This window comes from Caloenas nicobarica, chromosome 27 (assembly GCF_036013445.1).
Source record: "Caloenas nicobarica isolate bCalNic1 chromosome 27, bCalNic1.hap1, whole genome shotgun sequence".
In the NCBI taxonomy this organism is placed as follows: domain Eukaryota; kingdom Metazoa; phylum Chordata; class Aves; order Columbiformes; family Columbidae; genus Caloenas; species Caloenas nicobarica.
The window spans coordinates 5,671,507-5,740,805 of NC_088271.1; the positions used below are offsets into that span (position 1 = coordinate 5,671,507).

The 69,299-nt window shown below is 57.0% G+C and overlaps 1 protein-coding gene across 1 annotated transcript; it reads left to right on the plus strand.

Moving 5' to 3' along the window:
- The first annotated feature begins 395 nt into the window (after window positions 1-395).
- UNC13A (unc-13 homolog A) lies at window positions 396-34,943 on the plus strand. Its single transcript, XM_065652306.1, has 46 exons — window positions 396-417; window positions 4,818-4,847; window positions 5,234-5,333; window positions 5,546-5,663; window positions 5,870-5,993; window positions 6,166-6,239; window positions 6,330-6,384; window positions 7,249-7,284; window positions 7,844-8,054; window positions 8,585-8,710; window positions 10,201-10,791; window positions 12,402-12,495; window positions 13,531-13,580; window positions 14,734-14,821; window positions 15,786-15,791; window positions 16,097-16,168; window positions 16,478-16,697; window positions 16,941-17,168; window positions 17,422-17,563; window positions 17,948-18,117; window positions 18,574-18,689; window positions 18,793-18,956; window positions 19,200-19,362; window positions 21,365-21,433; window positions 21,569-21,658; window positions 21,824-21,958; window positions 22,296-22,429; window positions 22,613-22,698; window positions 22,950-23,076; window positions 23,164-23,260; window positions 23,405-23,548; window positions 24,066-24,149; window positions 24,429-24,506; window positions 24,780-24,868; window positions 25,024-25,176; window positions 25,327-25,450; window positions 26,933-26,938; window positions 28,821-28,859; window positions 29,936-29,965; window positions 31,169-31,225; window positions 31,417-31,497; window positions 31,624-31,771; window positions 32,420-32,476; window positions 34,010-34,102; window positions 34,179-34,338; window positions 34,655-34,943. Exons 1-46 carry the CDS (start codon window positions 396-398, stop codon window positions 34,941-34,943), a joined length of 5,370 nt encoding a protein of 1,789 aa, XP_065508378.1.
- Window positions 34,944-69,299: the final 34,356 nt, after the last annotated feature.

A 69,299-nucleotide genomic window follows, 5' to 3' on the forward strand; every position in this document is an offset into this window, starting at 1 on the left:
GCGGGCAGGACAAATCCCTACCCCGGAGCAGTGTAGGTAGAACAGCACAACGCCCCCCCCCGGCATCGGGGCAGGACCTTCGTCCCCTTATCCCGGGCAATGTGACAGACCATCCCGGGGCCGCACGGGCAGAACCCCCTCGGGGTCCGTACGTTCCGGACAGGCCCCCTCGGGGCTGCACAGAACCGGCCTTTCCCCCCTAAACCCGACCGGCCTCCTGGGCTCGGGCTGCGGGGGCGCTGGGGGCGGTGCCCGGCGGCGCCTTCAAGGCGGGGCCGTGACGTCAGGAGCTGTCCCCGGTGCTGAAGCAAGATGGCCGCCCGCTAGTCACCGGGGCGGTGGCGGGAGCGGCGGCGGCGAGCGCCCCCCGCGCCCCCGGCGCCGCCAGCGGGACCATGTCGCTGCTCTGCGTCAGAGGTACCGGGGGAGGAAGGGACACAAGGCGGGAGGGGCGCTGGGACAGCCCCGGGCGCCCCGCTGCCCGCCGCGGGGTGGGGGGGCTCCCTGCTCCGGTACGGGCGCACCGACCCCCCCGTCCCGCGGCGCGGCCCCGGTGAGCGCGGGGGGGGCGCGAGGACGGCTTCATTCACAAAAACCGGCGCGTGAATTTATGAATGAACTGGCGGAGGCGCGCTCCGCCGAACCCGGGAGTGGGGGTGGGGAAGCGAGGGGGGGGCTGGGCGCACCCCACCCACCGAGGGTCCCGTCCCCCCGGCCTCCCCCGCCAGACTCTCCCGTCCACCGTCTCCGCCTCCCGCCCCCTCGGAGCCCCCTACTCACCCCCTTCCCACCTCGCATCTCTCCCCACCCCCACTCAAACGTCCCCACCCCCCCAAACGCCCCCCTGCCCACCCTCAACCTCCCATCTCTCCCCCAATACCTCCCCACCCCAAGCACCCCTACCCCGCAGACACAGCCCCCCCGCATTCCCAAACACCCCCAGCCTAAAAACGCCGCCAAATCCCCTCCCACGCCCCACATCTACCCCACGCTCCCCTCCCACTCCTCCAGGAATGCCCCACCCCAAACACCCCCCCCACTCCCAAACATCATCTGTCCCCAAGCACCTCCACATTCTCACCCTCTGAAAGAAACCCCAGACACCCCCAAATCCCCTTATCTTTCCCCATCCCTCCAAACCCATAGATACCGCCCCCCCCAAATTACACCCCCAGCCCCAAACACGACCCTGCCCCCAGCACCCTGTGCCTCTGCAAGTGTTGGTGATACTGGGGGGGTTGTGGGCAGCTCAGAGGGGAGGGGTAGGAGCGAGGTGCTCTGGTGCTGGCAGGGTCCCAGTTAGCGGTGCTGGTCACCCCATACTGGGAGGAACGGGGGCCAGCGCACAGGTGGGGGTTCCCTGCACCCCAGCACGCTGAGACCTGCCCAACTCGGTGCACAGGTGAATCCTGCAGCCTCGGGCTCTGCCTTGCTGGCAGTTACTCTGGATCGAGTGCTCAGTCGGGGGGGGGGACGAGAAGCCTAGTGGGGGTCTTCTTCCCCCTCCTCAGGCCCTGCAGCACCCTGATGTGGAGGGGGTGGCACTCAGGGGTCCTGGGGGTGGTGGAACAGAGGGTGGCAGCTGGGGACAAGGTGGGGCACAGGGTATCTGGGATTCCCCCACCAGTGTCCCCTCCCTGGCAGAAATAAGGAAGAAAATGGGGGCTCTCCCACTGCTGCCTGAGCTCAGTGGGATGGGGGGGCTGTGCCCCCTACCACTCCCCTGCTGTGTCCTTGTCCCTTAGGAGCTGTCACAGCCCCCTCTCCTGTGGATGTGGCACAAGGACACAGGGAACTACTCCCTGGCAGGGCGGAGGCCATGCCCAAATGTGGCCCCTCCGCTGGACACCAGCCAGTCCCAGATTTGGGGTCCCCTCTCTGGTAGGGGGAGAGCTGCATCTTTCCTCCCATTTAAGGGACTTGTCACACGCAGTGACTCTCTCAGTGAAGCCGGGGGCGGATGGTGAGGAAGAGCTCCCAGTGGGTTCGGGCTTCCCCCACCCCCCTGTCGCTGCTCGCTGGAGGCAGCTATTTTCGTCACCCTATTTTGGGGATCCCAGGAGTGGATGTGCCACCCCAGAGCCTCCCCCAGCCTTCTCCTGCTCCTCCTGGGGGGCTGGGGCCGTGTGTAGCCCTCAAGGGCTTCCTGTCGGGGGGACACACCTGGGTGATGGGGCCTGGAGTGGCCCTGGGAGGTGTGGGGTGAGTGGGAACAGGGGTGTGTGGCCAGGAGGGAGGGGTCTGAAGTGGTGCGAGGCAGACAGACAGATGGACGGGCATCCAGAAAGACAGATGGAGAGACGGATGGACAGATGGATGGAGGGGCAGGGAGACGTGAGCAGGTAGACAGAGGGGTAGGTGGATGGATGGACAGAGGGAGGGGTGGATGGAGAGACAGATGAGTGGATAGGTGGTCAAAGGATGGATGGATGGACAAAGACATGGGTGGATGGACAGAGGCATGGACTGACAGAGAGGCCTGCTGTGGGATGCCTACGGTCCGGCCTGGTTTTTACACCATTGCCAGTCTAAACTCTGCCAGCTGCCTCCTGCCTCAGTTTCCCTAACTGGCCAACGCTCCACTGAGAGGAGGCTGATTGCTAATTGGGAAGCACTTTGGGTCTTCCAGCCTGTTGTGGGGGCAGCCAGCTCCCATGGGGTCCCACTGTCCCCAGCTCCTTGTCTGGGGGTTCAGGCTGAATTTAGCTCTGGGACCCACCACCCCTGCACCATCTCTGGGGGCCAGTTGGTGGGTGAGACGGTGGCACGTCCTGCTGGGGGCTGTCAGATGCAGATGGTGGCATCTGACAGGACTTCTCCCTGGCAGTAGATGACAGCCAGGAGAGCCACGTGTTCCCTGGATAATTGTTTGTTCCTGTCAGCTTGGGTATTTTTGGAGCTTTTGCTTCCTCTGCTCTCCCATTTCGGAGGCAGTGGCTGGTGGAGAGCAGTCAGCCCAGGCGAGTGTGTCTGGGCCTGGGGCAGGGACGAGCTCCCATGATGGGGGTCCGTGTGCTCCAAGCTCGTGCCGTGGGCACGTCCTGGTACCAAACACTGTATAGTAATAATAATAATAATAATAATAATAATAATAATAATAAAAAATTTTATAGACAATATAAAAGAATACATTATATATATAATATATGTATAATATAATATTGTAATGTGCAGTGATGCTGGCCATCCCCTCACAGTCCCCCAGGCTCCCAGCCCAGTGACACTAGGGGATCTTTGGGATGCCAGAGCCTTATGCCTGGCCTCAAACCAAGGCCCCATGCAGGAACCCCCCATCCCGGACTGAAGCCGCAGCTCCCGGAGTCCTGCGATTCCCTGGAAACATGGCTGCCAGTGACACGGCTGGCAACCTTCCTTTGGGCAAAGTCACCGCGAAGAGCTGCCCAATGCGTGACCCTCGTGGTGGCACAGGGCAGTCAGCCGAGCTGAAGGACCCCCAATAACAGGGTGTTTCAAAAAGATGGACCCAATGCGACCCTGCAACACAAAGCATTTTGGGTCCATCTTTGCGAAACACCCTGTATTTCCTGCGGCTGAGCCAATGCAGTTTCCTCAGAGGTACGCGGGGCAGGCGGGGGCTGTTTGTGCCACATTGCCCCCACTCGGCACGTGGAGCCGGCAGCAGCCCTGCGTCCCCTCCAGCGCTGGCGGAGGGTGATAAGCGGCTGGCGAGTGGCACGTCTCGGAAATCAAATTACCTTTGATATCGCCAAGGCTATTTTCATCCCTGCTCGGTCACATTGGCCCTCCACCCGCTGACACCCGCGTCATTTAACCGTTCTCCGGGTGCTGTGTCATTCCCTCCCTGCCTGGTCCCCTCCTTTGAGCCCTGAGGACACCCCTCGCCCCTGCCACTCCCTGGCATCGGCAGTGTTGGTACCTGGCTCTGTCCAGCTGCCTGTTTGCCCCCACATTGCAAGCAAAACCTGGGTACCAACACTCCCTGCCCCTCTCGCCTGCAGCACTAATGAAAAGCTGGGAGGGGGGATCAGTCAGAATTGAGGGCTTTTGTTCCTGTGGTGCTGAGCAGGACCTGGCCCAGATGCAAACACCCTCCCCTCGCCCTGCATGCTATTAACTGGCTGGGAGGGGTTCCCAGTGGGTGGGATTGAATCAGCCCCTCAGTGCCCCCCTGGGATAGGGACAAGCCCGGGGTGCAGTGGGGGATGTTTTGGGGCTCCCTGCTGCAGCAGAGTGGGGGCTGCATCTGCACCACCCCTGAGGCTGTCGGGGGGCGCAGGAGGGCTACAGCCTGCGCTCCCCTGCGTTCCTATATGAAATCTGGGCCAGCGGTTTGGGAGACGGCAGGAGCCTTAACCCTGGTGCTGCTGGGCCAGTGCCCCATGGCAGGGATTGCAGCCGGGGGAACGTTCCCCCAAACGCCCCTTTTGCTCCCGAGATGTGTACGGTAACATCATCTGTTTCCCCAAATGGATCCAAGTTCAGAAGTGGGAGGGCGAGAGGGGCTAAACACCCTTTCAACAGATGAAGGCTGGTCATTTGAGGTTGCAATGAGATGTTTCAAGTTGTCCCAAAATGGCCGTTTTTTGGGGGGAGGCCTTTGTACCCCTCTGGTGCCCACCTCTAGCTCATGCCCGATCCCCCTCCCTTGTTCCTGGCATTGAGGATTCCTCATTTACAGCAGCAAGCGGGATCCCGCCGCCTTCTCCCACCTTGCAGCTGGGATGATGGGGGGCAGCCAGGCCTGGGGTCCTCCCACCCCACCTTGGGGGGGGTCCCCAGCCCCCTCACATGGGTCTCTCAGGCTGAATCTCTTCCCTCCCTCTCTGTCCCCACAGTTAAAAAGGCCAAGTTCGACGGACCCCAAGGTAAGTGGCCCCCACTTGCCTGCCCACCCCGGGGAGGCCAGGTCTTGGAGCTCAGCTCTCGGGCTGGTTGGATGTGGCAGGATCAGAGGAAGGGCTGGGGGGTGGTGAGGGGACCCCAGGCTCAGCCTCAGCTCTGGTGACATCATTTGGCAAGTAGCGGGGAGCACACAGAGAGACAGGGTTGCCCTGGACAGGATTGGGGGCTCACAGCCAAGCCACTCCTGGCAGCAGGGGGGTCTATTCTGCCTGGCGCACAGTCGCTGGGGTGCTGAGGGCAGTGTGGGGGGACCCCATGGGTGGGTGGCAGTAGGGGGTGTCTGGGGGTTGGGGGCATTGCGAGGCAGGGGGGGCACTGGGGTCACTTCACCCCCTGCTTGCTCCCACAGAGAAGTTTAACACCTACGTGACACTGAAGGTGCAAAATGTCAAGAGCACAACCATCGCAGTGCGGGGCAACCTGCCCTCCTGGGAGCAGGACTTCATGTTGTGAGTGCCCAGGGGCCATCCCGGGGTCCCCCATCCCTGCTGCTCTCCCCTGTCCCCCCACCAGGGGCAGGTTCCCCACTGCCAATGCTCCCCCTGACCCCAGCCCCGGGGGACTCACCTGAGTCTGGGGGCCGAGGGCACAGGCAGAGGCTGCGGTGGCCCCAAGGGGCTGCTGGGGAGGGGGTTGACCTGGCGCCTCTCCCCATCCCCAGTGAGATCAACCGGCTCGACCTGGGCCTGACGGTGGAGGTGTGGAATAAGGGCCTCATCTGGGACACCATGGTGGGGATGGTGTGGATCCCCCTCCGGACCATCCGTCAGTCCAATGAGGTAGGGAGCCAGGCACACCCATCCCCCCACTGGACCCTAAGGGACATGTAGCCACCCCGCAAGCTGTCCTTCAGAGGGGACAGAGCCTTCCCCATCGCTGCTTGGAGAGGACTCTGCTCGGGGCTGGACCCTGCGTGCGTGGAGTCGTGGGGCTGCGGGAGGGGGGATCCCTGGCAGCTCTTCTCACCCCCATTTCTGCCCCACAGGAGGGCCCTGGGGAATGGCTTACACTCGACTCCCAGGTCATTATGACCGACAATGAGATTTCGGGCACCAAGGACCCCACTTTCCACCGTATCCTTCTCGACACCCGCTTCGAGCTGCCGCTGGGTGGGTACTGTCCCCAGGCACCCCAGAAATGAGGTGCATCCTTCCTTGCCCTCAGCCCCAGGGCTGCTCATGGGGCTGGGGGTTGGGACTGGGGGTCTGATCCTCTAGTCCCAAAAGCTGGGGGGCTGTTTTGGGGAGGGGGGTGCACCAATCAGGGTCTTTGCCCTTGCAGATATCCCTGAGGAGGAGGCCAGATACTGGGCCAAGAAGCTAGAGCAGCTCAATGCCATGCGGGACCAGGATGATGTAAGTCAGTGCGGAGTCAGGCCCAGGTGAGCGCTGGGCCAGAGCAGCGATGCCGGGGCACGCAGCCCTCACTGCCCTTTCTCTCCACAGTATGCCTTCCAGGAGGAGCAGGAAAAGCCTCTGCCTGTTCACAGCTCCCAGTGCTGTAAGTGCTGCCCTGTTGCTGCCCTGCTGCAGGACCCCCCTGCTGCCCTGTTTCCCCAGCTCTTTGCACTGGGGATGCACAAGAGTGGTGTCTGTGCCTGCCTTGGGCAGCTGGACCCCAACACAAGAGGGGCTCAACCTCACTCCACACCCTGTCCCTGTCCTCATTCCCCCATTCTCCCTCCCATGTCTGCTGTTGTTCCTTTGCTGTCTCCCTGCCCCATAGTGCATGAGCCCTCCTGTGGGGCTGAGCCATAAGGGAAAAGGGTGTGGGGGACACGGCAATGGGGTAAGGACAGTCCCCTGGGGAGCCTGATTGAGGGGGCTGCTCAGTGGGGGCACTGGCAGAGGGGTCTGGGGGATTTGGGGTGGCAGCTCGGTTTGTCCCAACCTGTGCCTCACTTTCCCGTTCCGTAATCGTGCCATGGCCCTGCACAAGCCGGTACTGTTCTAAGCACAGCTCAGTACCCCTGTGCCCAGCCCCAGGCCCTGTCCCCTATGCAGTTCAGTGCCACTGTGCCTAGCCATAATGCTGTCCCCAGCCTGGGTAGGTGTCACTGTGCCCAGCCCTAGGCACTGTCCTTGGCCCAGCTTAATGTCACCATGCCCAGGCCTGTGCACTGTCACTGGTGCACTTCAGTGCCACCATGCCTATCCTTAGGCCCCATCCCCATCCCAGTACTGCATTGCCCCACTCCAGTCCCTCTCCTCAGCACGGCTCAGTGCCAATGTGCCCCATCCTGGGCATTGTCCCCAGCTCAGCTTGGTGCCGCCATGCCTGCGACATGCTGGTTCCTCCCAGTGAGCTCCTGCTGCTGCCTCGGAGTTGCTTCTGTCCTTATTGTGTCTGTCCCTTTTTTTGTAGGCAACTGGAATTATTTTGGCTGGGGAGAACAGCAGAGTAAGTATCCTGTGCCCTCCCCTCCTGCCAGCCTGGCAGTCCCCAGCGCATCCCTCTTTGCCGTGCTGTAGCCTGGCCTGGGCCTCAGGGCACCTGGAGCTTGGGTTCAGATGGCTCTCTGTTGGGTGAGGACAGAGGCACCGAGTGCCCTGTCCTGGGCAGGGTTGTCCCCACAGGCTGGTGGGGACAGAGCACCATGAGGCTTTGTGCCCTTGGGGAGCCCTGATGGCAATGAACAGCTTGGGCTTTGCCTCTGTGGTGGGACATCGGTGGTGCAGAGGGAGGGTTCCTGCACCCTGAACTCTTCTTCTCCCCGTCTGTATATCCCATTTCTCCCATTTGCTCTCCCCTCATCCCCCAAAACCCCTTTCTGCAGAGGACATGTGCAGCTTTCCCCTCAGCCCTTCCTGGGTCTGTCTCCCCAGCATGGTCCCACAGCAGTGGGGACGTGGTGGTGACAAGCAGTGGACCTGTGCCGGGTGCGGAGCACATTTGCGGCATCCCTGGCCACAAGAGCCACGGGGCTGTCCCCTGTCCCACTCACTGTGATCTGTTGCAGATGATGACCCTGACAGCACGGTGGATGACCGGGACAGCGATTACCGCAGCGAGACTAGCAACAGCATCCCACCGCCATACTACACCACCTCCCAGCCCAACGCCTCTGTCCATCAGTACCCCATGAGGCACCAGCAGCAGAGCTCCCGTGACTCCTACACCGACTCCATGCAGAGCTATGAGATGGACTACTCAGACCAGCGTCCCATCAGGTAGCGCCGGCACAGCCAGCTCCCCCCTGGGACCCGCTCTCCCAATCACCCCCACACCACATGTGACACAGGCCAGAGGGTCCCTGGGGTGATGCCAGGGATGGTGCTCCCAGGGCAGTGGGTGACAGTGGGAAGGATGCTGAGGATGAAGGGGATGGTGCCAGCCCCAAGTCTTCTCACTGGAAAGTTTTCAAGCTCTTTTGGGTCACTGCCCTCCTCTGTCCTCACTGGGCTCCGGGACCCCATAGCCCTAGCTGTCCTTGCTGGGAGCCGAGCTAGTGGCTTGGCTGGGGATACAGACGTGCCTGTAGGCAAAGCTGTGGGCAGGGACGTCTGCCCAGTGCTTTGTCCCCGTGGTCGCAGCATGGCCCAATTCCTTGCCAAAATACAGCCCAAGGTGCCAGCCCTGTCTATCAGGACAGAGCCTCCCTGCCGGCATCCCCACAGCAGCAGAGGATGCCGGGGCATGGTGGGTGGTGGCGGTGCGGCACCCGGAACCTCGCTGACCATCTTCCTCTCCTCCCCGGCAGACGCTATGGTAGCGTAGACTCTGCCACAAACGGACGCAGTGACGCTGAGTCCGCTTCCGAGTCGAGCAGGCGGACCAGCCGCCAGCCTTCCCTTGAGAGCAGGCGGTCCCTAGACCTATCGGATAGGTGGGTCGCTACCTTGTCGTGTGCCTGTGCCGTCGCAGAGTGTTATGGTCGGTCCTTGCAGCCGTGGTGAGGCCAACACCAGTCCTGGCAAGGGCGGCCTCGTGCTACCATGGGGTCCCCCTCTCCCTGCCCTGGACTGCCTTGCTGAGGAGCAGTGTTGGGATGCTCCAGTCATCTTTTGGCCCCGTGGCATCCCTTCTTGCTGCTGCACCCCAGTTCATGGGGGCAATGCCCCAGCATTCTGGCCCTGCTCGCTGGCACAGTGGCAGGCTGGCAGCACTGATGCCTGTTCTACATCATGCCAGCAGGTATGGGAGCTGAGGCCTTAGGGACTCAAATGCCACCCTCTGTTTCTGGTCACCTCCCAGGAAGCTCCTGGCTGGGCAACAGCCTCGTGCAGTGATTTGGGACCCTCATGATGTGCCAAGGGCCCCTCTCCCAGCTCAGGCCAGGGAGGTGAGGGGTTTCCAGGTGTGAGTTGCGTCTCCTGCACCCCTGTGCCCCAAGTCCCCCTTCCCAAGGTACCTGGATGATGCCAGTACTCCTCCCTGCTGGGACCAGCCTGGGCATTCCCCAGCACCCTCCTCCCTACGGTGTCCCCTGGCTCCCACTGCCTGGCCCAGCCACTCTGGGCCCAGGGCTCTGCCCATCCCATCCCCTTGTCCCCTTCTCCTTGCCCACCCCTGAGCCCTGGCTGCTGGTGCTGGAGACGTGGTGTCGGCCTCTTCCTAGGCATGTTCCTGTCCTGTCTGCATGTTTGCTTATGTGAGCCTCTCCCCATGGAGCCCTGCAGCGGCCCTGTCCCTGGCAGCATTCTGGGATGCAGGGGGCCCTTCTGTGCTGCTGCTCCCCCAGGTGTAGGCAGCTGTGAGAGGGGGATGCTGGAAGGGCTGGAGGCCAGTTGGGCAGATTGGGCAGTGGGAAGGGGTCTAGCCTGGCAGGAAGACTGGAGAGGGGACCCCCAGGTAGGGATGATGTGGTTAAAGGGAGTGATGGGGTTGAAGTGGTGTCCTTGGAGAGTGGGTGCCCAGGACATCTACAGGGAGTGCTGGGATGTCAGGGTAGAGGTTGGGTGACAGATCTGCAGGTTATGGGCAGGATGGGGTGTCTGGAAGAACCAGAAGGCACGATCTGGCTGGGGGTGCTCCCTGGCTGCGCTCTGTCCCCACCGTTGGCAGGGGTGAGCTGAGGGAACAGACACCATCCCTCATGTGCCCCAGCTCAGCCCAGGCACAGTCAGGAAGGTCAGCCCCCTGAGATTGCCCCAGCCTGGGGGGCCAGTCCCACCTCACGGACTCTCCTGGGTCTGTGCCTTTGACTCCCAGGACGAGGAGCACGGTGCTCACCCAGGGCCGTGCCCCGCGGGGAGCAGCACGTTCTCCCGCCTGCAGTGCAGGGACCCTGGGGCTCTAGCTTGGGTGCCATGGGGCAGGCAAGGCTGCGGCATGGACCCACGGGAGCCCTGTCCTTGTTTCCCCTTGGCCCTGCAGCCCCACAGGGAGCAGCCGCTACGCCTCGTCGGCTGAGCTGAGCCAGGGCAGCTCCCAGCTGAGTGAGGACTTCGAGAATGAGAGCCTGCGGGACTCGGAGCTGGATGAGCGGGACGGCGACTCCTACCACTCCTGCCACAGCTCCGTCAGCTACCGCAAGGACTCGCCTCGCTGGGAGGAGGAGGATGATGATCTCTATCTGGAGGAGGAGGAAGAATTCAATGAGGACTACAGCGAGAACGAGGAAGGCTACCCCAAGGAGGAGGAGGAGGACCTGCGGGAGCAGGGCACCTACGAAACCCCTGAGCATGATGCCTACCCCCCACCGCAGAAACCCCCTGGGCAGCAGCAGCAACAGGTCCTGCAGCAGCAACAGCTCCCACAGCAGCAACTGCAGCAACCTCAGCTGGTCCCACAGGTGAAGCCACAGCAGCAGGAGAGGAAGGAGGAGAGAAAGGAGGAAAGGAAGGAGGAAAAGGACACCTCTGCCCCCCAGGAAACTCCAGAGACCCTCCAGGCCCAGCGGGGAGCAGACGAAGCTCCCGGGCCAGAGGCAGCCCCCACACCTGAGCCCCCGACACCGGCTGAGAGGTAGGAAGGAGATGTTGAACTGTAGCGTCCTTGGGATGGCACTGTGCCTTGTGACACTGCGGGTGCTCTGGAGGTGGCCCAGGGCTGGTGCTGGTGCTGCTGGTGCCAAGGGGCAGTGCCAGGGACCTTCTGTGGTGTCTGGGGCTTTTCCAAGCACCTGAAGCATCTGTGTGGGGGAAGCCCACTTTGTGCCACCCAGGCAAGGGTCAGCCCCCTCCAGCACGCTGCCATGGCCCAGCCACCAGGGCCAGGCTAAGAAGGGGCAGAGCTCAAGGCGTTCAAGATCCTGCCAGGGCTACAGGGAGTACAGGTTTATAACCTGGGACAAACCTAGGAATGGGGGACATGGGGGCTTAGGACTGCAGTTCCTCTCCTCTGACCCCATCTATTGGCTCCCTGGATGGAGGGGGTAGCCCAGAGCTTGGCGTGGTCAGAGGAGGAAATTTCCTTCGCAAGAGTCCATCCTCTCCCTAGGCCACTAGTAAAAGCTCATCCGTGGCCTCCTGTGCTGTACAGATGAATTATTTGGTGGCCAGGTCCCTGGTACAGCACGTGAATAATTCATATATCAGTCTCTGCCTTTAATTATTGAACACGTCAATTTATTCCATGGTTCGGTGAGCACCACCACTCTGTGCAGAGGGAAGTGTGATGGGCTTTTTTGGTCTTTTGTTTGGTTTAAATTATAGACCAGAGCTGGGGAATCTCTAATTTAAAAGAATATGTAATGAGCTTTTTTTAAAAAAATACATATTTAGGCCCAAGGACTGGCTAGAGTTCATGTCTGCCTGCAGTGCCTGTTCTTTGGGCAGGGGGCTTGGGGGGTCCTGTGCTGGGCACTGGGGACCAAGGATTAGCACTGAGGACTGCAGGTTAAGGCTGAGGACCCCCAGATTAGCACTGAGAATCCCAGATTCGCACTGGGGACCACATATTAGCACAGGCAAGGCCCCACAGGGCTGGTTTGGGGAGGTCCGTTGCCTGAGTTCCCCACAGCCTCATTCCAGCCTGGTTCTGGGCACCTCTCTCCAGTCACATCACACCGGGCTCTCCAGGAAGCTGTGATGTTTGGAGGATGTTTTTTCTTTTCCTTTGTGTCTCAATTTTTCAAGAGAGGAGAAGAAAACCCACAACAACCATCATGTCCAGGCTGGCAAGTCCCCCTGGGCTTGGAGCCACTGGGGTGTTGGGAGCTCTTAACCCCAGGAGGTCCCAGTGTGGTGGAAAGCGGCTGGAGGACATCCTGCTGGGGAGATGAGCGGTGAAGGACGTTTCATCCATGTGCTTGTGTCACCAGCAGTCCCCTGACCCTTTGCTCCTGAAGGGATCCCTCTGTGTTGCTTGGGTGCCCAGGGCAGAGCCTCACAAGGTGGGGTGAACTTCTGGCTTGTCCCCATTGCTCTGCCTTGACTGTGCTGCCCTTTGCAGCAGGACTTGTTATCTTTTGAGAGTCCTTCCTGGTAGGAAGAGGGAGTTTTTGCCGTGGCCACACTGGTTCAAGGCCCATCAGGATCCCTAAATTGCAGACTTAGCCCTGCTGGGGGTGTGGGGGCTGACTCCCCCCTCCCCAGTGCCATGCTGGGAGGTGAGCAAGGCGTGTGTGCTTGCAGGGAGCAGGCAGAGGTGGAGGTGCAGGACCCCAAAGCACGAGCCAAAGCCAACTGGCTGAGAGTCTTCAACAAGGTCTGCATGCAGCTGCAGGAGGTGAGCAACCCCGTGCCCGTCCCAGTGCCGGCTGGGCGGTGGGCACAGCCCCTTCCCACACCCTGGCAGCTTCCAGACACGTCCACTCCCCAGTCCCGCAGACATCCCACTCCCTGAGGGCAGTGGGGACCTGGGAGGCCCCAACAGTGGTGGCCCTGCGACCCCATTTATGCCAGGTGGGACCCGCACAAGGGGCAGGGAGTGCTGAGGACCTTCCCCCTGTGTGTGCTGCATGTGGTGTGCTGGTGCATGCCTCTCCCCCCTCTCCCCTGTACTGAGCTGACAATTTTTTGTTCTGTTTTTAGACTCCATCCTCCATCTTTTCTTTTTGTTTTGGCTCTGGATTCACCCCCTGGGGCTTCGATCCCCCGCCCCACTGCTTCTTTTCAGTTGTCCACCACCATGGCCCTTGTGCCTGCGTCTCCCCTTCCTCCAGGGAAGGGGTGTAGCCTGCCCGCAGGTAAGCATGTCCAACGGAACAACCCCGCAACGTGTGTGCCTTCCCTGTGGGGGTGTGTGCAGAGACTGACCCACGAGGTCTTTCCTCCCTCTCCCCCAAAATGATCTCCTCCCTGCAAGGGAGGTGGCACTGCGGGGTGGTCCCTGCACAGACCCCATCCCCAGTGTGCTCTGGCTTCTCCCTGCACTTCTCTCCGACTGGATGTAGGTCCATGTGGACCTGATCAGCCTTTCAAATGATGCTTCTCCAGTCCCCCAAACCCTGAATTTTTGCATAGTGCAGCCATCCCCACCGCTACACCAGCCCGGGCCCCTCTGCTGAAGCCTTCTCACTGCTTGCCCATCGCCGCCTCTTGAAAACACTTCATTCCCAGTGCAAGCCCTTTGCTGCAAAGAACCCCAATGTTTTAGGAACATGCTTTTCTCCACCCATCCTGTAAACTCTTTACATCCTTCCTCAGTGCTGTGGGTGCTGGCTGGGTGCTCAGCTGCCAGCAGCACCAAGCCCTGGGAACGGCTGCCACCTTTGCCAGGGACTCAGCGCTGCCTCTGTAACCGCTGCCCTGTGTCTTGTAGGCCCGTGGGGAAGGTGATGGAGAAGCTAAATCCCTGTGGTTCAAAGGCGGGTGAGTATGTGGGGAAGCTGGTACTTTCTGCCTCCCTGGGATCTCGCGGGTTGCTCCTCCCTCCTCGTTAGGATGTGAATAATGACATTATGGGGGGGTCTGATGTGGGGAAGTGTTGCTGAGATGTGGACACGTGGGGGCCAGATTTTGGGGTTGAATGCTGGTTGCTCAGTGCTTTTGGAGGAGCCAGCAGAGATGCCACCACTCCATGTCCCTGAGAGCCGAATGGGGAGATTGAGGAGGTGAGTGGGCTGGGATGGGACTGAGCTGGGGTGGCGGCTCCCACTTCTCTCCTGCCGTCTGTGGCTGGAATGGTAACATCGGGAACCTCGAACCTCTCACCCGGACGGGCTGGGGATCTCGCCCTTCCTCTGACCCAGGCAGAACCTGGCAGGTTTCCTTGAGAGCCCACCAGATCACACCAGGGTTTCCTTGTGCACAGGGCTAGAGGCTGCAAAGCAGCATTTCTGCTTGAGCTGTGCTGCCTCAGTTTCTTTTGCAGCAGAACGGCTCGGTGCTCACCTTTGGTGTCCCAGAGGGAAACCTCAGCTCTGCTGCTCCGTGCTGCAAAGCCAAAGCTAGCTAAGCCAAACGGGCTATTTTTTTCCTGTGTTTCACTGTCACAGCACTGAAGCCAAACATCTTCATGTGGGGAAAACCATGGTTTTCAGCCAGAATCCTCTTCCCCCCAGTTTTTAATCCAGTGATCCCTGCCCTGGCCAGAGTGGTGGTGGGGATGTGGGTCCCATGGGTGGGTCCCAGGCCATGTGGGGGTTGCTCTGCAGTCCTGTCTGCCAGGTCCTGAGTGAACATGGGGCAATAGGAGGGGACCCCTTCCTGCCTCAGTTTCCCCTTCCCCGCTGACTCTCGTCTCTCTTGCAGGCCTGGTGGTGGGCTGATTATTATAGACAGCATGCCGGACATACGCAAGCGAAAACCCATCCCCCTAGTTAGTGATTTGGTGAGGTTTCTCCTAACGCCTTGTACCACGCAGCTGCCGGCTTCGCTCCCACTGCGCCCACTGGACTGTGCCACCCGCCCGCCCTGGCTGGCGCTTGCCGGTTGCCCGTGCCCTGCTCCCCAGCTGCCTCTAACATGGCTTGTGTTTTGTGTTCTCTTTTCTCTGGCCTGGCTTGGCCATCCCTGGCTCCAGGGGGGCGGCAGTAAGGTTTCTGCGCTGCATTAACAGCATGCCCGACATTAAGCCTGGACGCAAATCTCTCCCTCTAGTCAGCGATCTGGTGAGCGCGGTCCGAGGGGTTAAAGAGAGAGCACCCTTGGGTGCTGCTGCCCAGCCTCCTCGAGCTCTGCTGGCATGGGGTGGGGGTGTCCCAGGCCGTTTTGGGGTTCCCCTGGCCCTTGATCTTGCGGTGTGGAGCTGTGAGGATGGCACAGCTGGGTTCTCTGCACCCAAGGGTGCTTCTGTTTAACGGAGTTCCAGGGCCCTGTCCCTACACCAAGCATCAGCCCAAGGCTTCCCGGAGCTGCGTCTGGTTTCCCATTTTCTTACCAGTGCTGCTTCCCTGGTCCCTCCCTGTCCCACCTGCCATAGGCTCCCTGCAGCCCTGTTGCTGGGCAGATGGGGAGGGGTAGCGCGGGCTTTTCTGAGCTGCACAGAGCCTGTGCCCCTGTCCCCACCATCGTCATGCTGTGTCACTACAGCCCAGTCCCCATGCTGGGGTCCCATCCAGGCCCTGGGTTGTAATATATGGGGCCACTCTGTTGTCACGTCCCTAGTGACAAAGAGACAGCAATTTTGGAAACCGGACCCTTTGCACCCAGAATTAGGTGCCCTTCTCCTCCTTCCCTCTCCCTTTACCCCTTGCCACCTCCGATTTTGCCCTTCCCAGGGTTCCTGAATCCCCCTGCCCCCCCATCGCTGCCCTCACCCCAATGTCCTCTACCCCCCAGTCCTCTCGGGCAGCCGCTGATGCTTCTGCACTGTGCTGAGTTGGTGTTGGGGTTTTGGGGTGGTGGGTGGTGACAGGGTGGGCGGGGTGCGGGGGTCCTTCACTGCTGGGGTTTGGCAGGCTGCAGCCAGTGCTGTGGCTTGGGGTGGGAAACTCCCTGGTGCTGAGTGTGGGGTTCGTGTTGCTCTGATTCCCACTCATTCCGTCAGGGAAGGGTCCAGGACTTGCTCTGCTGTGAGGTGGCTTGCACTAACAGCCTTTTATTTCCCCCCTTGCCGGTCCTGGCTGCCCACAGGCAATGGTAAGTGACCCCCACCCTGGTCTGCCCATGGTGTCAGACACACGTCGGGAGGCTCTGCCCTGTTGGGACTGAGCTGGGAATGCCACGGGCTACTGAACTGGTTCCAGTCCCACTGCACAGTGGAGTGGCACTTTGTGGTGCTGCTGGCACTTTGCTGTCCCTGCTGCCAGCCCATGCAGCCAGCACCCACCTCTGCCTGGGGCGGGGGTCCATCTCAGGTGTTTTATGGCCACTGGGACCCCAAAGGAGCGTGGGAGGGACACCCGTGCTCTGCCAGATCTGCGAATTGTGTTTCTTACCCACAGTCCCTGGTCCAGTCCAGGAAAGCGGGAATCACGTCTGCGCTGGCCTCAAGCACCTTGAACAATGAGGAGCTGGTAGGTGCTGGGGTTGTCTGGGGTGCGGGGCTGTCATGGTTGGAGGCTCAGCCCCAGCTGGCCGGGCCAGCAACAGAGTTGTGGGGTCTGTGCCACCCCAGCATCCTCCTCTGGCAAGGCCAAAGCAGCCAGGATATTCACAGCTGCACCTGGGGATGGCATTTGTCCTCTGCCCTGCTTGTCTGCACCCAGTGGTGACATTGCATGTGGCCCAGCACCTGTGGCTGGGGTCCCTGCACCCTGCTGCACAGTTCAGCTGCCGTATGTTGCCTGGGCTTTTCTCTCCCTCTCTCTTCTGTCCTTGCACAGAAAAACCATGTTTACAAGAAGACCTTGCAAGCCTTAGTGTATCCTATCTCCTGCACAACGCCCCACAACTTTGAGGTGTGGACGGCCACCACTCCCACCTACTGCTATGAGTGCGAGGGGCTGCTCTGGGGCATCGCCCGGCAGGGCATGCGCTGTGCCGAGTGTGGCGTCAAGTGTCACGAGAAGTGCCAGGACCTGCTCAACGCCGACTGCCTGCAGAGTAAGGAGCTGTTGCCTGCATCCTCATCCCTTCTCCCTTTGGAGAGGTAGGAGGGAGCAGCCCAGGGAGAGCTGGACTCTTGCCTTGTGCATGGGGACATGGTGAGCAGGAAGATCTGTCCTGGGCAGGGTGTAGATTCCACCAGGTTAGAATTCATTCGCACGTGGTGGACATGAGGCGCTCTCAGCTCTCTCCTGGATGCCACCTGCCCCCCTTATCTCACCCATGGTTGTCCTTTTCCAGGGGCGGCAGAGAAGAGCTCCAAGCACGGAGCAGAGGACCGTACCCAGAATATCATCATGGTGCTCAAGGACCGCATGAAGATCCGGGAGCGCAACAAGCCGGAGATATTTGAGCTGATCCAGGAGGTGTTTGGGGTCACCAAGACCACGCACACACAGCAGATGAAGGCAGTGAAGCAGAGCGTCCTGGATGGCACCTCCAAATGGTCAGCCAAGATCAGCATCACTGGTAGGCACCGGTTGCACCTGGCACCATGTGCCATGGGGGACCATGGGGCTGTCCCCTTGCACAAGGATGCTGTGTGCTCCAACCCCCCACCTGCCCCTCATCCTGCAAAGTGGCTTCAGCCCCTGGGGACACAAGGTGCCTGTTGCGGGGATCTCGGTGTGGCTGTGGCACTGACTCCTCTCTCTGTTCTCTCCACTGTGTGCCACACGTCTCGTGTGGATGGGCGTTCATGCTGTGCTGTGCTGTGCTGCAGTCGTTTGTGCCCAGGGCCTGCAAGCAAAGGATAAGACGGGTTCCAGTGACCCATATGTCACTGTCCAGGTTGGAAAGACAAAGAAAAGGACTAAAACTATCTATGGCAACCTCAACCCGGTCTGGGAGGAGAATTTCCATTTGTAAGTTCACCCCTGTCCCTCTACCTGGCCACTCACAGTCATGCTGGGCTGTGCTGGCTGTTAGAACATCCCTGAGGGGTGGTGGACAGTCAGCTGGGGCTTCATCCTGCCCCAGCTGAGGGTGGAGGGGTGCTGCTGGGAGTGCTGGTTTTGTGCCATGGAGGGTTTGACTCCCGGCAATGGAAGCTGATCCAGGCTGTGCTGCGGATGCCTGGGGCCAGTGCAGAGCCCTGCAGAGCCCACTGGGGAGGGCTGGTGCCCCACATCCGATCTCTTCCCCAGTTTCTGCCCAGTGCTGGGGTGGTCCCTCTTGTTTAGGGAAACAATAGAGGCCAGAAAGTTTTTCCTGCTCATCCTGGGGCTTGTCCCTTCTCGCCTCCCCAGCGAGTGCCATAACTCCTCCGACCGCATCAAGGTCCGTGTCTGGGACGAAGATGATGACATCAAGTCCCGTGTCAAGCAGCGCTTCAAGAGGGAGTCCGACGATTTCCTGGGCCAGACAATCATCGAGGTCCGGACCCTGAGTGGGGAGATGGACGTCTGGTACAACCTCGGTAACTGGCTGCCCCAGCACGAGCTGCTTGGGCTGGGAATCCTGGCCCTGCTCTCCTGGGGGGATGTGTTGCCAGATGTGGCATGAAGGCTATTTCAGCATATTAGTATAGGGTGCGCTGTTAAAAACATTTAATCCTGAAAGCCATTGGGATCAAGTGTTTTCCCAGGGTCATTCTCAAAACCCTTTGCCCAGGAGGTCCAGAGCACCAGCCCTCTGCAGAGGTGAAACTGAGGCACAGAGAAGCCACATCTCTCTATTTTCTGGAGATAGGGCCAAATCACCCTCTGCAGTACATTGTACCCTGGCCTGGCTGCACTCAACTCTGGGCGTCCCCCTGGCCCTGAACCCAAGAGCCCTGCCCTGCTGGAGCCCTCTGCCCCTCTTTGGAGCCAGGAGTGAGCAGAGTTCCTCCGGGGAAGCCTCACATCTTGTCCCCCTCCTTGTGCTGCTACAGACAAGCGGACAGACAAGTCAGCTGTGTCAGGAGCCATCCGGCTGCACATCAGTGTGGAGATCAAAGGCGAGGAGAAGGTGGCTCCCTACCACGTACAGTACACCTGCCTGCATGAGGTGAGCAGCCCAGGCGGGTGCAAGGGGCATGGCCCCAACCCCAGCCATGCCACTGTGCCACTGCTGGCCCCGGGCACCTGATGTGACTTATTTGTACCTCCAGAACCTGTTCCACTTTGTGACGGATTTGCAAAACAATGGGGTGGTGAAGATCCCCGATGCCAAGGGGGACGATGCCTGGAAGGTGTACTTTGACGAGACAGCACAGGAGATTGTGGATGAGTTTGCCATGCGCTACGGAGTAGAGTCCATCTACCAGGCCATGACGTGAGTCCCTCGTGCTCCACCGTGCTCAAAGGGGCTGTGCCAGCCCTGGGTTGCGGGGATCACTGTTGGCATCTTCCTCCCCTGCCACTGTTTGCACCCATCTCCCTGCCATGGGTGCAGACATCTCCCCTAGCTCGCCTGCACCCATGCATCCCTCTCTCCCCACCTCCCAAACCCCATGCCCTTTCCTACAGTCAACCCCTTCTGTGGCCCCATGCCCTCACCTTCCACCTCCTTCTGCAGGCATTTTGCCTGCCTTTCCTCCAAATACATGTGCCCAGGGGTGCCGGCGGTGATGAGTACTCTGCTAGCCAACATCAACGCCTACTATGCCCACACCACAGCTTCTGCCAATGTCTCGGCCTCCGACCGCTTTGCTGCGTCCAATTTCGGGGTAAGTCCGATGGTGCGTAAACACTCCTTCCTTCTTCTCTCTCTTCTCTTGGGAGGGGGTGGGGGGCTTGGGGCACAAAAAGGGCCGTGCAAAACACCCCGCTCCAAAACAGACCAGGCAGCAGGTGGATCAGCCCCTGCTTGCCCTGAAATTCGTCCTGCTCCCATTTTGCAGAAGGAAAAGAGCCACCACCTTCCTGGGAGAAGGTCTAAATTTGCTACCCAGATTATGAGGGTAGAACCGCGACTGGAGCCCAAGCGGGCTGGGATGCTTGGCGGCAGCATGGTAGGAGGGGGAATCCTTGGTGGCAAAATCACAAGCAGGTGGCGAGGAGCCATCCCTGGAGCTCACCAGGAGTTTTGCACAGCCCTGACTGCTTTGGACGCACTCTGGGACCGCTGCAAACTCGCCTGGCTGTGCCAGCACCCATGGGTGCCTGCTGGGTGCCTTGCATGCAGCGAGTGGGGCGAGTTTGTGCCGGGGCTGGGTGTGCCCTTGGAGACGTGGGCAAAGTGGGGCTGAGCTCTCATCCTGTCTCTCCCCGTGTTATCCCAGAGGCAGCAGGTTATTGCTCTGGATGCACATGGGTCGAGCCAGGATCAGTGCCCAGCCCGGGGTCAGGCCAAGTGCTGGGTAGCCAGGGATGCAGCCAAGGAGTGTAGCTTCGAGCAGTGGCTGCTTTGGCTCAACTCCCAGGTCCTGTTGCAGGGGGCAGCTAGAGCCAAGTGAGCTGTGCATTCCGTCATGCAGGAGGAGGAAACTGTACAAAAAAAAAAAAAAAAAATCACCTTTCTCTAACATGGAGGGTTTTAAAAACTTCTTTCTTTCTCTTTTTTTAGAGAGCCTAAGGTTGGGTCCTAAAGTGCCCGGCCGTGTCGCTTTAACCCCGTCGTGTCCAGTTTTAAAGCGCTGCAGCCGTTCGGTGGCGGGGACGCACGGTCTCGGCCCAGAGCCTGGCTTTGCCGTCTCTGGCGGGCGAGCGCGCCGAAGGTTTGCGGTTGCCAGTGCAGGCTGCGGCCTTGGCCGAGCAGTGGCCAGGCGGGTGCGGGACTCGCTGCCCCATCCCATCCCCTTGTCATCCCCACCCAGGACTTGGGAAGCTGTTCTGGGCTCTCCGGAGCCCTGTGGGGCAGCCCTGATGCTGTGGAGAGAACCCAGGTTTCTTGTGGGAGGCCCACGAGGTTGTCCAAAGCTTCCCCTGGCAGAGATGCAAAGTGAAATGCTTCCTGACAGAGTTTTGGGGCAGCCTGGTTGCTTTGCCCTCGGCTCGGACACCTGATCCACAGCCCGATGTGGGATTTGCATTCTCCTGCCCCGTGCTCCCTGCCCAGGAGCTGTGCTCAACTGAATTAAAGCCACTTGGCCCCAGTGGAGACTGTCCACCTAGGGTCGTTCTCTGCCCATATCCCTCGATGCAGCTCAGTTGGGCAAGCGAGGAGCCCATGGAGGGATCCAACTCCTGGGGCCATCCTGGCCTTGTCTTGAAGCAGCTTGGCCATGAAGATGGGCAACCACTGCAAGAGCCCAGCTGCCCTTTCCCTGCCCTTTTTCCTGAGCTCATCGAAAGGTTCAATCTAAGGGCCATGCAGCCCGGGGCACAATCCTTCACACCGTCTCCTTGCTCCTGCCCAGAGTCCTGGCTCGGAGGTGTTCAGGTGGACAGGGCAGATGGAGCAGCCCATCCCCACTGAAGCACTGACTGCCAGTGAATACACGGTGTTCCCTCTCGATCTTGTACCATGCCTGGCATGACTTGTGTGCCCCGGTAGCTGTTGATGGCTCCCAGTGAGTCCCAGCCAGCAGCGAGGACACGCTCTTCTCCGTAGGCATCCCATGCCCGCCCACAGGGCTCTGATGAAGGAAGGAGGGAAAGAAGGACAGCAGGAAGGAGAGGGATGAGCTGGGTGCAGTGTGTGAGCCAGGCTGTGGGCAGAGAGAGCCGGGGACAGCGGGGAGGGGGGTGGTCCCTGCCGCCTTTCCCCCATTTACCTGGCTCTGGGGCATTTCTCTGCAGAAGGAGCGGTTCGTCAAACTCCTTGACCAGCTGCACAACTCGCTGCGGATCGACCTCTCCATGTACCGGGTAAGGTTACTGCTGTGCCTCAGTTTCTCTACCTGTCTAGTATGGTCTGAAACAACAGGTGGCTGTTTTCTCCCCCTCCACTTGTCCCTGTGAGATTTTTGTGTGCAACTCTGCTCGTTTCTTCCTCTTTGGCAGAACAACTTCCCCGCCAGCAGTCCCGAGAGGCTGCAGGATCTCAAGTCCACGGTGGATTTGCTGACCAGCATCACCTTCTTTCGGATGAAGGTATTGCTGGGGCCCCATTCACCCTGTCCCTCCAGTGGGGAGCCTGACCCTTGCTGGCCTCAATTCTTTGCAAGGTTGGGGTCGCGCTGGTGCTGCGGTAGCTGCCAGGTCACTGGCTGGGGCTGCGGGGCTGCCTCCAGCGCTGCTCCCTCCCTGCACATCCAGGTCCAGGAGCTGCAGAGCCCCCCACGAGCCAGCCAGGTGGTGAAGGACTGTGTGAAAGCCTGCCTCAACTCCACCTATGAGTACATCTTCAACAACTGTCACGAGCTGTACAGTCGCGAATACCAGACAGACCCGGTGCGTGGGGCAGGGGAGCTGGGATGCACTGGGATGCCAGGCGCTGCGGAGGGAACTCGCTGCCCCTGGCTGACCTTCCCCATCCCTTGCCCTTCTCCTTTGCGCAGTGCTCCTGGTCCCTCTCCAGAGCACTCAGCCCCATGCAGAATGAACTCCAAGACTTGAGCAGGGTTTAAGCCCTGCTGCTGGGGGGTTGAGACCGGGGCCAGACAAGGGAGGCTGTGTAGGGGCCTCCAGGGTGTTCCCAGAGCCCTCCTGCCTCCTTGTTAGCCCCACCACAAAATCAAGCCCTATGGGTGGGATGACCGGAGCCTCCACTGTGTCCCCATCACTCCAGACTAAGAAAGGCGAGGTGCCTCCCGAGGAGCAGGGCCCCAGCATCAAAAACCTGGACTTCTGGTCCAAGCTCATCACCCTGATAGTCTCCATTATCGAGGAGGACAAGAATTCCTACACACCCTGCCTGAACCAGTGAGTAGGTGCTGGGAAAGGGGACCCTGCTTTGCACCCAGGGGGATGCTTTAGTCCTTTGGAAGTGGGTTGTAACATCCATTCTACAGATGGGGAAACTGATGCAGGCGGGAGGTGTTGGGGGGACATATCTCCAAGTGGAGGGCTGGTCCACCCTGTTTCTGTGCTTTCCCCCGTTCCCAGGTTCCCCCAGGAACTGAATGTAGGGAAGATCAGTGCTGAGGTGATGTGGAACCTCTTTGCTCAGGACATGAAGTACGCGATGGAGGGTGAGTCTGCCCCCACCGCCCAAGCCGAGTGGGGAACCAGGCAGGAGTCGCACTCTGCTCCCACCTCGCCTCTTCCCTGGGCAAACCCATTTCACCCTCTCATCAACACAATGCCTGGCTTAAATCCCACCCAAGAAGCACTTCCATCTTCACCCCATTACCCTGGCATCCCCAGAGCTGCCCTTGGGGCAGCTGCCCCCCAGGTTTGGGGCTTGAAGCAACCCCCTGGTGCACTCGCCTTCCCTGTGCAGAGCACGACAAGCACCGCCTGTGCAAGAGCGCAGACTACATGAACCTGCACTTCAAGGTGAAGTGGCTGTACAACGAGTATGTCACGGAGCTGCCCTCCTTCAAGAGCCGTGTGCCCGAGTACCCTGCGTGAGTGCAGCTCTTGAGGGGGCCAGGGAGGGGGTGCTTGTGCCCCGGGGGCTGGCTGGCCTCACCGGGGACGGGCCTCTCTTCCAGCTGGTTTGAGCCCTTTGTTATCCAGTGGCTGGATGAGAACGAAGAGGTGTCGCGGGATTTCCTGCATGGAGCGCTGGAGCGGGACAAAAAGGATGGGGTATGAACAGGGCTGTCAGCGTGCGTAGGAGCCGCAGCCAGGAGTTGGCTTGGGGTTTGTTCCTTCATGCCCAGTGTGTCCCCATTGGGACCAAAATCTCCCTTCCCTGCCTCCTGCTGACACTGTATCTCCCCTGCCCCCCAGTTCCAGCAGACGTCAGAGCACGCACTCTTCTCTTGCTCCGTGGTGGATGTCTTCTCCCAGCTCAACCAGAGCTTCGAGATCATCAAGAAGCTTGAGTGCCCTGACCCCCAGATTGTTGGGCACTACATGCGAAGGTTTGCTAAGGTGGGCAGCTGCCAGGGTGGGGGCCACTGGGCCAGCAGCACCCCTGGGAACCCAGTCCTAGCCCTGGGACTCCTGGGCTCTTTGCCATCTCCCATCCAGCTACAGGCAGTGGCATAGGGCACAGATTGCACCACCTCTAACAGCAATGCTCAAGTGAACATGCTGCCGAAAGACCCTATAGCTCTCCCAGCTTTGCTAGCACAGAAGATTAGCTAATTAATGAGTTAATTGGTTAATTAATATTGATTAATTAAGTGCCACTGGCTTGCTGCAGTGTGGAGGGAGTTGTATGCAGGTTTGATGGCTGATGCTTTTTCAGTGGTGCTGCCTGTGGAGATCAGGTGTGCTGGATCTGGCTGCTGTGCCCATGCAGCTCCTGTTGCATCTGTGGGGCCAGAGGGTTTAGAGGTCCCAAGGTGTACTCATGCATTGGGTTGTTTTACTGCTATGGGACTCATGGTCTCCTTCCTCCTCTTTACTGCTTTCTGGGTGGGTCCCATCTCTCATCTGGCTGCAGACCATCAGCAATGTGCTACTCCAGTATGCTGAGATTATCTCCAAGGATTTCGCCTCGTACTGCTCAAAGGAGAAGGAGAAAGTGGTGATGTATCTCCCTTCTGCTTGTCACCTGCCTGGGGCTGCCAGGAAGCACTGTTCCCATGTGGTGACCTCAGCCATCACCTCAGCTCCAGAGCTGGTCCCCATGATGCAGATCCTGTCCTTGGTCTATGATGACAGCCCCTGAAATGCTGCTAAGGAGGCCCCTGTGCCATGTTGTTATTGTGTCCCCCAGTGCAGGGTGGGAGGGACCTGGGGCGGTGGGTAGCCGTTCCAGCTACATCTGTTGGTGCTGACCTCCCTGTCCATCCCACCCCTCCAGCCCTGCATCCTTATGAACAACATCCAGCAGCTCCGTGTCCAGCTCGAGAAGATGTTTGAAGCCATGGGTGGGAAGGAGGTGCGTATTGGGGTTCTCCAGGAGGGAGTCCTGTGGAGTGGCTGGACCAGTCCCTTCTTCCCAGAGGCAGCACCTTCCCTGGCTCTGCAGTGCTGGGAGTAGACCCTGGTTTCTCACTCCTGTATGGGCTTGTCCTGTCCCACACTGTGGCACCCTGCTCTCCTACCACGTCAGATGACAGGAGTGCTCCACCCTGCCCAGGGCTGCATTTGGGGTGCAGAGACCTCCCCCAGGGCTGGACCAGGCACCTGATGGCTTCTCCTGTCTCTCCAGCTGGATACAGAAGCCAGTGATATCCTCAAGGAACTGCAGGTGAAACTCAACAATGTCCTGGATGAGCTGAGCCGAGTCTTTGCCACCAGGTACACCTGGGCAAGAGAGTACAGGTGGTGGGCCAAGGAAAGGTTTGGGGGTCCAGGAGCTGCAGCTGGGGCCAGGCTGGGGGCTCCGCTTAGCCAAGCGGGTCCTGGTCACAGCCATGGGGGATGCTGAGCTGCCTGGCTGTTGTGGTCCGCAGTTTCCAACCGCACATTGAGGAGTGCGTGAAGCAGATGGGTGACATCCTGGGCCAGGTGAAGGGCACCGGCAATGTCCCTGCCAGCACCTGCAGTAGTGTTGCGCAGGATGCTGACAACGTCCTGCAGCCCATCATGGACCTCCTGGACAGCAAGTGAGTGTGGGAGGCAACGGGGACACCCACTCTCCCCAATGCCCTTGACCTGCCCTGGGAGTGCGGGGGACCTGCAGGGTCAGGGTGACAGGGTAAGGGATGGCATCGGGGTGCCGTGCCAGGACCTTCAGCCCTGTCCCCTCTCTGCAGCCTGACGCTCTTTGCCAAGATCTGTGAGAAGACAGTGCTGAAGCGGGTGCTGAAGGAGCTCTGGAAGCTCGTGATGAACACAATGGAGAAGACCATCGTCCTGCCCCCGCTCACTGATCAGACGGTGAGTGACAGGGAGGGGGACTGTGGACAGGAGGCCCTGGAGCCGACATTCAGGTGACTGATTTGGGCCAGTGTGGGACATTGTTGGCCAGGCGCCTTCACTGGCTGCTGAGGGGGTATGGACTTCAGCAGGCCACTCCAGACCTACCCCCAGCTCATGGCCAGGGCTGGGATGGAGAAGAGAAAGGTCATCCTTGACCCAGGTGCCCGAAGCAGCCTGGTCCCTGTGCCGAGAGGTGAATCAGGAGGCTCTTGGAGCGCAGGAAGCCACCGCACGTCAGCCTTGCTGTGGGGCTGGGGTTCCTTGAGGAGCAGGGACGGGGTTCCTGGGGACTGGGGTGATGTGGGGATGGGGGGGGCGTGTCCCTGTAGCAGGGCTGAACTCTTCCTTGCTAATGGGCTGAACAGGCTCTAAGGGAGCAGAACAAAGCCCAGGGAATGGTCCCTCCTCAGGAGGAGTTTGTCTACAGGCTTTGAGGCTCCGTATCGCAGTGCTGTGTGTCTGTCCTCCCTGCACAGAGCCATGCACCCCAAAACTTTCCAGGGTAGCTGATCCCTTGGGGTTGGGCAGGGAAGAGTGACACCAAGGGCTTTGAGTCAGCCACACACCTGTCCCTGTCACTCTCAGTGGCTTTAGTCACTGTCACAAAGCTGGTCTCAGGCTCTTGCTTGGAGTCCCTGGAGCCATCGGCTGCTGTGTCGCTTTTCTGGGGCTGTGGGGCTTCTTGTGCTGTGGCAGTAAGGGACAGAGCATTGGTGACTTGTCAGACCTCAGTGGTGCCACCTCACTGGCACCTTGTCACAGCCCAGAGCCTGGCTCAGGTCAGCCCTGTGTTGCTCCCAGCCAGGCTCATACACCCTTGGCCAAAGGTGGCCAAATCCAGCAGGAGCCCTGATGCCACTGGGTCCCAGTTGCCACCCCAGTCCCTATCTCTGTCCCTTTGTGGCCATGTGTAGCTATGCCATGTTCTGGAGGCAGCGGGCCCTGTGCTGAGGGCAGAGAAGGTGGTGTGGACATGTTGGATCTGTCAGGTGATTTTCCTGAGGGGAGGCAGCCCCTGGAGGAGGCTGTGCTGGGGCTGGTCCCTAGGACAGTCCCCTGGTGGCTCTGGGCTGCAGCCTGGGGGTGGCTGGGCACGCTGGTGGCGTGGGAGCTGTGTGTCAGAGCTGAACGCCGAGTGGGGTCTGCCAGCTGCCTGGAGCTGAGCTCCCCTGGGGCAGAGCCCCCTGCCACAGTATGGAAAGACTAGGTAGCTTGGGATGGGGCCACTTCGGGTCTGGTGGCGCTGTGGCGCTGGTGGCAGGGCGTTGACACTGAGTACTGTGGCACATCAGATGGGGGACAACTCTGCTGTCTCTCCTGGCTGGTGGAGGGGTGATACCCAGCCATCGGGCAGCTGGGGCTGGGGAGGATGGAGGATGGGACCGACACTCATGTCATGGTTGTTCTCTCCAATTGCTCTGCTCACCCTCTCAATGGCAGATGATTGTAAGTACGGCAGCTCCCTGTCTGTCTGTCTGTCTGCTGTGTGTCGGTCCTGGCCTCGCCGGTTTTTGTCTTGTGTGGCTGCCCGCGCCCTGCCCACACCCTCCTCCAGCTCCCAACTTGGTCCATCTCTGTGGTCCCCATCCTCGTGCTGCCTGCTTGGCACTGGCTCCTGGTGGGCACTTGCTCACGGCCCCAGCTGGGTTTCGGGCGGGGTGGAAAGGTCCTGGACAGGTTCACAGCGCCTGGATGTGGAGAGATGCAAGGGTCAGTGATGGGATGGGAGGGGACGGTGATGAGGCAGTGCCATGTAATCAGGGACAGCCAAACCCAGGCTGATCCTATCTTCTTGCTCTGTGCTGAGGGTGAGAGAGGCCACTGGAGACAGGAGCAGAGGGAGTGGCATGTGCTGGGCAGTCAGGGCTGCTCTTCCTGACCCCTTGTGCCTCAGTTTCCCCTTGAGGCCCTGGCTGAGGTGTGGCTATGGTACAGGCTGAAGGCAGAGGCTTTTCCTGCCTGTAGAGAGGAGCATCTCGCTGGGACATGAGGGTCTCTGGCTCAGCAATGGGGCAGGTTGCTGGCACGAGTTGTGGGACTTTTTTCCCTGGTCAGGATATAGCCCTGGGAGCCCCAGCTCCTGAGTTCCCTTCTCAACATCACTGCTGGGTCCTTGCATGGCTTTGACTGAGCAGTTTCCTTTTGTCATCTTCTGCTCAGTCGGTGGCCATGGGCTTATGTCCCATGGAGCAAGAGAAGGGTCACATCCACCCCCAATCCTGCCCCCACCCCTGCTTTGACTGCGGGCACCTTGGTGAGGAGGAGCAGTGGTGTGGGCACTCGTGGTTGGGCGCTGGATGCCAATCCCTGCGGGGACAAACGCCCATCCCATGTCCCCCAACACCTTTTGTTTCCAACAGCAGCGTTTGGAAAGACCCTGGGGGCAACCTTGGGCTGAGCCTCCCCTCAGACCTCATAGGGACCCCATGTCCCAGCCTTGCTGAGGCTGCTGGGGGGCTGGGGTGGTAGTCTGCCCTATGGGATACAAAGTCCTTTTGTTCACCCATCACCTTGTGCCTCAGTTCCCTCCAGGGCAAGAAACCCTCCTGGCAGCCTGCTTGGCCCTAACTGTGCTGCTTGTCCCTTCCGCAGGCTTCTCTGCCAGCTGAACCCCCGGCTAACCTCTCCTGATTCAGATGTGCCCCAGCCCCGCTGGTTAAGAACTCCCCTTGTGGCACTGCTGCCCCATTTTACACCATTTCTTTTGCAGCTGCTGAGGCCTGTGTCAGTGCAGGGTTGTCACTGAGCCCAGCGCTGCATGGACCAGAACTCTGCGTGCAAACTCCAACCACAGCTGCCCCTTCCACGCTCCCTCCCCAGGGCTGTGAGCATCTTCCAGAGCTGGAGGAGAATGTGGAGATACCAAAGGCTGCCCACAGAGTGCCCACTGGCTCCTGCCTCCCTGTATCCCAGTGGGAAATAGTCCCCCATGGGGTCAGCATCCCTGGAGCCCAGCAGGGGCCAACTACCCATAAGCCCAGAATCCCAGTGGGGGGACCAGTTCCCCATCAGTGCAATATCTTGCATTCCAGTGGAGACCAGTTGGCCCAGCACTCCAAAGACACCAGTCCCTCACTGACCCAGCAACCTTCTGGGGTCCAGTTCCGCACTAACCCAGGATCCCAGTGGGGACCAGTCCCCTATAGGCCCAGCAGCCCAACAGGGGCCAGTTCCTCATTGGCTCTGGCTGTACTTTAGGAGTTCAGTGATGTCCTTGCCGCCAGCCTGCAGCCACCCCATGGGCCCAGACTTGCCCTTGCACCCCCCCATGTCCCACCCCATGCTGTCCCCCCACCCCCTCACTCAACCTCTGACATTGCTTCTACAGGGCACGCTCTTGAGAAAACATGGCAAGGGGACAGAGAAGGTAAATAGCTGTGGGTTCTGTGTGTGTCATCACCCCGTGGCCACACTTGTGGCCCCACACCTGCGTACTGTGAAGGTCCAGGCTTGTCCGTGCTTCTTCTGTCGTGCTGTCTGGATGTGCCGTTGCCTGTGTGGCGTGTTGTTGTGTTAGGTGTGCCGTGTTGTCCAGGACGTGCTGCCTGTGTGCAGGATGGGGGCAGGGACCTGTTCCTGTGTGTCGCCGGGGGTAGGGAGCAGGTGTCGTGTCGTGTTTAGTTCCCGTGGGTGTGTATGTGGGGTGTTACCCATCTCCGGACAGGCATGTGGGATGCTGCCCCACGGTGCTCAGCACCCCTCCAGGTGCCTGGGTGGGACAGCATGGGGACAGAGTACCCAGGCATGGGAGATCCCGGGCACAGACCTGTCCCACCGTTGGGGGCTCAGGAAGAGGTGACCCCCAGGATGCTGAGCCATGCTGGGGCTGTGTGGGGCACACTGGGGGCCATGGGGCTGCTGAGATCCTCTGGAACTCTGAGCCTGCTTCCCCGTGATTCTTGAGGGGGCCTCAGCAAGGCTCGCTGAGCCCCAAAACTTGCCAAAAGGGCTTTCTCCAGGCATATGGGCTCTGAGTGCTCCCCACTGCCAGGTCCAGCAGAGCCTTCCAAGCTGCCCACTCTCAAACCCCAGCTTTTAGGAAAGGACATGCCAGCATTGACTGGGCAATGCCTGCGCCTCCCCCTGGCTCTCGCCTCCTCTCGCAGGGGACACAGGGTCCTGCTCCATTTACCTGACAGTGCTGGGCAAGCTGCTTTCCCCCATCTGCTGCTATTTTCCCAGCCCCAAACAAGGAGGGGAGCAAGCCTGCCCTTGTTTGGGAAGAGGCATGGAAGGATCATCACAGGTTCACCAGCAAGTGTACAGGGCTGAGCCTTTGCAGGTGTGAACTGGTGCCAAACCAGTGGCACCAGCAGAGAACTGGGCATAGCCAGAGGAGAGTACAGGGCCAGAGCCCCCACGGCTAGGGGATGTGGGGGGCCTGGGCCCACGGCTGGCTGCTGCTGGGGCCACCAGTAACTGTCCCTTGCTGTTCTCTTCCAGAGCAGGGTGAAGCTGCCCAGTCACACTGAAGTAAGAACATGGCTCTTCTGCTCCCTGTTTGGCTCTGGTTCCTTCTCTTGCATCCTCCCTGTCCCGTGTGCTGTGGGGTGGTCTCAGCTTAGTACAGTGCCCCATCACGCTCTATCTGGGTGACACTAGTGTCCCCATCTCCCAGCCTATTCACTGGTGGGGATAGACAGGGACAGCAAGGGAAGGATTAATGGGACAGAACTCGGAGGGAGCACAAAGGGTTAATGGGGGGTACAAAAATGAGGACATGGTGGGGGGAAGGTCCCTGAGGAAGGTAACAGTCAGTGGGATAGATGCTGGGGTTTCTCATTGTCAGGAAGAACTGAAGCTACTGGTACTGGGAGAGGGAAGGAGGTGGGAATCGCTGGCTCTTCCCCACTGGGCCCCAGTTTACCCAGTTGCATGTTGCACTCCGGAGGGCTTGAGAAGCGAAACTTGCACTCGGCCTGGTAAGCGGATGCCAGACCAGGGAGGTGAGCAGGATCTGCTTGTGCCATGGGGCTGCATCCCCAGGAGCTATAGGATGGCTTCATGGCCCCTGCCCATGTGGGTGGCAGGGCACAGAGCAGGTGAGGGCGGTCAGGGTCTCCCTGCTGTGTTCCCTGGGGCTGGAAGGGACCGGGAACCTCCCTGGATCTGGGCAGGAGTCCATGTGGCAGAGGGGTGTTTGACTTGGCTGCCAGCGCTATGGGGTACGGGGGGACCACGCCACATCCTTCCCATGCCCACTGTCCCCCTATACTTGCTCTCTGCTCCCCCTGCCCAATGTCATATGGTTGTCCATGTGGCAAGTGATGTGCCATTCTGGGCTCTGTTGGATGCAGAAGCAGATGCTTGGGCACCACAGGGAACAGGATGGGACCTTTGGGCCAAGCTGTTTGTGCTGAGCAGGGTGTGAGGTCTCTGATGCCAGGGTGATGTCCTATGCTGCAGTTCCCCAAGCCCCCAGCCACACACCTGTGCTGAGAACTTGGAGGCTGGATAGGGGCTGCAGCAGCCCCCTGCACCTGCATCACCGTGCCTGGCATGGCTGTTGGCCGCTGTGGCTCTCTGAGGAGGACCCCTCTGCTCCCTGGAGCATGGGGGGAGCTGGGGGAGCCCATGGAGCCACAGAAAACTCCTGGCACCCTGTGCCCAGCCTGACCATGGCAAACCCAGCCTGGCCACTCACCAGGGCTGTTCCTGTCTCTTTGGTCTCTGCAGGGCACACAGATGATTTTCAATGCAGCCAAGGAGCTGGGGCAGCTCTCCAAGCTGAAGGTGAGGGCTGGGGACGGGGGAGTTGGGGGAGGCAGGTGGTCTGAGCTCCTCTCTGTGCAAGGGTGGGGGACACTTTGCACACTGGCATTGGCACTGTGGCAAGGACCCCACCAGTGCTGGTTTGCTGGCACAGCTGGGGTGAGGGAAGTGGGGCCCAGTCCCATGCTGAGACCAGAATTTGTGCTGTGCAGGACCACATGGTGCGGGAGGAAGCCAAGAGCCTGACCCCAAAGCAATGTGCAGTGGTGGAGCTGGCGCTGGACACTATCAAGGTAAGGGCACCCTGGGGTACAAAGTGGTGCCCCTGAGGGCGCTAGCCCCGAGGTACACACATGGGAGGGCACTGAGGGGCCTCCAATAGAGCTGCTGAGGATGCAGTGGCTGTCTCCCCCCTCCAGCAATACTTCCATGCCGGCGGTGTGGGGCTAAAGAAGACGTTCCTGGAGAAGAGCCCTGACCTGCAGTCGCTGCGCTATGCTCTGTCCCTCTACACCCAGGCCACTGACCTTCTCATCAAAACATTTGTGCAGACCCAGGCTTCGCAGGGTAGGATGCACTGCCCTGGACCCCCACCTGGGCCCCCTGTCCCCACACATGGGCTCATCTGCCCCATGGCCAGGGCCCTACCCTGGGGATCCCAGCCAGGGTCACAGAGGGGTGGGAGGGGTGGGTGGGAAGGGAAGGGCTTTTTGCTCCCATGGTTTGCAGGTGAAGAGGGGCCATGGGTACTCAGCGGCAACCTGGCACCCCCAAGTCCCCCACCAGCAAGAAGAGTGTGACGGTCATGGGCCATCACATAGTGCCCTAGCCAGGCTTGTCTGTGTCCTTGGGGAGTGGGATGTGCTTTTGCTGTCTGTGCATCTCCTGCAAGGGACATATGTCCTGTCTGTGCCTCCTGTGCCAGCCATGTTGGGGGTGTGGGGTTGGGTGTGGTGGGTGCCAGCACCCCTGGGTCCCTCGGGCCTGGCCCCAGGACCCCTGGGCTCAGAGCTGGGTGGTGCCTGGTACTCCCGTGTTGCTGCAGTGTTGTCCGGATGCTCGGTCATCCATCTGTCTGCGAGATCTGATCTTTCTTTCTCTCTCTTTGTTTTTTCCCCCCTTTCACTGTTCCCGTTCCCCACACGTTGTCTCCTTCCTCCTCTCTTCGTCTACTCTGTGCCGTGTCTCTGTCTCTTTCTCTCTCCTTCCCACTAGTTCATGGTGGGAAAGGTATTAGGTTTACCCTTAGTGAAGAAATTTATCCTGAGAAGGGTACGTGTGCTGCTCGTCCACCCTGCACCTGCCTGCTGCCGCCAGCCTGGGCCAGTAACAGTCCTGGCACTGCGGGCCAGGGTGGCCAGGAGCCCTGTCCCAGCACTGCTGGCCTTGGGGACCCCTGGTGTGGGCAGAGCTGGAGCTTTCTGTCCACAGACTCACACTCCCAGGGCTGCTTTGAGCTGAATTGGGAGGAACGGTGCTCAGCCATATTGACTACCCCTGAGACTGGGGCAGGGGTCCATGCCCCATGGAAATAGGGGTGTCTGCCTTCCCTTGCAAGCTCTGGGCACCCCACATTGTCCCCAGTGCTGCTTCCTGGGTGTGGGCACCTGCCACAACCTCCTTACAAGCTGGGGAGCTTTCTTCTTGGCACACGTGGCCCCAGGGGAGGCCATGGCTATGTCCCCCACCATCCACCCTGCTGCTAAAAGGACCATTACTAGCCTTGCTCCGGTGAGCTCCGTCCACCTGCCGAGGGGCGTGAGGAATGAGCCCAGCTCCAAGGTCCCTGCTTGGCCTCCATTGCACCCCGCCAGAGGGGCCAGGACTGCACTCTGTGCTTGGCCTCCTGTACCCAGACCCAACCCCTCACCCACCATTGCCTCCATTTCGGCTCAGCATGCGGCGCTGCCCGGGTGGTGGGTGCCTGGGGGAATGGGGTTCTGGGAGTGGGGTGGAGGATGAAGGTGGATGAAGAGGAGAGGGGAGTTGTGCCATCACCAGCCTCCCCCCAGCCTGGCACCCTTGTGTTGGGCCCATGCAGTGACACAGGGGCATGTGTCCTCCTTTGCACTATTTCTACACTGGGAGCTTTCTGCTGAGCTTGGTTTGATCTCCTTGGCCCTCTCTGACCCACAGAGCCTGTCTCTCTGCCTTGCACCCCTTCCTTCACCTATGGGTGCATGCACAGCTTTTCTGGGGGGTGGGGGGAGGTGGTAAGCTGGGCTGTTGGTTGTTGGTCACCTGAGCTCCCCAGACTCAAGGACCCCAGGGCTTGATGTGGTCCCTGACATGGAAGGAATTCAAGAGGGGGCAGGTCAGCCCTGAGCCCCTGGCAGGGCCATGGCTGCCCTGTGGCACAAGGGCCAGAGCAGGTCCCTCCTGCCCCGCGCTCTGCTGATGCCCTTTGCCACACACCAAGTACTGACATGCCCCTCCCTGTGCCCACAGTAGAGGCAACTGGGCCCCTGTGCCCCTGCCTAGTCCCACCCAGGCACTTCAGCCCCTGCCTGGGCGAGGGAGGCTCGCTGGGGTGGGATGACAAAGAGCCAGCCTCGTGCTGGGAATGTCCTGCCATACCCCAGCCCAGCCTGGTGCCAGCCTCAGCCATCCTTGACAGTTGCTGCACCCATGCTGCTGTCCCCAGAACTCTTTGGCAGAGGCCATGTTGGGCCAAATCCTACTGCCCACCACCTCCTGCCCTATGGTGGGTGACCTGCCTCCTCCAGTGGGGTTGGTGGTGCGCAGAGGACATCTGGGACACAAGGGTGGAACAGGCTCTCATGTCTCTTCCATTTGCCCACACAGGCTCGGGTGTGGATGACCCAGTTGGGGAGGTGTCTATCCACGTGGAGCTCTTCACCCACCCTGGCACTGGAGAACACAAAGTCACCGTCAAAGGTGGGTTCTGCAGCTGGGATGCCACAGTTGGGCAGGTGGCAATGCCCCATGAACCTCACTTGCCCCGTCCTTGCAGTGGTGGCTGCAAGTGATCTCAAGTGGCAGACATCGGGCATCTTCCGGCCCTTCATCGAGGTCAACATCATTGGGCCCCACCTCAGTGACAAGAAGAGGAAATTCGCCACCAAATCCAAAAACAACAGCTGGGCCCCCAAGTACAATGAGAGTTTCCAGTTGTGAGTAGCACCATGGGAATGGGGATGTGGGGCTGGGCTGGGAGATGTGTCCCCCCAATGTGGAGACCCTCTCCTCCTTGTGTCAGCCAGTGAGTTTTCTTGTCCCCCAGGGGATATTCTAGATGTTTTTTCATTGGTAAAAGCAGGGATTGAGGAAACAAACCACACACCAACCCCCCCAACCCAAAGATGCTTTTTAAAAGTTTTTTAGGGGCAGTGGGGAGGTGGCAGTCATACAGGGTGCTGACACAGAGCCAGGGGGCCTGGGAGTGTGACCCTCCTTTTCCAACACTGCCCATCCCTTGGGCCCCCACAGCACACTGGGGACGGAGACGGGTCCTGAGTGCTACGAGCTGCAGGTGTGTGTGAAGGATTACTGCTTCGCCCGGGAGGACCGGACAGTGGGCATCGCTGTCCTGCAGCTCCGTGACATCCTGCAGCGACCTGGCTGCGCCTGCTGGCTGCCCCTGGGCCGCCGAATCCACATGGATGACACTGGCCTCACTGTCCTCCGCATCCTTTCGCAACGCAACAATGATGAGGTGGCCAAGGAGTTCGTCAAGCTCAAGTCGGACACACGCTCAGCTGAGGAGGGCAGTAGTTAAACCCCTCCCAGCCCCCAGCCCTCTCCCCCTGCTCTTGGCCCCTTTTCTACAGGAGGCTCCAGCCATGTATAAGCCATAAGAGCAGCCACAAGAGGAGTCTCCTTCCTGGCCCTGGTGTGGGTGAGGGGGCAACATGGCTGCAGTGACGGACTCACTGCTGTCCCTCCCTTGGCCAGACTGGCTGGGTGACAGCAGTGCAGAGCACAGCCATTCCCCCATCCCACCCCAACGAGAAGGTGCTGGGGCTGGTGGGGCTGCAGGGAAGGGCTGGACCCCAGACTGGGTGATGGGACAGATCTTCCCAGCCTGAGATGGAGGAACTCCAGTGGCCCATCTCTGACCCTACCCTGTCCTACCCAGCCTCAAGCTTCATTGACTGACACAAGGAAAGGGCTGGGGGGTGGGGAGAGTAGTGTTTCATTCCACCCGGGGGTGTTGGTGAGTGGCTGGCACAGCATGATGGCCCTTTGTCCCCATCCCTTGAGTGTCACCTGGCACCCTGAGGGACAGGGAGGCTCCCACCTGCTGAACACCCTGTACATATGTAAATAGCTGTACATACATGGGGCAGCTGGACCATGCGGCTGTGTCCTGCACCTGGAAGGGCTATTGGGGCTGTTGGGTTGGGGGGCACAGCCTCTGCATGCCCCGCACAGGGTCCCCTCCCTGGCTGGCAGCAGCATCACTGGGGCCGGGAGTGGCAGGGAGCAGCCCCCGGCCCGTATCCTGTCTTCCCTGCCTTGCTGCCACCATCGGCTGCCCCACTGCTGTCCCCAGGGTGCGAGGACTTGGGGCGAGGGCTGATGGCACTAGAGCAGAGGGACCTGTTTCCCTTTGTTCTGTCCAGTGGGGACCAGCTATCCCTGTGCAGTGCAGCAGCGCTCATGGGACCTCCTTGGCGCAAGCAAGACCCTTCCCAGCCCCCAACCCAGAGCCCCCCCACCCCAATTTCCCATTAACTACCATTTCTGCGTGATCAGTGGTGTGTGTGTCTTGTGCGAGTGTCCAGGAGGCCAGCGTGTGCGGTGTCGGGGATGACCGCCCCAGCTGGCCTGCATGCCCTAAGAACTGGGGAAGACAGAGGCCTGATGACCCCACAAATCAATATACCTCTCTCAGCCCCCTCCCCATCCCAAAGCAGGGTACCCTGACAGGCCCCCATGGTCCTTTTTCTATAGGGTTTGCCTGGGACTAAGGGGTTTAGCTTTCCTCTCGTTTCTGTTCAATGTTTACATCCCTTTTCTAACCACTGTTCCCGCACAGCCAGGCTGGGGCTCAGCCGACCATGGTGCCCCTGCCCTGTGCCCCCTCCCCAAACTGTCCTGTTTGGCATGTGATTGAACTGACCAATTCTGCTCCTGTAGCACATGTGTCACCGATGCCTGTGTGTCTGTACAACCCCCGTGCGGCACTGCCGGTGGTGGCTACCATGGATGCATGACAGTGAGATGTTTTGCACTATTTTGAATTTTTTGGGCTCTGTAAAAATATTTTACTATAACTGACATTAAAAAGCACACCCTTCGTTGTGGCTACTGTGGCAGCGTGAGAGGGCAGACACCTAGGGGCTCTTCATCCCCACTCCCACCCCAGTGCAGCACTTGCACTTTTAAGGTTAACACCAAGGCTAAATAGCCCTGGGACACTTCAGCAACTTTGCCCGCACTCATCCTCCCTGAGGGCTGCACCCACCCTTTGCTAAGCCAAGGGCTTCAGGGCAGGGGTTAAATGGAACTGGGACAGACCTGCCCTGAGAAGATCTCAGATCTTCTGCAGATCTGGACAGGCTGGAGAGTTGGGCGGGGAAAAATTTAATGAAATATAACAAGGGAAAATGCAAAGTCTTGCATCTGGGCAGGAACAACCCCAGGTTCCAGTACAGGTTGTGGAATGACCTATTAGAGAGCAGTGTAGGGGAAAGGGACCTGGGGGTCCTGGTGGACAGCAGGATGACCATGAGCCAGCACTGGGCCCTTGTGGCCAAGAAGGCCAATGGGACCTGGGGGGGATTAGAAGGGGGGTGGTTAGTAGGTTGAGAGAGGTTCTCCTTCCCCTCTACTCTGCCCTGGTGAGACCTCATCTGGAATATTGTGTCCAGTTCTGGGCCCCTCAGTTCAAGAAGGACAGGGAACTGCTGGAGAGAGTCCAGCGCAGGGCCACAAAGATGATTAAGGGAGTGGAGCATCTCCCTTATGAGGAAAGGCTGAGGGAGCTGGGGCTCTTTAGCTTGGAGAAGAGGAGACTGAGGGGTGACCTTATCAATGTTTATAAATATATAAAGGGTGGGTGTCACGAGGATGGAGCCAGGCTCTTCTCGGTGACAACCAACAGTAAGACAAGGGGTAATGGGTTCAAGCTGGAACACAGGAGGTTCCACTTAAATTTGAGAAGAAACTTCTTCTCAGTGAGGGTGACGGAACACTGGAACAGGCTGCCCAGGGAGGTTGTGGAGTCTCCTTCTCTAGAGACACTCAAAACCCGCCTGGACGCCTTCCTGTGTAACCTCACCTAGGTGTTCCTGCTCCAGCAGGGGGATTGGACTAGATGATCTTTCGAGGTCCCTTCCAATCCCTAACATTCTGTGATTCTGTGATTCTGTGAGAAGTGACATTCTGTTCCCAACCACTGTGCTGCAAATTCCCAGGCATAGGAAAGATTAGAAACTGCCATCATGGCCTCTCCAGGGGCAAACCCACACCTCACTCACCCAGTGGCCTTCCACAATGGAGCAACTGTGTCCACAGACAAGGAAAAGCTACAGATATAATCTACCTGGACTCCTGTAAGGCTTTCAATGGAGTTCTCCACAACATTCTTGCTGCTAAATTGTAATGGTACTGAGTTGATGAATGTGGGGCCCTTGTGCCCCAACAGAGACACCCGGGCCTTTTGCCAGGGCTTGGGCCAGGTCTTGCTCCTCTCCAGAGAGCCCCAGGGCCGTTGCTGGGCTTTGCTGGAATCATAGAATGGTTTGGGTTGGAAGTAACCTTTAAAGATCACAGAGTCCAACCCCATCCTGGCTACTGGGAGCTCTTGTCCTTTCCCAGTGATCCCTGCTGGATCACTTTCTCGAGGTTTTTCTGGATTAATGCAGCGCTATCCCTAGCTTTAATAATCAATATTGGAACTCCTGTGACCATGGGAAAAGAGAGAGTATATCATCATTTACCACTAATGGTATGCAAAGGCTATTACTAATATTTAATTCCAAAAACTTTGGCTGCTTGGGGCAGGTCATGGGAACTCCTTGGGGCTTTGAGCTCCTCCATCGGTTTCCTGATAGTGGGGCTGGAGGAGCAGGTGGGACAATTTTTATCCAACGCCTTCTTAGCATCCAGGCCATTAGTGCAATCCCTTTTATGACTATCCCATCGTTTCTGTAAGGTGGGTGTGGGGAGCCTGTCAAGCTGGCCTGTCACGAATAAACAAGAAAACAAGAGAAACAACTCTGCAGATGCCAAGGTGGTGAAGAAGGAGGGGGAGGAGGTGGTCGAGGTGCCAGAGCAGAGATTCCCTGGCAGCCTGTGGTGCAGACCATGGTGAGGCTGGCTGTCTCTTGCAGCCATGGGGGGCCAGGGTGGAACAGAGATCCACCTGCAGCCCAGGAAGGTCCACAGTGGAGCAGGGCTGACCCCAGGGAGAGCCCACACTGGAGCAGGCTCCTGGCAGGAGCCCATGGGGAAGCCACGCTGGAGCAGTCTATTCCTGAAGGACTGCACCCATGGAAGAGCCCCACGTTGATGCGGTTTGTGAAGAACTGCAGCTCTGGGAAGGATCCACACTGGAGAAGTTTGTGAAGGACTATCTTCTGTGAGAGGAACACCATACTGGAGCAGGGGAAGAGCATGAGAAGGAAGGAGCAGCAGAGACAACATGTGATGAACTCACTGCAACCCCCATTCCCCATCCTCCTGCAGCATTTGGGGGAGGGGGGTAGAGAAGTCAGTAGTGAAGTTGAGGCTGGGAAGAAGATAAGGGTGGAGGAAGGTGTTTTAAGATTTATTTTTATTTCTCATTACCATCCTCTGACTTGATTTGCAATAAATTAAATTCCCCAAGTTAAGTCTGTTTTGCCCATGACAGTAACTGCTGAGTGATCTCCCCATCTGTATCTCAAGCCACAAGCCTTTCGTATTTTTTCCCCCTATCCAGTTGAGGAGTGGGCATGATTGAGCAGCTTGGTGGGGACCTGGCAGCCAGCCTAGGTCAACTCAACAGTGCTAGGCTTTGTTGGGGTCTGGACTGAGCTCTGAAGCTCAACAGAAACCTGTGGCTTTTGTTGGGCTTTGCCAGGGCTGATGCAGGGCCCTGCTTCTCTTCAAAGTGTCCTGGGGCTTTCACTGGGCTTTGCTAGGCTGCAGTTGGACCCTGGAAGCCCTGCAGAGAGCAGCGCTCTGCTGCCATCCAAATTGCCCAAGGCCTTCAATGGGCCTTGCTTGAAGCCTCAATGGGACCTGGTGTCCTCGGCAGGGCCCCAGGGGCTTTGCCAGGTGCCATAAGGGGCCCGGCTTATCTGCAGAGTTCCCCAAGTCCTTTTCCAGACTTGCAGTTGCTCAGGCAAGGCCCTGCTGCCCTCTGGAGAGATGCCTGGGGCTGATGCTGGGCTTTACTAGGGCCTGGTCAGGGCCCTGCTGCTCTCCAGAGAGCCCCGGGGCATTGGCCAGATGAGGAGCAGGCTTTGCGCTGCGTGCTGCGCCGGACAGCATCCCCTCACACTCTGCCTAAACAGAGCCCAGGTCCAAAACAGACACCCACCACCACACGGAAGTGGCCAGAACTGAAAGGTGCTGGTGGTCCTCACCTTCCCTTGGCAGCATTTTCACAGTCCCACCAAGACTGGGGCTCTGTGCTTGCTCTACCAACCAACGCCTCATCCTCACTGAAGCCTCAGCCTAGCCAGAGTCCAAGTCCAAAAGGGACACCCATCACATAGGGCTTGGACACATAGGTGGCCAGGACTGAAAGCTTAGTGGCCCTCAGGAAGAGGAAGAGAAGGAGACAAGAGATAGCAGCAGGAAGAAAAAGAATGATGAAAAACTGGTACCAGGAAGAAACAGGAGGAGGAGGCAACAGGACAGAGGATGCAACAGAAGGAGGAGGCAGATGAGGAATAAAGAGGCCACAGGGTGAGGAGGAAGAGGAGGAGGAAGAACAGGAGGAGGAAGAAGGTAAGGGGGTGACAGGGGGCTGCAAGAGAAAGATGAGGAGCAGGCAAGAGCAATCAATAGGAGGTTGAAGGAGGAGGAGAAAGAGGTAGAAGAGGGGGAGAAGAAGGAGGAGGAAGAGGAGGCAAAAGCAGAACAGGGGGAAACAGGAGCAGACAGGAGGAGGAGTAGTGGGCTGGGCTAGAGTTAATCTTCTTCCTAGTTGCTGGTATAGTGCTGTGTTTTGGATTTAGAATGAGAATAATGTTGATAATACACATTTTAGTTGTTGCTAAGTAGTCATAGATTCATAGAATCATTTTGGTTGGAAGTGACTGTCAGGATCATTGAGTCCAACCATAACCTAACCTAATCTAGCACTAAACCATGTCCCTAAGAACCTTGTCTAAACGCCTTTTAAACCTCTCCAGGGATAGTGACTCCACCACTTCCCTGGGCAGCCTGTTCCAATGCCCAACAGGCCTTTCCGGAAAGAATTTTTTCCTAATATCCAATCTAAACCTCCCTGGCGCAACTTGAGGCTGTTTCCTCTTGTCCTATCACTTGCTGCTTGGGAAAAGAGACCAACACGCCCCCCTGGCTCCAAGCTCCTTTCAGGCAGTTCAGAGATCAGAAGGTCTCCCCTCAGCTCCTGTTCTCCAGCTGAACCCCCAGCTCCCTCAGCCGCTCCCATCACACTTGTGCTCCAGCCCCTCACCAGCTCCGTTCCCTCCTCTTCACTCTCTCTAGTCCCTCAATGTCCTTCTTATGATGAGGGACCCAAAACTGAACAAAGGATTCAAGGTGCAACCTCACCAGTGCCAAGTACAGTGGCACAATCACTTCTCTAGTCCTGCTGGCCACGCTATTCCTGATACAAGCCAGGATGCTGGTGGTCTTTTTGGCCACCTGGGCACAGGCTGGCTCATGTTCAGCCGCTGTCAATCAACACCCGCAGATCTCTCTCTGCCAGGCAGCTTTCCAGCCGCTCTTCCCTGAGCCTGCAACGCTACCTGGGGTTGTTACGACCCAAGTGCAGGACCCAGCACTTGGCCTTGTTGAACCTCAGACAATTGGCCTCAGCCCATCGATCCAGCTGGTCCAGATCCCTTTGTATGGCCATCCTACCCTCTAGCAGATCAACACTCCCACACAACTTGGTGTCATCTGCAAACTTACTAAGGGTGCACTCAATCCCCTCATCCAGATCATTGATAAAGAGATTAAACAGAACTGGCTCCAATACTGAGCCCTGGGGACACCACTCGTGACTGTCCACCAACTGGATTTGGCTCCGTTCACCACAACTCTTTGGGCCCGGCCTTCCAGCCGGTTCTTTACCCATCACAGATACAACGTCCAGGCCATGAGCTGCAGCTTCTCTGGGAGAATGCTGTGGGACATGGTGTCAAAGGCCTTACTGAAGTCTAAGTACACAACATCCACAGTCTTTCCCTGATCTATCAGTTGGGTCACCTTGTCGTAGAAGGAGATCAGGTTGGTCAAACAGGACCTGCCTTTCATAAACCCATGTTGACTGGGCCTGATCACATGGTTCTCTTGTAAGTGCTGTGTGATGTTACTCAAGATCATCTGCTCCATGACCTTGCCCAGCATCGAGGTCAGACTGACAGGTCTGTAGTTCCCTGGATCATCCTTCCGGCCCTTCTTGTAGATGGGTGTCATGTTAGCCAACTTCCAGTCAACTGGGACCTCCCCAGTTAGCCAAGATTGCTGATAGATAATGGAAAGTGGCTCAGTGATCACCTCAAAAGTCGACGACTTTTCAGCTTGTCAAGCCATGCCAGGTGCACAAGAAGGTGTGAGGGGGCACAGCCAGGACAGCTGACCCAAACTGGCTAAAGGGGTATTCCATATCATACGATGTCATGCTCAGTACATATTTTAGGAAAAGTTGGCGAGAGGAACTGCTGCTCAGGGGTGAGCTGAGCATCAATTACCAAATGGTGAATAATTGCATTGTGCATATTTCATTTTGTATATTATTTTATTATTGTTATTCTTATTATGATTATTTTATCTTCCTTTGCTGTCCTATTAAACTGTCTTTATCTCAACCCCAGAGTTTTACTTTTTTGTTCCATTTTCCATCTCATTCCACCAAGGGGGAGGGGAGCGAGAGGCTGCCTGGTGCTTACCTGCCAGCTGGGGTTAAACCACGACACAGGGGAAGCAGCCCTTTGGTGGGGGAGCCAGGACAGATAGGTCCTTGCAGGACTCAGGGACATGGCCCAACACAGAAAGCAGCACGGAGCCTTGGGACAAGGACAGACCTTGGGGGCTGGGGGTGAGGGACAGATACACATAGACAATGGCTGCCAGTTCTTCACCCAGCGCACTGTGAACCTGCTCATCCCACAGCTGGACAACTAGTGCAGAAGGATGCTGTGAGGGACAGTACCAAAAGCCTTAATAAAATCCAGAAAAATTATATCCACCGCCTTCCCTTCACCCGCTAGGTGGGTCACCTTATGCTAGAAGGATATCAAGTTGGTTAAACAGGCCTTTCCTTTGGGAACCCATGTTGACAGTGCCTGATGATTGCATTGTTCTTTAAATGCTTCCCCGTAGCACCCAGTATAATCTTCTCCATAATTTTCCCAGGAGTTGAGGTTACGCTCACAGGGTTGTAGGTTCCTGGCTCTTCCACAGCCTTCTTGTCCATTGGAATAATGCTGGCAGCTTCCAATCAGCAGAGACCTCCCCAGACTCCCGAGATCTTTGGTAGATGATCAAGAGGGGTCCTGCCAGAACATCCACCAGCTTCTTGAGTGCTCTGGGGTGAATCCCACAGTGAATGTTCAGCTGATACAGCTGGTCCCTGACATTGTCAGTGTCCACACTGGAAAGACACTGTTTCTGCACTCATGGCTCTCCGCCTTGGGGCACTGGGCAGCCCAAGGTCCATCAGTGGTGTTAAAGACTGAGGCAAAGCAAGCATTGAACATGTCCACTTTTTCTCCATCCATGTCAGCCAGGTGACCATCTTCACAAAGTACCACTCCAATGTTTTCTTTAGATCTCCTCTTGCTGTAAGTGTACTTTAAAGAGTCCTTCTTGGTGTCTGACAGAGCACTGGCCAGTTTCAACTCTAACTGAGCTTTACCCTTTCATGTCTTCTCCCTGCATCTATGAGCCATGACTCTGTCATCTTCCTGACAAGCCTGACCTTGCTGTCAGAGATAGTACAATTCCTTTCTCCTCTGGAGCTCAGCAAGGAGTTCCCCGCTCAGTCAAGCTGCTCTTCTGCCTTGCTCGCTTGGACGTCTGATTGGGGAATTGCCAGCTCCTGGTGCTCCAAGGTGCTTCTTCAAGACTGACCAGCACTCGCTGATCCCTGAGCCCTCAGCAGCAGATTCCCAGGGGACTCTGCTCAGGACTGCCCTGAATAGCACAACCTTTGCTCTCTGGAAGTCCTGGGAGCAACTCTGCTGTCTGTTCTCTCCTTACACTGACAATTTTACACTCAACTATTTCCTGAGCACTGTGGCCAAGACCATCCCATCTCCCACCAGTCCGTTGCCATTCACAACCAGCAGGTCTAGGACAGAGTCTTTCCTCATGGGCCCTTGAGTATTTGTAACAAGAATTTCTCTCCCACAAATGTCAGGAATTCCCCAGGCCTGCTCCTCATAGCAGTGTGCTGTTCACAGCTGGTGTCTGGGCAGCTGACGTCCCCTAGCAGGAGAAAGGCCCCCGATCCAGAGATTTCTCCTCATTGCTGACAGAGTAACTCCTCAGTGCTGGTGTCCTGGCTGCAACCTCTGTTTTGTTTTGCGTCCCCCGATCCTCCCCCAGAGGCTCTGAGCCCCATCATGTCTGACTGGAAGGGCTGCAGAATCCAAGCTCTCCCTTCCACCCTGTGCGACAACTCCACCTCGCCTGCCCTGCCCACCCCTCCTGCCCAGCCCGGACCCTCCTGCCAGCACTGCAGGCGTGGGACTCGTCCCACCAAGTCCCCCTCGTGCCAAGGATGTCCCAGCTCTGGGAACGGCCCAAGGCTTCCAGCCAAAGGCACTTGCAGCCCCAGCCCCTGGGAGCTGCCCGTGGGGGCCAGGGGCAGCCCAGCCCCCCTGAACCCTTTCCCTGCCCAGGAGCAGCTGGGGAGGCTCTTGGGCTGGGGTGGAACACAGGGAGCCCCAACATTCCCTCCTGGGACACCCCAAAGAGTCCTTAGATACCAACAGCCAGAGGGACCATGGCGCAGCCACCACTGTGGCTCCCAGCACACGACCCCTGGGCCCCCCAGGTTCTGCAGCTCCTGCAGCCGTCTGTGCTCCCCCAAACCTTCTACCCCCCAGGTAGGGACCCACCCCGAGCCCTGCAGCCCGGGACACTCCTGGGGGCAAGAGCGGAGGTGACCACCGGCCATGGCTCCTGTCTCTCTTGCAGGCTCAGCTCCCCTGTGCCCACTGCCCAGGCAGGAGCAGCCCTTCCCCGCAGCCCTTCCCAAGCTGCCGACCTCCATCCCCGGCTACTGGCACGTCCAGGGGCAATGGGCACAGCCCTACAGCTCTGGCACGGCCACTGCTGCAGGGGCACCTTGGGGCAGGAACATCCCCCAGAGCAGCAATGTCCCTGCAAACCCCTCTGCTGCTCCCCCAAAGCAACACCATGAGGACCTGGATGTCTCTGAGGAGACGCTGCTTGAAGAGGCCCATTGGCTCTTTGGCATCACCCTGGATGCCACAGGGCTCACCGAACATGGTCCCAGCAGCTGCCTCACAGCTTGTGACCCTGCTGGAGCCAGTGAGATGGGACTGCAGTGGTCAAAGCTCCCTTGGTCTTTCCTACAGCCACGCACGGCCACCAGCACAGTGAGGGGCTGTCACCGAAGATCGACATCTCCAGCATGGCCACCCGCATGGGGACACTCCTGAGAAGCAACATCCCCCCTGGCACCAATGCCCCATCCAGCCCCCCTGTTACCTCTTCCAGCCTAAAGCCTGGGGACCTGGCAGCTGACCTGGCCATCCCTGATGAGGTGCTGTTCGAAGAGGCCCTGCAGCTCCTTGGTTGGCCCCTGGACACAGTGGGGCTCTGCCAGACTGCTGACAGCAGCAGCCCCACGCCTGGGGACACTGGTGACTCCTGTGGAGAGGGGGGTGCAGTGGCCCCAGCCCCCCCACTGCTGCTGACATCTGTCCCCATCTCTGAGCACGTCGAAGGGCCACTGGAACAACTCAACACTTCCAGCACGTCCACCACCACGGGGATACCCCCAGGCAGCACCCGTCCCCTGGGCAGCACCAGCCCCCCCAGCCCCTCTGCTGCCCCCCACTACCCAGCTCCTGTGGCACACCTGGCACCGACCGAGGAGGTGCCGCTGAAGAGGCTCTAAAGATCTTTGGCTGCTCAGTGGCTGTGGGCGACACCCTGGACGGACCCAGCAGCGTCCCCACGACTGGAGACCCTGATGTCACCATCGCAGCTGTCCCCAGCTGAGAGTTCTCCTCGCTTGTGCTGCCCAAGGATCTTCTGAGCCCCGACTAGTGTCCTCGAGCTCAAAGAGGTCATGGTAAGAAGGCATTCTTTTCAAAAAAGGAATGATAAAGTGGGACCGGTCAGGTGACTATCCATAAGTCCTGTGTAGGATAGCATATACCAGGTTGCTAGCATCTTAAAGGTATACAGTAGTGGTGATGGGGTCACCACGAGTTGCTGCAGGATCGTCAAAGAAGCCTGGAGCAGCTCTCTGAGGACAACTGTCACCTCTGGTGTGTGGAGGTTATTGCAGCAGTGTGCCACAGAGACACTCGTAGACCTCTCTGGACGTGAGTGGAGATTGCGCACCTCCCACCCACCACATCCCGTTCCCAGGAATTTAGGAACTTTGCCCCTTTGGGAATGAGGATACCTGAGGGCTACAACCCTGCCCTGCACTGTGTAGTCCCAGGGCCAGCCTTCCTCCAGCGTGTGCATCGGGGCCAGGAGTGGTGAGCTCTGCAGGAGCCAGGAACAGCCCACAGCCTGCATCCCATCCTTCATCCTCGGGGACATCCTGGGACGGAGTGCTCAGGAGATGTCCACTCAGGAAAACGGGAGCATTTCTGCTCTGTCCCTGCAGTGCTCTCCTTGGATGAACTGCAGGTCCCCAGCACACAAACCCGGTGTGCAGCCCAGAGGAACAGGCAGGGTAGCGCTGGTGCAGCCGCTCGCTGGCACGCAGGCTCTTCTCCACGAGAAGTTTCAGCGATCCTTCTTGTCCTCTGGTGCTAAGACACCAGAGCCAGTGGCACCAGCCACTGAAAAAAACCCCTCTCTTGGGCACGTGAAGCGCAGTGTGAGATTATCCACAGCGCAGAGCACAGTAACGTGTGCCATTGTCTCCTCTCCTGCAGGGGCGGACGCTGGGAAAAAGGCTGATGCTGCCGGTCATGCGAGGCTGCACGAGCACTATATCCCCGTGACTGCAGCAGGCCTGGCTGTGCTGCTGTCTGGGGCAGTGGCGTCTTGCACAGTCGTTTCATGGCTGAGGAGGAGAGACGTGAGTTGCTTTTCCCCAGAGTTCTGTACTGCTGCAGCTGGCAATGAACTGTTTGCAGTCAGAGTGTGCTGGAGCACCAGGGCAGCTGCTGGCAGTACTCTGCTGAGATTTCTGCTCTAACATGTTTAATTCCTACCAATGAGTAGTCTTTTCCTGAAACTCATTCGTACAGAAGCCAGCTGGCCCATGGCTGCCGTCTAGCGGCACGGCCCGGGATACCGAGTGTGCGAGCAGGTGGCTGCCGTGGAGACGGAGGCTCCAGAACATGGGGGTGGCCGGGGCTGCTCGGCCTTTCCTCTGAGTGGCTGCCTGGCGTTGAACCCTTGCTCCTCCCATTGGTCAGAAAGCCTGTCAATCAGCCATCTGCCACTCTCCTTCCAGGCATGATTGGTGGAGCCAGCATGGCCCGCCCTGCACAGTGCCCAGCTTTTCAACCCTTGCCACCTTCCCTGCAGCCTCAAAGCTTTATTGGTTGGTTACACATCAATCACGGACCTTCTCCCCACCTCCTCAAATGCCATTGGCTGTCCTGACTCCCACACCGACTTCCGGGCGGTTGTTGCCGGGCAACGAGCTCCCCCTAAAAATGAAACTGGGGGCTCTAAGCAAGGGCCGTGGGTAATGAAAGACATGCCAGGACCCTAAACATGAGGAACTGGGCTCTAAGAAGGAGGCTCCGGGCGCTCAAAAGGACGGGCAGATGCTACAGATGGCGCTTTGGGCCCTGAACACGAGGGGAAACTCTTGGTTCCGACCCGAGCTGGGTTTGGTGCCCGTGACCCCACGGAACAGACACCTGTGCTGTCCGGAGTGGCCACGGGACAGACAGAGCCCAAAGCCACGGACTCCATGAGCTCAACGGGGTGTTGTGACATTTCATGGACGTTTCACAGGGGCGGCCCGTGGGCTCAGGAAGTGCAGGGGGAGAATCAGAATAAAAGTGAGAAAACTCGTGGGTTGAGATCAAAAGAGTTTAATAATTGAAGTGAAATAATGATAATAATTACAAATTGTAATGAAAAGGCAAATAGAGAGAGAAATAAAACCCAAGACAGACAAGTGATGCAGATGAAAACAATTGCTCCCCACCAACCGACCGATGCCCAGATAGGCCCTGAGCAGCGGCCCCCCCACCAGCCTCCCTCCTCGGTGGAAAAAGGTACAGAAAGGCTACCGGGGCGGCCTCCGTGAGAAGCTGCGAGGAGCTTCCGCTGTGTCCGAGGGAGTCAAGCCCAGCCGGCTCCAAGACAGACCTGGCCAAGGCTGAGCCAATCAGTGCGGGTGGTGGCGCCTCTGTGATGTCATGTTTAAGAAAAGGGGGAAAACAACAAAAAGAACAACAAACTGCAGCAGTCAGGAGAGGGCCAGAAGGTGCTTGAACCTGTAGGATGCTCCAATATCATCCTCAAGACTCATCACTGTTGTCTTTTTTTCCCCAACACTACTGTCCATGTTAGCCAGGAAAACACAAGCACCTGAGCCTCTAATCGAGCAGCTCTGGAGATGCTCTGTGCTTCGGCATATTTTCACTGAGAACTCTACATGCTAATTTAATATGCTCAGCAGCTGTAGAAAGCTTCCGCCCTTCTAGCTCACAAGTGTGCTTGCATCGATGAAGTCTGAAATTTAAAAAATTTAAAGAAATAAACAATCCAACAAAACCCAAATCAAGCTCCTCCATTCTTTCCTGAGTGGTCAAACTCTCTACGGAAATCAGATGCACCACTTAGGACTGGGTTTGGTTATGATGGCAATTCTATTGTTTCAAACATAGATGTCCAGTGGTCAGCATCCTCTTGAGAATGTTTGTCTGTGGCTTTTGATGGTCAATTGCCAGTTCGATGGTAATTTCAGTCACAAGTACTGAACACTTCTGTCCATAAGCCGTGCGCCTGGAACACCTGGCAGAGAGGCTGGCAACATTTCCAGGTGAGGCTGCAAAGGCAGCCTCCTTTGTAGTCCTCCTCTCCAGTGTTCTCTTTGGATTTCTTATCTTCTTCCCTTTCTAGCATTTCCCTTTCAAGTTTGGATCACCAGAAGGCTCACTTCTATCCTTCGCCGCTTTCTTTGGGGCGCACTTTCACCCTCCTCTGCACAGGAGTGTTTTCTCTTTCTGCATGATGGTGTTTCTTTTGCAGTCTCTGGGGGAACAGGCACTGGGAGGAGCGCACGTTGTTGTTCGAGCGAGTATTTCCCCGGCTGCTGCTCCCCTAGCGACCCAGGGTGCGAGTCTGCTCGGTGGCTGCTCAAGCCGTACAGCCCTTCCCCAGTGGAGCTTCTGCCGTCACCAGAGCTGTCTCTGTCCCTGTGGGAAGAGCGGCGCAGGATCCCACTGCCGCGCGCCAGCTGACGGTGAGCGCGCTTCTGCGTTTCCACACGGCCAGTGCACCTGCGCTTGGGAGGCGGACAGTCTGGGTGGCTTCCGTCCAGCTTCTCCCCCTCCTCAGTGGCAGAGTGCGTTCTCTTCCTGCCGCGGCGCTGAGGGCGAGGCCCCGCAGAGTCCTGTGGGCTTCTGTTCCTGTGGATCCTCTGCATATTTGCTTCACCTTCTGGCTTTCTCGGTGCCACGATGCCTTCAGAAAATGGACTCTTCAGCTCCTGAACCAACTTTGCCAACCATGCACTCTGTGTCTCTTGGCGTTCAGCACCCGCTCCAGGGGTCAAATCACGGTGCCTGGAGAAACAACAGGGATTGTTGTCTAGGGTTGTTCCTGCAGCCTCCGCGTGGCTTCAGTCTGATCCTGGCGTCTTCTGGCAGCACTTGGTATGACACGCAGAAGACTGAACCGGGACTGGCAGCTGGAAATTAGATCGTGGTCTGCCAGCCATGTCTGTCCCTTTCAGAGCAGGAATTCATCTTGATATCCTCTCGGACCCCCGTTTCACCTCTTCTCACAGCTAGCCAGGCCCAGAGAGCAGACAGATAGCGATTTACACAAGCACAACAGTTTAGTGCCAAACAAGGAAGAAGAAGAAGAAAGGACCTGGCCATCTGCAGAACAGGCAGAACTCAGCTGGATGGTCGTTCTCTCTTAGGACAGAAAGCAAAACCCACCAGAGAAGAACAGCAAGGACAAGATCAGTAACAGGAGAGGGAGTGTATTCTGAACACCCTTTCACACTTGTTCCTACCTGACATAGAAGAGTAAATATGCGCGCTGGCCAAGAACCGTCTGGATGTCACACAGATCCACAGAGTCATCATTCATCTTGTACCACTGTCCATCGCTGGCCTGCAAAGAAAGGCAATTCTATCTTCAGATGAACGGCAGGCTTTTTAAAACAAAACCACAGGCAGTACGTCACTGAAGGACACAGTAGACCAACGCAAATCACACAGTTGACTTTTACCTTTACAAAGCAGTAATAGTGTCCTGCCTGACAGCTGTGACCTTCATGGACCAGGACGGCATACAAGGAATAGAGGAGCGGTCCTTCAGCCGCCTGAGATGTGTATGCGCCAAGGTCCAAATATTCCGGGTACCGCACAACCTAAGGAGAGACCAAGAGGATTCCAAAATTATCCTGAGAGTCTTTAGGAAGCAGCCTGAGAAAATCTTGTCACCAAACACAGGCCATTGTGTGCAGACACGAACGACTTCCAAAACAAGCATTCTCCTTCGGGAAAGGACTCCTTCCAAGCAGACAATGTGGCCGTGCACTTGTTTACATACCTTGCTAATCTTTCTGCCAGAGAAAGGATCAAATCTCTTCAAGCACACGGTCAGGACACTGGAGGACTGATGGATTGTAAGCCTCTTGGACGCAGTGACCAGCTGTTTACACCTTGAAAACACAGACCCAACAGTTGCAACCTGTCTTGTCCACACTCCACCCCCCATCCATGTAGGATTGAGTTAAGGCTTGTTTCGCCCAATTCAGGCAGAAGGGAAAAAAAAATGTACCCATCTTAGAAACAAGTGCATTATATTCCAAGTTGTGGGTGATTCAGGTGGTTTAGTTGTACGGGGAAGAAAACCAAACAAACAGAAAAAACCCCAAGCTGTGTCACGACTGGGTTTCTCAGTGAAGTCCAAACCTAATTAGTGCTCCCAGATATGCAAAACCATAACCCAGTATCTACTATGAAGATGTCATTAGTAAAGATCTTACTTGCTACATTTATAGCTGTTTTCGCCATCCAGGTGCTCAGGTCTGACAAAGTCTTCCAGAGCTCCGGTGACAGATGAGGCTGCCTAGGTGAGCAAGAAAGGAAAGCACTGAGCTCCTGGAAACTCAAAATCCCAAGAAATAGCTCCTCATGTGGTGCCAGCGTTATCCCAATAAGCAGCTACCCCTGGGCAGCACCAGAGTGTCCCGTGCTCTGCCTGGTCAAAACCAGCAAAAGCCACAAAAGCCACACGTCCAGCAATCACGTGTGTACTGAGGAGCCCAAAGCAGGGTGGTAGGACAGTGTCATCATGGCTGTCGACACCATCCTTGCTCTTTGCCCAGCTGGCACCCAGCGCAGGGAGGCCATTTACAGGACCTTCTATGGAAGGAGCACACAAGTCCAGTTCCCTTCCCATCCACCACCATCTTGCATGGTAACGACCCACACTTTGAAGTCAACAGAGTTTACTGGAGAGAAACAAGGCCCCTGCAGGGACCTTGAAACATTTTGCACCACCGTTTCCAAACCTCTTACCTTGATATCCAAAGGAATATCAAAGAATGCCTCGTAGGTGTCCGAAACAGCTTTGCAGCTCCAGCATGTGACTGGAAGGCAAAGAGAAAAGCTTCTCAGGTTGGGACGGACACTAACTCTGCCCATTTAATTGACCAATGCACCCTGGACATGCTGCCGCATGCAAAAAGCAGTTTTCCACAAAGAGAGAAAGAGCCACAGACCGTTCTAGGGACAGGGATATTTTTAAAATTACCTCTGGATCTTAGAAATCCCCCAAAGACCTGATCAATGACTGTGGTGGCTTGAGAAGATGTGTCCCAGCTGGAAAGAAATGGTAATCGCAGCTCAGAAGGTGGAAGGCGGAGAGCTCGCTCTTCCAAGAGTTTTCCTTGTTAGGAGAGCCCCGGAGAGAGGGTTTCACTGGCGATTTAAAGGAAGGAGTCAAAAGGGCTAGAGAACTTTTCCATGGTCCTGTGCTCATGCTTACTCGCTGCTGCTGCTGCTCAAACAAGCTCTCTGCATGGCACCCACGGCACAGCCGAAGAATTCATGCGCGTCTTCCTGGGCGCCAAGCTGGAAATCTTCTCCTATTCCTGAGAAAGAAGAAGGTTTTCACATTGATCTCACTGAAAAAGGAAAGAAAACTGACCCTTCTAAAAGCTCTCCTCCTTAATCTGAACCCGGAAAAAACAGTTACACACGGGGTTCTTCAGAAATGAAAAATACCTCCGAATGAAACCATCTGAAATGACTCACGTGGCAGCTCGTTGACAACAGCTGTAGGTGCGATGGCACTGCCTGAGCAAGACAGGACCTCCTCAATGTGCACTTCCATCGTACACATCATGCAGAAGCCTTCCTCCGCACCTAAGAGGGGAAGGAAAGAAGGAAGCAATCCAAGTAAAATATAAACAGCTGTGGAAAGCCTTCAAGGAAGAAAAACACCAAACCACCCCACAGGTTACAGGTACGATGTCCACTCTCCCTTCTACATCCTCTACATCTCATCCTCAGAGCTCCTTCTCCCAGAGTCACTGCGTTTTTTTGATCATTTAGAGCGGCCCAAGAGGTGTAAAAGAACGCGTAGCAAGGACTCACAGGACTGGCTGTGCTGGTGAGACAGCAAGTAGTTGGCCAGCGGTGGGGTGTACGTCAGGCACTGCAGGACGGAATTGAGGAAGCAGGTATTGCCCAGGTTGTAGAGGCCTCCTCCAACACTGCGTGTTTGCTGCCAGGCCGTGCAAATCTTGCGCAGAGGAAACAGGTCCCTTTCTGGCAGAGCCATTCTGACACTGGTGCCTGTAAGGAAATCAGATTTTAAAGGAGATCTTCTTGTTTGGATAAGGAAAGCCCTCGAGTGGTGTGCCTAGACTTGTCCCTTTTCGGATGTGCTACAGAAAAGATAATTAGGAAACAGGAATTATGCTGACAGCCTGCGTCTACCCAAACCATAACGGTACAGCCCAGTGGACACCAAGGAAGGTACAGGCCAACCCACACTTCTACCCTCTCTCTATCTACACAATCCCCTGTCTCAAAGGAAACTAAGAATTACCTTTTTCACACACTGGAATTGGCAGGAAGGGGAGGGAGAAAAAAAAAAGGACGGAATTTCGAGAAGAAAAGAAGACTATGGAATGAAACGCAGACAGCGAGGAGCTGAGTGGCTCCGCCGTCGAGCTCAGCCCGCGCTCACGCTCGCCAGCACAGCCGCCAGCTCTGTGCGAGAGCACAGCAGGAGTTGCCGGGGGACGCCCCTTATGAGCACCCGGCCCTGGGACGCCCTTTGTGACACGGGGCTGTGCGGGGCCGCGCAGCCATGGGGCTGGCACCGCCCGGCACCTCCTGCAGCTGCGGCTGCGGGGCCTCCCCAGGCAGCAGCCGCGGGGCAGGGGCTCCTCCCCGGCAGGGTGCACACCTCTGCCCGCACCGTGGGCTCAGAAACCGGCCAGAAGGCGCTCGAACCTTTTGGACACTGCACAATCAGCTTCAAGACTCATCACTCTTGTCCTTTTTCCGCCAACGCTACTGTGCAAGGTTGGCAGGAAAGCCAACTTCTTCACTGAAGCGAGGAAGAAAAAGGAGTTGGGAACTCCTTGTAATCATGAAACGATGAGCCTGAGGGATGGTGAAGCCTTTGGCTTCTGTGACAATCCTTCGCAGGCCTGTGGCTGTCGGTTGGCCTCCGTTTCTCCAGGTCCTCAGCCCTCTGCCAGAACCCTTTCTCTCCCACCATCTCCTGTCGCGTGCGAGCAATAGCAACTGGTGGAGGAGCTGCGTTTTTCCCACCTCTCTGGCTCCGCTGGGAGGGCTCTTCCTGTGCTCTGGCTTCTCTCTCTTTTGCAAGGCAGCCCTTCTGAGCTCTGGCCATCAGCAGGGCTCTTTCTCTCCCTGTGGGAAGAGCGGCACAGGCTTCCACTGCCATGCGCCAGCTGATGGCCACCGTGCTTCTGCCCTTCCCCGCTGTGAGCACACCTGGGCTGCGCAGCTTCGCTTCAGCTTCTGCCGCTCCGCAGTGCTGGAGCGCACTCTTCCTGCTGCAGAGCTCCCGGGGAGCTCCTGGAGAGGCGGGTGTTGTTCTCTGCTCTCCTGGGAACATTTTCTTCAGGTTGGGGATTTCTCAGGCCCACCATGCCTCCAGATAATGGGCTCGTCTGTGCTTTTTCCAGCCTGGTCATCGAAATGCTCTTTCTGCCTTGGGCTGCAGTGCCTTCTCCAGGGCTCAAGTCGGGAAGCCTGGGGAAACATCAGTGACCTGAGTTTAGACTTGTTCTGGCAGCCTCCTCTGGGCCTCAAGCCCAGGAGCCATGGGCAGGTTAAAAACAGGAGCTTTATACAATCGTGTGAGACTTTGGTACACAGGTGTTAATCGGTGACGACAAAAGTTCCTCTTTAAAGGGGAAATGAAAACATCGATTAGGAAAAACTGAGGGGGACAGGTGCATTCTGTGGCACCTGTTGAAGTGCTTAAGTTCGTATAGAATGAGGGATGCTTTATGCCACACACACACAAACCCCCCAAACATAAAACAAACAAACAAACAAACAGAGGAATGAGGGAGATTTGATGGCCTTGCCTGAGCTAGATGGGTCATGAAGCTGCACACCTTGCTGGATGGGAGATCTGCGTTCTTGTTACTGAAGCAATGGTTCAAGTGTTTTATCTGATAACTCATTTAGTTGAACCTCTGTGTGCAGTCCTGAGCTATTTGGATAAATGTGGAATGCCAAGTAAATCTTAGGGCAGCTTGTTCTTACTGACAGTAAGTACTTCACTAGCTGACGACTTTCTGAAGCGAGCAAACAGCTGCAGTTACCTGTTATGAAATGTAACAGCGTTAAACTGTCACAAGTGATGGGGGCAGTTACCTCACCAATTTCAAGTGAAAAATTTCAAGAGGCCAGTTCTCAGCTGCTCTCCGGTATTTAGAGTGCAAAACATAAGCTATGCTGCAAAGAGAAAATCACCTTGAGATCTACATTTAGCTGTAATATTATTCTTCAGTGTTTTCAAGAATGTTCACATTCCCAAGATTTTCATAGTTCTTCAGAAAGTCTTGTGCTTTTGATTACTATGTAAACCACATACGAGTCTACAATATGCTGCCTTTTTTTTTTGACTTACACAGTATGAAGAATAAAAAAATTCCATCCCAAAGCAATTTGAATCCATGATGTAGCTTTTCCGCTTTGAGGTCAAACTTGCGTCTTCACAGCCCAGTTCCACCAGTTCCCTACGGACAGTTTGACAGAAACACAAAAAATAAATTCTTTTGTTGATATGAGGTTCAAACAGGACTCACAAGTAGAGATATACTGTTCTATGATCTACTTATGTCACACTTAAGGCAAACATTACTATTTTTTTGGACTTCAAACAGGTTTTGCTGAGGCAAAAATTATTTAACCATACAACCACTAAAATGCCAACTCTAGAGTATCTTTTTCATAACTGAATATATCACAGTATCCACAATGTTGCAACCATCTAGTGAGAATTCTAAGATGTTTCACTGGCAAGAGCAGAAAAGGACACTTCAAAATTGTGAGCATCCAGGGAAGGATGGTGCTTTTCTAGAACTGCCGTGTCCACTTTCACCACTCCAGTGTTTATAGGCAGGCTGTTACAAAGTCCATGAATGTAAAGATTTTTTCTTCTCAGTATGTACAGATGCTAACATGAAGAATTTTCAAAATGGTTTCTTTCATTTTCATGATGCATTATTCAGGAAGATGCAATTCCACTTTGGCAGTTTGTGAATACAACTCTCTAGCACCGTAGTGTGCCACCTGCTAAAGTTACCACAGCTTATGAGCTACTTATTTGCAGTTCAACCTCTAGATACTCTGAGTGCCTTTTTTTTCACTCTAATATTTACGTCTGTATAATAAGCAAGATTTAAAAACATCTGAAATTTGGTAAAATATCTTTTAACTTGAAAACACCCAGTCAAAAAATTTGAGTGGAAATGGACAATTTACTCAGAACTGTGCAAAGGAACACGAGTATCAAACAAGCAATAGCAGCAGACAAAACCAAATGCAATTGTGGACATGGTTGTCTCCCCTTCTCGGTGACGCTCCGCATTTGCACACAGTTTCTGTCTCGCTTGCCCACCCTCACTGTCCCAGGCTCGCTGGTGCTGCTGCGTGGAGGTTTTCTCTGAGCCTTGGGGACAAGCTGTCCCACTGAACACAACTCAGGAGGCAGATGGAGAGCAGGTGGGGGAGCTCAGCTGTTGGACCAACTGTCCCTCTGAGCGAGACAGACGAAAACCATCCCTGCATCAGGGAATGCCACCCCCAAATCTCCCTCCCCGGCCCAGCACCCACACCTTGAGGGGAGAGTTGTGATAAGACTGGCTTTGTGGTCTGTCCTTCGTGTCATCTGCCGTGCTTTGAGAAACCTCACGAGTCAGACTCCACGTCGGCCGTAACGGGATCCGCTGTATTCAGCCAGCGTGACTTTAAATGTGTTCCAAAGGCGTTCCTCCTCTTTGTTGACATTCTGCAAAGCTAAACCTCTTTTGTTTTACATTGTTATCGTTATTATTATTTCACTATACTCTGTTCCAGTTTTAAGGCCAGCCTGGTTACTAATGTCACATTCCTCCCGCTCCCTCTCCCACCCAACCCCGCTCCAGCTTTCTGCTCGTGTATCATCCAGGCTCTGGGGTGGGGGGCGCTGCTCCAGCCCCGCAGCCTCTGCCACCACAGCAGCCCTCCGGCTCAGCGCGGACACCCATCCTTCCCAGCGCCTCCCTCCCTCTCTGCCCAGTCCATCCTGATCCTGGCAGCGTCCCAAGCAAGCTCAAGGACAACCCTTCGCACCTCACGTCTCACCAGCATGTCCCCATTCTGGTGCATGAAAGCCTTGTTGACAGCCCCAGCTGGGAAACCAGGCTGATGCTGGGACAAAGGGGCCCCTCCCCGAGTGCAGGTCTCTGACAGCTTCTCTCACAGGCCCAGCCCTGCTCCCAGCTCTGTGCGTGATATCCCCAGAGAAATGGCCAAAACAGCCAAGGACTCACTGCTCTGGGCCAGAACGTACTTGTTATTTATTCTACAAAGTCTCATCTTCTGATGTACAGTATCCCTCCTGGTACTGGTAACAGGGACACCAGGAGGGGTGAGGCTCAGGTGAGTCCAGAGAAATCCAGGTGTCCGGTGAAGAGGCACTGTGGCAGTTGCACTTCCCCCCCACACGCCCTGAGAACTGGTGTGGCAGTTGCACTGGTAGCTGCCCATGCCCCTCTCAGAACTGGGGCCTTCAATGGGCAGCAAATGGCTCTTTGTGGAGACCCAGAGTCGCTGGGCAGGGTCGTTAGCAGAGGAGGGGCCAAGCGTGCCCACAGCCCAGAGGAGCTGAGAAGCCTCTCGAAGGCCCACACTCGAGGGGGCGGGTGTAGAGAAGCCAAGAAGCTTCTGGAATGCCCACAGCCAGATCTGATCAGACTATAAATGGGGTTTCCGCCGGCGACTCCCTTTGTGTGGTCTCCTCGGAGCTGCGGGTCTGCCATGCTGGGGAGTCCCTCCCCTCAGACAGAGAAGCCGTCTAAGGTAACCTCCCGGGATGGGGAGCGCCTCACCTCCGTGTGTGGGTGAGTGATAAATTACTGAATATATGCTTTAATAAGTCCTTGCCTGGTAGGCAAGTGTACCTTCCTCGTCTGGGGCAGATGAGTGTAAATTCCTCGTCTGGGACAGACGAGTGTAAGTTCTGGCCGCAGTAGGCTAGTGTTTATCTTCTATGGGCAAAACGGGGCAGAGAGGGCTCTGGTTTGTTTTCTTGTGAGTGCATATATGCACGCTGTGGATCCTCGTTCTTATTTCGCTGCACCCCAAATAATTTCCTAACCTAATACCCGAACCTTTATCTTCTGTTATCGGAGTGCTAGTCCGCCTAAACTTAAATTTGGGACGCCTCCGTGACAGGCACCATCAGTGAGAGAGCGGCTGGGATGAGCGGGCAGAGCTGAGGCGTCTGCGCTCGTGTTCCTGTACAGCTGGGCAAGTTCGGCCGCAAAGGTCCACGGGGATGGGCTGGAGCTGTTGCAGAAGACCTCGTTTTCCTTGGCAACCTCACCCTTTTGTGTTTCTTCTCCTCACTCTGCTTTGCCTTGATCTTCGCTTTTCCAGGCAGAGGCAGCGTCAGCTTGTCCTGGTGCTTCTTTGTCTCCCTGGGTCCTTCTGTACGAATGAGTTTCAGGAAAAGACTACTCATTGATGGGAATTAAACATGTTAGAGCAGAAATCTCAGCAGAGTACTGCCAGCAGCTGCCCTGGCGCTCCAGCACACTCTGACTGCAAACAGTTCATTGCCAGCTGCAGCAGTACAGAACTCTGGGGAAAAGCAACTCACGGCTCTCCTCCTCAGCCGTGAAACGACTGTGCAAGACGCCACTGCCCCAGACAGCAGCACAGCCAGGCCTGCTGCAGTCACGGGGATATAGTGCTCGTGCAGCCTCGCATGACTGGCAGCATCAGCCTTTTTCCCAGCATCCGCCCCTGCAGGAGAGGAGACAATGGCACACGTTACTGTGCTCTGCGCTGTGGATAATCTCACACTGCGCTTCACGTGCCCAAGAGAGGGGTTTTTTTCAGTGGCTGGTGCCGCTGGCTCTGGTGTCTTAGCACCAGAGGACAAGAAGGATCGCTGAAACTTCTCATGGAGAAGAGCCTGCGTGCCAGCAAGCAGCTGCACCAGCGCTACCCTGCCTGTTCCTCTGGGCTGCACACCGGGTTTGTGTGCTGGGGACCTGCAGTTCATCCAAGGAGAGCACTGCAGGGACAGAGCAGAAATGCTCCCGTTTTCCTGAGTGGACGTCTCCCGAGCACTCCGTCCCAGGATGTCCCCAAGGATGAAGGATGGGATGCAGGCTGTAGGCTGTTCCTGGCTCCTGCAGAGCCACTTGCTCACCACTCCTGGCCCCGATGCACACGCTGGAGGAAGGCTGGCCCTGGGACTACACAGTGCAGGGCAGGGTTGTAGCCCTCAGGTATCCTCATTCCCAAAGGGGCAAAGTTCCTAAATTCCTGGGAACGGGATGTGGTGGGTGGGAGGTGCGCAATCTCCACTCACGTCCAGAGAGGTCTACGAGTGTCTCTGTGGCACACTGCTGCAATAACCTCCACACACCAGAGGTGACAGTTGTCCTCAGAGAGCTGCTCCAGGCTTCTTTGACAATCCTGGAGCAACTCGTGGTGACCCCATCACCACTACTGTATACCTTTAAGATGCTAGCAACCTGGTATATGCTATCCTACACAGGACTTATGGATAGTCACCTGACCAGTCCCACTTTATCATTCCTTTTTTGAAAAGAATGCCTTCTTACCATGACCTCTTTGAGCTCGAGGACACTAGTCGGGGCTCAGAAGATCCTTGGGCAGCACAAGCGAGGAGAACTCTCAGCTGGGGACAGCTGCGATGGTGACATCAGGGTCTCCAGTCGTGGGGACGCTGCTGGGTCCATCCAGGGTGTCGCCCACAGCCACTGAGCAGCCAAAGATCTTTAGAGCCTCTTCAGCGGCACCTCCTCGGTCGGTGCCAGGTGTGCCACAGGAGCTGGGTAGTGGGGGGCAGCAGAGGGGCTGGGGGGATGTTGCTGCCTGGGGTGATGTTGCTGCCCAGAGATGCCTACACAGGGGTGGCCAACTGCCCTTGAAAGTGCTGGTACCAAGGGGCGGACATCGGCACCACCGGGGGGGCTATGGCCACTGCACTCCCATGTCTACCAGTGTCCACAGACATGCAGCTGCTGCTACTACTGTCATTGGTGACCCCCACCGTGCCCAGAGGGACAACAAACAGCTGATGGACCTCTTGCAGAAGCATCTCCTCAGATACTTTGAAGTCAGCTGCAGGGTCCTCATGGGCCTGGAATTGGTGGCAGAGGAGCTGGTGGGGACGTTGCTGCTCTGGGGGATACTCCTGCCTCAAGGTGCCCCCGCGGTGGTGGCCGTGCCAGAGCTGTAGGGCTGTGCCCATTGCCCCTGGACATGTCGGTAGCCGGGGATGGAGGTCGGCAGCACCGGGGGGGCTGAGGCCACCGCTGTGCCCTGATGGCTGTAGGGGCTCGTCCACTGTATGCAGAATACTCAGGGAATCGAAGCAGCAGCCGCACGGTGCTCTCTGCAACCCTATGTGGGGGAGCGGGAGCCGTACTGGGCCAGTGGGACCCTCCATGGGCACCCCCCGAGCCGGCCCCCATTGCCGACGGCCCCCGGCTCTGCCCAGGCACGTGGACATCCCCATGGGGTGAGCTGCTGTGCAAGGAACAGGGCTGCAAAGCGGGAGGAGACGCGCTTCTGGAAGGGGAAACAGGAGAGATGGCCCCAGGGACTAGGGAAATTATCTGGAAATGGGATTTTCTGGGCACGCAATAGCCAGGCCAGGGCAGGGCCGCTCGGCCATGCTGGCTGAACCCCTGTGCCGTATGTGCCGGGGGACAGGGGAGGTGGGTGGTGGGAGTGCCCCGGGTAGGGGATGGTGAAGGGGCTGAAGCTGCTGGGGTGTCCAAGCAGACAGGGGTGCCGTACCTGCTGGAGGGGCTGGGGCTGGCCCCCTGGCCGGGGGTGCCCAGGCTGTGGGGAAGGGCTGCTCCTGCCCTGGCAGCGAGCACAGGGGGGCTGAGCCTGCAAGAGAGACAGGAGCCATGGCCGGCGGTCACCTCCGCTCCTGCCCCCAGGAACGTCCCTGGCTGCAGGGGTCGGGGTGGGTCCCTACCTGGGGAGTAGAAGGTTTGGGGGAGGGTCTGGGCTGGGCAGGAGGGGTGGGCAGGGCAGGCGAGGTGGAGCTGTCGCACGGGATGGAAGGGAGAGCTCGGATTCTGCAGCCCTTCCAGTCAGACATGATGGGGCTTGGACCTTGGGAGCAATTTCTTCTTGGAAAGGGCTGTGGGGCCTCGGAACAGGCTGCCCAGGGCAGCGGTGGAGTCACCATCCCTGGAGGCGTTGAACAGACGCAGAGATGGGGTTCTCAGGGACATGGGGCAGTGCCACGGTTGGTTTAACACTTGGACTTGATGGTCTGGAGGGCCTTTTCCAGCCAAAATGATTCTATGATTCATGTTGTTCATGATCATTCCATGATCGTTTCTGTATGGAGTTTGATTTTCCAAGCCAGGCTGGGTGTGCAGGATCTTTGTTTCCCACACGAGGGCTCTGTCCACATTGGCAAAGGCCACACGTCAGGTTTTCCAGCAGAGCCCATCCTGACCCAGCCTGGCCCAGAGAGATCGTGGCCAAACTGAGCCCCAGGCCCGGGCAGAGCTTGGTTGGTGCGGGGGCTGCCCGAGGGGTGACGGGGGGGGCAGCGCTGCCCGGGCCGGGGGCTGGTGGCGCCGGGGCTGTGGGCGCTGCCGAGGGCCGCGGCTCCGCTCAGTCTGCAGGGACCGGGGGCAAAGGGGCTTCGGGGACCTGCCCCTCGGCCAGAGGCAGATCATGTGGAATCAATACAGAAATAAAGGTGATATTGAGCTGTGTGTGCAGAAATAAAGGTGATATTGAGCTGTGTATGCAGAAATAAAGGTGATATTGAGCTGTATGTGTGCAGGAAGGTCAGAGCAGCAGCCATGGTGGGAATTTGTGAGAGGCCAATTCTGTCCTGTGGCAGCTCTGAGTTGAGTTCTCAGCGCTTCACTCTTAACTCTGCGCATTGACAATCCTGAAATTGAGGGAAGATTTTCTTGTGGTTCTCAGGGGCTGGGGCTGCACGCGCCTTTGTCTGGAACCCTTGGGCCATTCCCAGAGCTGGGACATCCTTGGCATGACGGGGACAGGAATTTGTCTATCTGCTGCCAGCTGGACTGTGTCCGGGCACAACTCTGCCTCCTCTTGCGCTTCCTGCCCGTGAAGTTGCACCAACTTGGGGTCTCTCCCTCCGCTTCGGGAGCCAGCAAAGTGACAGGGCCAGAGGCCACAGCCACGCTGTCACCGGCCTGCAAGCTCAGGGCAGAGCAGGCCGGGACATTCAGCGAGGGGGCTCAGCCCTGGGGCAGCCAGAAACACCCAGACCTGACTGCTGTGACCCCAGGCTCCTGCGTCCTCAGGTACCTCCTGTGCTGCTGATGCTGCCCAGGTCACAGGAGGTGCAGACCCTCAGGACGCTTCACTGGCACAGCACGGGTAACCCCCTTCTGCAAATGTGGCAGCGCTAAGAGCAAACATGCCAGGATCAGACCCCTCCATTCCTTTCCCCAGCTGTGCTGAACTTCAGAAGGGCTCGGGGCAGGTTCCACCCCACTCTTGCCAGGTGATGACTCTGTTCCAGGCTGCCGTAGTGACCCTTGCAAATCTGGTCTCTTGCAAACACTCTTTCCAAAAAGGTTTCTGGAAGGATGAAGCCTTTTTGGCCCAAGCAGGAGGAGGAAACAATTCCTGCTGCTTCTGTTCGAGTGTGAGCCAAACCCCAATGGCGACAGTAGAAGCTGCTGCTCAACCTTCCAATGGGCACCTTGCCCTGTGTGGGGAACTCAGAACTTGGCAGATTTGTCAGAACACAACGCTCCTCTCTGGGAGCTCACAGCGCTGCAAACCCTCTGCTGTACAGCCCGATGTTGCGATAGGACAAGGGGTGATGGTTCTGAACTAAAGGAGGGAGATTCAGCTGGACACGAGGAAGAAATTGTTGCCCCTGAGGGTGGTGGGAGCCTGGCCCAGGTTGGCCAGAGAGGTGGTGGATGAACCATCCCTGGAGACATCCCAGGCCCGGCTGGACGGGGCTCTGAGCAACCTGAGCTGGTGCAGATGTCCCTGCTCATGGCAGGGGTGGCACTGGGGGAGCTGGGAAGGGCCCTTCAACCCAAACTATCCTGTGATTCTGCGATTCTAAAATCAGGATACAGGGCTGGTCCCCCTAGGGGAAAGGAGAAATTAGGACAAAAAAACCCAAACAAAACAAACCACTTTTTCTCCAGAAAAAACATGGTGGGGCTGAAACATATATAAATACGTACGTGTTTGTGGAGCTGATGAATCAGCTTTTCATACTGAGTCAGTGCCTGTGATTCCACAAGCCATGGGCATGGTGACGCATGGGTGGGTCCCCACTTCTCCCACCTCCAAATTAGCAGCTATTTCATTACCCCAGTTAAGCACTATTGTATTAGTGCTTGCAGTTCCCCCTTTCTTTCATCCTCTGCCAGAAACCCACAAGCGCCTGCGCTCAGTGCACCGCAAGGCTGCCCTTTCCTTCCACGCTTTATTTGTATTTACTTAATTTGCTGAAAGACCTAAAACAGCCCCAAAAATCCATTTTGCTGGGCAGAGGATGGGACATGGGGCCATCAGGGGACAAGAGAATAGCCGCCCTGTGCTCCAACATCCAAAAGTGGGGGGCGAGGAAGGGGAGGGACCCGGCTGCCCTGAGCAGGCGCCTTCAGAACAGACAGGACACCCATGATAAAGTAAAGCATTTTAATACAAAGACTAAGTAGAAAAATAGCACCAAGTTCTGTACCAGTCATGGGTGTTACGCAAAGGCCACTTCACGTCCCAGCACAGGGTGCAAAAGCAGAGAGAGGTGAATTGTTAGAAAAGCAAGATCAGTGCTGGGGTAGTCCCAGGAGAAAGAAACCAGTTGCGTGTGCAACCCAAGCTCCCAGTTCACACACCCAGATATCAGCATCCCCAAATGTCTCCCCCTCCTGCAGGTTCCTCTCCCTGAGACCGGGCAGCGAGTTGTTGCTGAGACCAGGCGAAATCCGGAGCTGCAGCTGAGGGAAGAACATCCCCAGGTCACGCTGTGCTGGCGGAAGAGGCAAAGCTGTGGAGGTCCCACAGCATGGAGAAGGTCCTTCCTCCACAATCTCTTTCAAAAATAAATCAATAAGGGGAAGAGGCTTTTAGAATTAGATTAGTGGGAGATGTAAACGGAGGCAGAACATCCGAGAAGTGGCGGGTAGGCTGTAAACCCTGGAGTACCCAACCAATGCGGAACAGGGGAGGGAATTGGTGGCCGGGACTAGGGGAATATAAGCAGGGGCTTGAGCCTTCTTCAGTGTGCCTACCTTAGGTAGGACACCCGGTCTTCCAAAATCATTAAGAAAATATGCTTTGCTGAGAGATCCTGCCTGAGCCTATTGGCAAGATAATTGTTTCTTACAGGGCTTGCTGCAGAGATACGGCCAGTGCTGTGAGCAGCTCGAACTCACAACAGTAAGGCTGTTCAAAAACACACACGCACCTTGGCCATGCACCAGGAACCTGAAGAAGGTCCTTTCTCCATCCATTTCTGTCAATGTGTTCCCATGGGAGCTTGGGGCTTGCTGCAGAAATAATGCTGGATCTGGGAGCAGCTCATCCTCCTGAGATCACGGGTGTTCAGCCAGAAGGAATTGTCCTCGCCCAGCACCAGGATCCTGCGACAAGAAGCAAAGACAGCGCTGGTACCCCCGGGGGAACGGCTGTCCCCTCAAGCAGCAGGAGGGGAAAAGGGCTGCCTGCAAGGGACAGTCCCCGCAGCCACGTCCCACCAGCCCCTGCCCGTCCCACCGCAAGACGGTCTCCCCGCAGCCTTGGCTCGCGACGGGACTCACGGGTGGTTGAAGCTGCTCCCGTCCACCCACTGCAGTTGCCTGTCCTGTCTCCACAGCCCAAGCCAGTAACCAATGTTGCCCCTGAGGCGCGAGAGAAAGTCCTGGGCAGGAAAGAGAGAAGCCAAGAGTCAGGAGCTGCTGCCGCCCCAGCGAGTCCCTGTCCCAGCCCCACGCCGGGCCCCGGGACGGCAGCAGCTCCCACCCAACCGCTGCTCCACCAAGCTCCAGAGCTGCTGCAGGAGCTCCCCAGCCCGGCCGGCCGGGTTGGTCCTGCTCTGCCGCAGCTCTGCACCCAACCCACACCCCCTGCATCCTCACACAGCCACCGCAGCCCCTCACTCACCATTTCCCACTCCCGCTCCAGCACAGCCAGCGAGGCCTTGAGTGAGGAGTACCACTCCCAGCTCCGCTCCCAGCTCCCCTCCTCCTCCCTGCTCCAGAGGGAGCAGCAGACATTGCGGTACCAACCCAGCCGTCAGGACAGCCCAGCACCGCAGCCACACTCGCTCCAGCTCTTCCTGCTGCAGAGGGAAGGGAGAAGCTCAGAGGATTCTGCTCCCCAGGGGCCAGGGGACACAGCTCCGGGGGGCAGGGAAGGAGGCAGCCCTGGGCTCCACCCGCGGGGATCCCCCCTTTGCTGCCAGGGACCCCCAGGGAGCAGACACCCCAGGGCAACAGCCCGGCTGGGCTGCCGGCAGCACACATGGCTCTGCGCCCGGGGACGGACGGTGGCAGCCGCTGCCCCCTCACCTGACTGCGCAGCAACAGCCGCCAGCAAAGCCAGGAGCAGAGCCAGCAGCACAGCCAGCACCGGGACAGGCACTGCATGGAGTGCGCACCACTCGCCTGGCAGAGGAAACGTCACCGGCGGTGAGGGCGGTACTGTCCCAGAGCGGGCATGGCCCCCGTGTCCCCGCCACCCCACACCAGCTGCAAAACAAAGGACTCATTAATGGTTTATGTTACGCTTTAAACAGCTGGGTTTTGCAACTTTGGACAGGTAAAGGCAAGTCGCTGTGCAGGCAGACAATCTGTCTTTTCTCTTTCGAGGTTTCTGTGAAATTAAGGCATAAATTTTTGAGAGGTCTCAGTTTTCTTTTCTTCTTAATTGGGATGGCCAAGATGGGTCACCTAGCGGACAATCCATCTCTAGGAGAAATCACAAGCCACCAGCTACACCCAATGAACAAAACAGCTCCTTTCTGGTCAGCACTGTAACCACCTCTCTGATTTTTCGACCACCGATTCCTTTCTGGAAAAATCTTCTTAAATTAGAAAGAAGAGCAAGCAGCGGGAGAAGATGAGCCGCCCTCTCCTATCTCGTATGCAAATGGACTGGGTTATAAAACCTCCTCACTTGGGATGCTTTTTGGAGGAGTCTGGTTTTGGGGAGTGTTTTGCGCACGTGCGTGTCTGTATGTGTGTGCTGTGCGGCATTAACAAAGTTTCGCACCCACCACCAAGACAGCTACAGAGAACAAAGGAGCGGTGAGATCTTACCTCTTCTGCTGATATCTGAGCCTCTCTCTCTCCTTTTCCTCTCTCTCTTTTTCTAATTTTATTCTGGGCACATTAGAGAAATATCTTGCGAGTCTTGCTGTTAAAGTCTTGCTAAGTCTTAGAACACAGTTACCAAGTTTTGCCAAGGCACTATGCGCTGTAATTCCACTGAGTGGTGTCTAGAAAACTCATGATTTAACTGAACCTCTCTGGTGATTGTTGTCCCTTTGTGTTACCACGCAGAGTATTCAAAGTTAACTCATCCCTAATCTCGCCTGGGGGATGGTACAACCCCAGCCTGTTTCACCCCCCAGACAGCTGGAAGAAGCCTCACACTTGCCAGCCCCAGTCCTCGTGGGCTGACACTGCCACAGGACGCTGTCCCCTCCCGACAGGCCACAGGGGTGGCCCTGCACTCACCCACACGTCCTCTGCCCGTCCCTTTGTCCGTCTGCCCAGGCAGCTCTGGGTGGGGGGCCGCTCGTCCGTCCTGGGGACCCAGGGGCCCCTCCACATTCCCGTCTGTGTCACAGAATCCCTTCTTCTCTGCATGTCCCAAAGGCAAACGAGACGGGGAGTTCATCCGCTTGTAAGTAGTGGGATATTGGACCCAAGGCATCATCTCTGCTGGCAAAGCCGGTCTCCAGCCGAGCCTGGATGCAGTTTTCTGACCACAGCTGTTACCTTCGCATGGGGAGAAGGCAGAGAACGTGAAGATGACACAGTAGATCAGGATGTTTAATTCTGTCACCAGACGGCTGGCACAGCTGACTGGAAATACACCACTGTTTGGCAGCTGAATGCTAGAAGGGTATAAACGTGCTGAGGGCACATTCAGAGCAGACGCAAGGACACTGACAGGGCTCAGGGAGCTCAGGCCCGGCCCTTGGCCACCAACCCTCCTGCCACGCCAACCAATCATCGCGCGAGACTGAGGAGTGGCGGGCGAGGCAGCCAATCAGAGCGAAGAACTTGCTTCGCAGCCCTCCCGCCGCTCAACCCGTTCTGGAGTCTGAGGTGCTTGGTGTCCAGGGCCGCTCCCGTGGGTAAAACTTGCCCTCAGCCCACACAGTGAGTTGTCAGGGGCTGCAGGACACTCTCAGTTCCCTCTGTCGTTTTTTCCAGGTCGTTTCTCTGCTCGTCTGGGGCATTTCCCGCAGTTTGGGGAGCGAGGGGTTATGAAAATCCCTCACCAGCCTGTCAGTCCTCGCAGCATCAATGTGTATGGATGTGTTAATGTGTATTATTTCACATCATATCCTGCAGTGCAGTTGGGGCGAGTGGAATTTCACCAGAGATTTCAGTATTAAATAGAGGGGCGAGTAGCCCTACAAATAAGGGGGCTGTGGGGGGGAATGTTTTCTGATGATTTGGTTTCTCTGTTGTTCCTCACTTGGTGTTTTTGCTTTTCTTCCTCCATCACCTGCTGGTTTACTCCAAACACACCAAGCTGCAGCCTGGAGCAGGAGTAATTTGGTGCTGGGGGCGGCCGCAAAAGGCTGCATGGATTAAACCCTATTGAAAATCAAATGTCTGGGGAGAAAAAAACACAATTGTTTTGATTCTTACCTTTTCAAACGCGTGAACAATGTTCTCACCTGGAAAAACGGAGGAAGATCCAAAGGGCAGTGGAGATAATGTAAATTATGTGTACAGTGCTGACATTAAACACCAGCTGCACATGTTTTTTCCGTTTCTTTGGTTTTTCTTGTAAATTTGAATGTTCCGCAAGTATCTCTTGGGGCACTGTTTCTGCTTTCTGAGGAGAGACCCGAATGTTTTGCCATGGACTTTGGGAAAAGCTGTGTCCAGGGAAAGGCCAAAAAGCAAAAGAAGTTAGAAAAACAGTTCACAAGAACAACCTAGAAACACGTGCTGTTGTGGGAGGTTTTGAGAAGCAACAATTCCGAGTGAACACAGCCTGGAATGTGGAAAAACAGGAGAAAAGGAGCTTTTGGAATAAAGTGCTGTGACTGCAGCAGTCAGGTTTTGGGGGGATTATGAGCTTTTTGTCTCTTTATTTCAGTGACCGCAGGAGCACCCTGGCAAAGCCAGGATGGAGCAGGATCAGCTGTCCCTGGGGCCGGGCTGAAGTTTCCCCCTCGGCAGAGGGGATCAACCACAAGCTGCTATCAACCCTACACGACATGGTAACGAGTGTCACAGTGGTAAAAAGAATCTTGCTTTTATTTTTGGGGCTTGATAGTCTTGAGGCTCTGAAGGGCTTCACCCCAAGCCTTGTCCCTGCTGGAGGGGACGCTGCTCGTGTTCCAGACCAAGACGTTGCAGCCCCTGTTGTCTGTGTGTCCGTCCCCACCCTGGCCCCCCAGGTCTGTCCCTGTCCCAGGGGTGTGGTGGATGCACTCGACACCCCCCAGCCAAACCAGCAGCAGTTTGGTCCAGGCTCCAGAGGAGGGAAAGGCCTTAGCTGCAGCCAGGCCAAGAACACCTTCCACGAGACCCACAGGGAAGCAGAATGGGAATGGAATGCCCGTGGCTTGTGGGCACAGGGAGTCTCGTGCAGACTTTTCCTACTGTCCGCAATTTGACTACAAGTCAACCACTTCATTCTATAAATACAACAGCCTGCATGAGTCCACTTTGAGCTCTCCCTGCTAAATAAGTGAGCTGTATGGCAATGGCTTTACTACTCACAGGTCAGGGGATGAGCCCAATTTAAGTTCAATATTAGTCATTTAGCTTAAGTAGATGCATACTGAATGTAATGGATTATTTAGAAATATAAGGTTCTATGATTTTTAATATACTCTCTGATTCATGTTACCTGGTAGACTAGATTTGCTAAAATTTTACCAAGGGCAACCGCAGACTACACTAAACGCTTGCAAGATAGTCTAGCTTGCATTTTGCTAGAAAGGATGGAACTGACTGGGAAAACAACGATCCAAGGCTAATGCGGAGACATTACAGACATCTGCAAAGTGGGGCTTATTTTGCACTTCGCTGAGAAGAAAGGAGATATCCAGACAAAACGGCACCTTCGAGGATATGGGCCAAAACCAATGTATACAAGTGAACAGGACAAAGGTGTATGTGGAGTCAGAGAAAAAGGGTCCAACGGGGAGCAAAGGACCTGGTGGTGAAATTTTGCTATTGGACTGGATCTTGGTGCGAATGGTCTGTAAAGATATAAAAGTTTGTAGTTTTCTACGCTTGGGCAGACCTCTGCGCAGGTACCCAGCTTGAGCCAGCCCTCCTGCTATTCTACTCTGTGGCAGTTGCAGTTCCCCACCACACACCCTGAGAACTGGTGTGGCAGTTGCACATCCCCCTCTCAGAATTGAGGCCTTCAATGGGGCAGTTAATGGCTCTCTTTGTGGGGACCCTGGAGTCAGTTGACCAGGGTCGTTAGCAGAGGAGGGGCCCAGAGTGCCCACAGCCCAGCAGAGGGGCCCAGAGAAGCTGAGAAGCTTCTGGAATGCCCACAGCCAGATCTGATCAGACTATAAAACGGGGTTCCCGCCGAAGATTGCATTCGTGTGGTCTTCTCGGAGCAGCGGGTCTGCTGAGCCG

Excerpts from the sequence above, each read along its gene's own strand:
- UNC13A (XM_065652306.1), top strand. The coding sequence starts at position 396 with ATGTCGCTGCTCTGCGTCAGAG. Across the intron at positions 7,285-7,843 it reads TGGCTGGGGAGAACAGCAGA|ATGATGACCCTGACAGCACG; the intron begins GTAAGTATCCTG and ends GATCTGTTGCAG. Across the intron at positions 21,959-22,295 it reads GCGAATACCAGACAGACCCG|ACTAAGAAAGGCGAGGTGCC; the intron begins GTGCGTGGGGCA and ends CCATCACTCCAG.